Source organism: Rhinolophus sinicus, chromosome 16 (genome assembly GCF_057876585.1).
Source record: "Rhinolophus sinicus isolate RSI-liver-muscle chromosome 16, RSI-T2T, whole genome shotgun sequence".
NCBI lineage: Eukaryota > Metazoa > Chordata > Mammalia > Chiroptera > Rhinolophidae > Rhinolophus > Rhinolophus sinicus.
Window position 1 is genome coordinate 33,329,443 of NC_142516.1, and position 64,399 is coordinate 33,393,841.

Here is a 64,399-nt window from a genome sequence, read left to right on the forward strand (position 1 = left end):
CCTGTCTACTTCTCCAGCTTCATCACCTGTCCGTCCAGCTGTCTGTCCATGCTGGACAACGATCCCTTCCTCAAACCCACTACAAACCACACCCCCGCTTGTCTCACGTCCTTCACCTTCACTTGGCATGCCTCTCCTCCCAGTGGCAGTCTGCCATCTTTAGACTCAGCTCAAATGCTTCCTCCTGTTTCCCTTTCCCATCCAAGGGTCCTTCCCCCAAGCACGAGCTAACCCAGTCCTATCTCCACACGAAAAACTCCTCATATGCCTCTTCAGCTTTTAATAGCAGACTCATGACCTATTTGTGCCAGACCACCCAATTCCATTGTATATATTCAAGTATGGGTCCCCCACTGGATTACTAAGTAAAGAGCAGGCCACACCTGCCCCCCACAGTTCCAGCATAAGGTGGGTACACCAACATTCACCTGAAGAGGCCTGTTTAGCATGCTAACCTTTTACTTAGCTAGTATTATGGAAAAAGAAGATGCTTACATATTTTCTAGATATCAAGTATAATTTTTATAAACTTTTAGCAATTTTATATTTATAAACCTAGGATAGATCAGGCACCTCTATGTGTGTTATCTCATTTAATCATCACAACAACCCTGGTGAGGTAGGTGATGCCTCCATTCCACTAAGCAGCAAGTTGTTATGTGGCAGAGCTGGAATCTGAAATCAGATCTCCTGCCTCCTGCTGATTCTGAGACGCTCTCAAGCTCTCAGTGTACAGTTCACCCACTAAACTCACTGCTCAAAAAATGTCACAGATGCTTGTGGGCTTCCTATTGGGTGTGGGGCCACTGACTCTGTGCTAAATGGGCCCAGATAAGGTGGTTTTGTGATTCTTCATCTCTTCCCTCCAGTCACCTGTTCCCACTGTGGTACCTGATGCCTTTCAAGACAGATTGTCTGGGTTAGGACCAAAGAATGGCCCTGCTGTTTCTGTGAAAATTAAGTGCTGGTTTTGTGATATCATTTCTCAAATCTCCTTCTGTTGCTCTGGGGCTTGTGACTTGTTCTAGAGGAAAAGGAAGTTGCTGGAAGTCTGGTCTCCGTGCTGGAGGGGCGCCAATACAGGGAGCCAAACTAATGTCACTGTTGATGTACCTGCCTTACAGGAGCCTGAAGAATGCCTCCAGTGGGCTTCTGGGATAAGCCCTGGGCTTTCCATATAATTTTTTGAATATTCAAACACAGTCCAGCGCTCAGAGACAGGGAGAGCCAATATGGCTGCTGTAGGCCTGGGAGAAAGCAACACAGGAAAAGTCTACTTGAGACTCTTTCTCAACCAAAGACAAGGCATTGGGGCTACACTGGTCACACACAGAGGCTACAGTGTGAATCTAGCAGGAGGCGTTTTCTCTATGTCCTCTGCCATCACGGTGGATAGCTAAAGTGACTGTCACCAGGCAGGCTCAGCGATGTGGTATGAGGCGCCCCCTGGACTCCAGAAAATGGAGTACTGTAAAGCCACAAGATCCCTCTGCTAGGTCTAGAACTAATGGTACTGAGAACCACTAAAATAAGTTCAGCTAGATAGACCTATGAGAGTTCTTGACAAAAGACTCAGATAAGATAGTTGGGTTTAACACAACACGTGATTCAGGATATGGGGTAGCAATTCAACATTTGGTATTTTGGACTGAGAAGTTCGCTTGTATCTTTCCAAAGATCGCGCTCAGTCTGGATTAAGAAAGCAAGATGCATCTGATGTTGCAGGCATTTTCAGGAGGATGGGTAATGGGGACAACTGAGGCATAATAAGTGCTATTAAGTTGGTTTCAGGCTAAAATTCTGGTTTGTCCAAATCAAGCCCAATGTTCCCCTAACCTTCCGAGCAATCACAGCAAAGGTGTGAGGAGCATCTGCAAACACATGACCGAATCCCTAGTGTCCATGCAGTCAAGATCTGGCTGTACTGAGACACTTCATACAGACGGATTAGAAGACAGGGGATTTCTGATACACTCATGCTTTGGATGCATCGGTAAAAGACAGTATGTTCCACCAGGCAGTTGGGAACAAGCATGATTTATCTGCTGGCAAATGAGTCTCCACCCCACCTAACCATTCTTTCATCTAAGTGCATCTTGAGCTTCTCAGTCCTGGACATCAAAGTAGTCAATTACCGGCTCCTTGGTTATTTTCTGTAAATTACTGCTCCCAGGATTCCTGAAAAGCAAACAAAGAATGATCCATCTTTTCTTTTTGTGGGAAACAAATGGTCTTCAGGAAGTTAAGGATCGGCTGATCCATTTGTGAAACTTTGGTAAGATAGTGGGGTCTACATGAGCTAAGAACTGTTGAAATTTGGTGATGGGCACAGAGGAGTTAACTATTATATTATACTATTCTCTCTAAAAATTTTCTACAATATAATTTTATACAAAAATAAAGCGAGCAAAATTGGTAGTCCCAAAATAGTCATGGGGATGTGAAATACAATATGGAGAACATAGTCAATGAGGTTATAAAAACTATGTGTGGTATCAGATGGGTATTAGACTTACGCGGGGATCAATTCATAAATTATATAAATGCCTAACCACTGTGCTGTACACCTGAAACTAATATAAAATAATACTAAATATAAACAATAATTAAAAAAATACATATAGTCACAGGATGTAAAGTACAGCATAGGAAATATAGTTAGTGGTATTGTAATAGCTGTGTACAGTGTCAGATGGGTAGTACACTTGTTGGGGTTATCACCTTGTGAAGTGTGTAAATGTCTAATCACTATGTTGTTTTGTACACCTGAGACTAATAATAAAAAAATTAAAATAAAGGAAGCAAAGGAAAAAAACACCCAGCATGGCATAAACAGGCCAATGACTCCACATGGTTGTATTTAGGGGGTACTGGACATGGCTGCGGAATAACATATGAAATACCCCACCCGTTTCCAAAACCACTGCCCTTGCAGACAGGTAATCTGTGCTGATTAGAATCCCTGCCGCCTGCTTCTCAGGGGTGGCTGGAGCTGACACTGGGGCTCTACATGGCCCCAGATGCTCACGCCGCGGCTGTGCTCAACGGGCAACACCTAGCTGCCCTATCCACTCCCAGCGGAACACTGACTGCTATGACCCTATTGGTGACCTTATAAACTGCCCTACCCACCCTCCCAGAGGTCTTGTGTAGGGGTTACTGCCAGGGCTTGTATGTGGAAGGCCAGAACAGGAGGAAATCCTCTGGATTTCTGAGCAATTTTCAGCCATGTTGCCTCTCACAGTGGGGCAGCTGGCTCCCCTCCTGGCGAGGGGGCAGGGAGGCAGAGATGGTGCTCCTTCCCAGCTCCTGTTTGGGAAAACACCTGGCAGACTTGCCACAGCTTGCCAATGTGGTTTTCTTTTCTCTTTAAATCATGGAGAGATGTTTTTGTTGTAAAAATTACTCACCACACGGAAGTCATGAAAGAACACGAAAGTCCCCCTCTTTACTGCCACCCTACCCCCACCAATCTCATTTTCATCAAGAGTAAGCTTTGTGAACTGTATGCTGTTCCTACATCATCTGGTGCGACTGGCTGAATCCACTTCCCAGTGTCCCCATCTAAGCAATGGAAATTAGGTCCATGACTGCTGTCTCTGGAGGGAAAGTGGGCATTACAAACAGCAAAGTGGGACCCCTCTGGCATGACAAATGTGTTTGACATCCCGTCAAACCTTACATACTTGAACACGGTACCCCAAGGCCAGGCTCAAGGCCAGTTCAGCCCTACTGGCTTCTCTGAACAGACAAGGCCCTTTGGAAAGTAGCTGAAGAATCCTTACTTGTCTGTCTGATGTCTGTGATGAGGAATTGGTGGTGGAGGCCGTGACTGCATTTCCTTTTCAAGTACACTTGTCAGCGTGTTAGGAGGACAAACGGACTTCCCTCTGATAAAAGTCAGAACACAAAGTACTGAAAAGTGAGAAATGTTTGTGGAGACAGGCAGACCGCTAGAAACCCAGTCCGTGATTTTGGCACTATGAAGTTACTGAGTACTCGCTGATATGACCTGTTTCTGCTCAGGCATTGTCACCTTCATTTAACCCTCGTCCCTTCCACCCACCTCTGCAGGGCCTGTTATCTGCTTCTCCTCATCTCACTTGAGTTTTCTTCCCTGGGAAGTTCTTGCTACTCCCTCAGGTTCTGACAGCGATCCTAGATCCTCCCTGTCCCCTCTTGGTTTCATATTACTGCCTCAGTTTCCGCTGATGGCAAACACTGTTTACAGGGGATGCCTTGAGTCACAGTCTAGTATTCTTTCTGTTTCCATCATGGCAGGAGAGGGAAAAAGGGACTGATGTGCTGGGCAGGCACCCAGCCCAGGCCCTCAGGGGCTATTCCCTTTGCCTGAGAAAAGCTGCCTCCAGTGACTGACGTGGATCCGGGCAGACGCGAGGCTTGTGTTCTTTAGCTGTGTCTGTCCTGTGGACGGAGGCACGGGCTTTGCTCTCTGGTTCGGACCTTTGGATCATCTCAGAATGGCTGCCCCAGAAGCAGATTTTTGGACTACTGTTCCAGGAGAAGTAAGGAAAGCAAATACTGACAGACCTTGCTCCCCAGACCCAGTTTGCCCACTGAGCAGTTCTTCCTGCGATGACAAGATGAGCCCACCTGACTGCAGTGACCACGACGTTGCGCTTCGGTTCACTGTCATAGCTCAGGCTCTCCAGGCCGTACACTTGGGCCAGGTCGTGGATGAGCCGGCGGTGGTCTCTGTTCATAGGAGGGAAGAAGTGGCTCTTCTTGCTATTCTTTCCCTGTATCGAGGAAAAAGAGGCTGATTGGTAAAAATGACCTTGAATACAGAATATGCTTACAAAGGCCTTCCCCCACAGCAGGACACCCTGGCCAATACAGAGATGGCTGAGTTTTAGAGGCCCACAGTGTACAGTGCTTCACTGCCTGCCATGCAAGCCGAGCGGTTTGGGAGCATGAGGGCTGATGCACTTCATCCACTCTGTGACCACACAGAAGCAGCTGGCCAGGGTTAGGGACAAAGGGTAGTAAACTGAGACTCACAGTGTAATGTTTCCTCCTGAGGGGGCCTATAACTGGGGAGGGATATTCCCAAGAAATGATTAAATAAATTGATGACTTATAAAACAAGAAAATCTCACTTCCTATAAAAGTATGTTGTACACTAAAAATCACGTGTGCAGACAGACACACATGCAGAGAAATACATTTGCTCAGGTGTCCTAATTAGGAGAGGAACAATGATTCCATTTCCTCCTTTGTATTAGCATCCTGCTGGGAAGTGGGAATAGAAGAGGACAAGAAAGATGGTGGGAAGGAAATGGTTCTTTAGATATGGAGCTAAAGCAGCCATTTCATCCTCACTCAGACTCCCCAGTGAATGAAGAGGGAGCCATTATGGGGCAGGCTACTTCTGACTAACAGACTTTTTTTTGCTTAAAGCTACCTCCCCAACATCCCTGGCTGCCTCCAGGTCAGAGGCCTGACTCTCTCGAGACTCCTGAGGGAGGCTCTCCCATTACTCTTCAGCTCTAGTCATTCAACTTTTTATCTTTACCCTAGAGTTTCTTTCCTTGCCTTTGGGGCAATAAAGAACCAGTATGTCCTATTATACAACAGCCCTTCAGAGATCTGAGGGCCCAGCATATCTCCCTAAGAATCCCACAGTCATTCAACTATCACTATTGAACCAGCTTGTCCAGAGTTTCTTCACCCATCCTTAGGCACCGAGCTAGGATTTTTATTTACATGTAATTTGACTGCAGATATCTTTCCTGAACCAGGACAGGGATTCTATGAATGTTATCATAGCTGGGAAGGCAAGAATCCTCAAAAGGAAGGTGAGACTTTTTTCTACAACTACTCTACACCAACTGTGTTTCTGGGACTTGATTTTTTTATCAAGCTGGCCTTGTGGGATATTTTGACTCCAACCTTATTCACAGCTTCCACAAGGGCTTCCATTTCCTTCTCAACGTCACTGACAAACTTTAAGTCTTTCCTGAAATGAGAAATCACCACAGTTAATTTCATCTGTTCTGGTCTTTGAGTATCCCCCCTGCCCACTCTCTCTGCCTATAAAGCGTAGACAATGGACAATGTGGGCAGAAAAACTGCAGAAGTCAGGAATTGTCAGGTAACAGAATGTTGACTGTGATTGAACAAAGGAAGAGAAAAAGAGAAAACAAGTTTGAGAAAGGAGAGGATAGAAGGAGAAATAGCCATCAGAGGGCCAGGAGACAGGTGGAAAATAAGAGCTGTTACTACCCAAGCAAGGACCCACGTGACTGAGACCTGGGTGGATAAAGGTGGAATTCGGCCAGAGATCCTTCAATTTAGGTTAGTCCAGTCCTAGGGAGGCCCAAACTACTACCATACGGGATCCACACACACCCAAATTCAATTCTTAAAGGGGACAGTTTTGAGAGGCCAAGAGAAGGATTTTTATTAAACATCACACAATCTCTTGTAATGGATATATAAACTTTAACTGGCTCAATCATAGAGGAGTACATATTGGTTACTTAAAAAACCAAACACTCTCATAAGCCACAATTAAGGAAGTAGGTTAACAAGTTACATACCTGGCATCTTCTTTCAAATTGTCACTGAATTTTGACACTGAAGAACGTACATTGAAAGGATCAGAATCATCGCTGATACAAAATGCCTCTGCTAACCGCCTGAAAGAAAGAAGTATGTAAATAAAAGGAAAGGAAGGGAAGGAAAACTATCTTATAATAACACAGAGTACTCACCATGTCCCAAGTTCTTTACACATTAATGATCTCATTTCAGTAAACTCAATTATTAAGGAAAGAATAACACCTTGTGACAAGATACGGTATTGTCTTCACAGAAGAAAATAAAGAAGACAGTGCATACAAGCAAGCCACAAGCTGACACAGGGGACTGGGGTTTTTTGGTGAAGTGAAGGATGGGGGATTGAGAGCACCGGGAATGGTCCATAGGGGATGACATTCTCTGAGGTTTCACCTAAACATCAGGTACATAAAGTAGACATATAAATATTGAAATTAATATCACATGAAAGTCTGGAAAATAAAGAATTCCATTAATAATATAAAACACTGCATTTTAATATATTTCCTTTCAGTTTTTTCCCCCTATAATTTTAAGCAGTTGCAATCAGTGTATATAAAACTTTGCATCTTTTTCTCCCCTATATCATTATATGATTAGCATTTCTCGTATTAGTATTTGTTTTTCACACATACTGTTTTAATAGCTGCATAATCCTCTAATTACATATATTTCACAATTTACTTAAACATTCCCCATTTAGGTTTAACAGTTGCCTAGTTTCTCAGTATTATAAGTGACACAATTAACATCTCTGAGCAAAAAGCTTTTAAGATTATTTCTCTGGAAAATATTCCCAGGTGTGAGATTACTGGGTTAAATAGTATGGACCTCAGACCCCAGATCATCACGATATAAGTGGCCTCCACAACTGTCTACTTGTGGTTTGACTGACAGTGTGAGTCTTAGGGCATCTCACCAATACCTACTTATATCTTTTGTTGTTTTTTTTTAAAACTAAGCTTAGCACTTAGTACAATTTTCACTTACGCTGAGATGGGTCTCTCTCAAGCTTAATGCCCATGACAATCTGGTTTACTGTTGCTCAGTTTTCCAATTTTTCAAGAGAAGCTTAATTTTCAAGTTTTCAAGGGAATTTCTAGAGGGGAGATCTTTTGATGTCTTGATTAGTCAGCCACAAATTCAAATTTAAATACCAATAAAACATATCTGTAGGAAAATCTGGCCTGCCAGTTTTCCATTTCTGCAATGAAGTATATATCTGCAACTTCAGATGGAGTTTCCTTTTTTAAATTTGCATTTCTCTTTTTTCATAGGTCAGTGGGTTTTTAAGAAAGAATCTCTATATAGGGAGAGTCATTACATCATCATTCTAAGATGGAAGACATCTTGATAAATGGTACTGGTCAAATGAATATTCATATGGAAAAAATTTGAATCATGAACCCTCTTTATATCACGCTCAAAAAAAAAAAAAAAAAATCAATCCAGGTCAACTGTAGATCTAAATGTGAAAGGTAAAAAAGCATTATTCACTAAGGATAAGACTGATATACTGCACTACATTAAAGTTAGAAACTTCTGTTTATCAATAGACACCATCAAAAGAGTGAAAAGTGAAGGTATGGAGTGCGAGAAAATACAATATATAAAACCAACAAAGAACTCATATCCAAAATATATAAAGACCTCCTACTAATCAATATGAAAAAGACAATATGAAAAACACAATTTAAAAGTAAGTAAAAGATTTGAAAAGGCACCTCACAAAAGAGGATATTCAAATGGCCAATAAACATATGTAAAGGTGCTCAACCTTCCTGGTCATCAGGTAAATATAAGTTAAAAGCCTACTGACATCTGGCTATACATCCATGAGAATGGATTAAAATAAAAAGACTGACAATTCCAAGTGCTGACAAAAATGTAGAGCAATGAGAACTATGTCCTTGCTGGTGGGAGTGTAATTTGATACTACCATTTTGGACTGTTTAGCAGAACTGACTAAAGCTCAACATATGCATACCGTCTTCATCAGCAAATCTACCCCGCATCCAATAGAAATTAACACATATATACAGCAAAGCAAGTTGAGAATGTTCTTTTAGAGGATTATTTTGTAATAGCCCAATACTGATAACACACATGTCTATTAATGGTAGAAAAAAGAAATAGATTATGACATATTAATATAATTAAATATCATGTGGGAATGACAATGAACTAAGTATTGCTACATGCAACAATAGGAATGAATGCCACAAATGTAATGAAAGAAGCAAGATAAAAATAATACGAACTATATGATTTCATCATTTACATGAAACTCAAAAACAGACAAAACTAACCTAAAGTGTTAGAAGTCAGGATAGAAGTTCTATCTTTGTGGAGCACAAGAGAGGGTTCTGGTAATTTTCCATCTCTTGACCTGGGTGATGCTTATTAACAACACCGCGCTGACTTTGTGATGACTCACTCTATGTACCTCTGATCTTCTATATGTATGTTACACTTCAACATAAAAATCCGTTAAAAAAATGTTTAAGCCTCTTATCTCCATTGGAATCAGGAAGTCTGCCAGTCACAGAATAATAAGTATGCTGTGGCATGTAATGTTTACACCAGGCCCTAAACCACACAAGCTCATGTTTCGGAAATACACTGAAATCGCGTTAAGTGGTTTATCCTGACACTTCAGTTCTTGATGATCAAATTTCTCTTGCTCTCCAATAGCAGCAAAAGACTCAGAGCAGCTGCTGAGTGAATGCTTAAAGGGTTGCTCCCTCACACTAGGTTCAGAGCTCAAGGTCAAGTAGATAAATAGCAGTTGACACTACTTACTTCTTTCTTTCCAAGGCTGAACACTCCTCATCACACTCCAGCCTGTAGAAGCAAATGGAAAAGAAAAAGTCAGGGCACAGGTTTCCCAGTTACCATACAGCAATAAGTTCTTAGATAGTCAACCTGGAAACAGAGTAGACTGGCCAAAGGATGGCTAGATGAGGTCCCTTTCAAGGATAGGTGGGCAGGCCTCTTGTTTATGGGACTCTAGGAGTCCCCAGAAGGGCCTCTGAATGTCCTGTGCCTGCTCAACCTCCCAAATGCTCCCATTGCCCCTCTGACAGCCCCACCTCCCCCTGTGACATTGCCACCACTCTGGTTCTCTGTTCTCCTATGTGTTGGGCTGGACACATCTAGGCCTGTGTTTCCTCTGGCTACTGGTCAGAGTGAGGCCTGGAAGTCTCCTCTGATCTTAGCTATACCCTGAGTAGGATTCACTGGATTGGACTAGGTGTGGCTCTTAACATCAAATGTCTGTTGAACATTTACTGTGTATGCAAAGCTTTACTGTGGGGGATTGAGATAAATGAATGGTTCCTACCCTTTGGAAATTAAGTCTAATAGTAGAAGGTATTTTAAAAATTTCCTGGAGAGCATTTGAGATCTTGCTTCCTCATAATTGTCATCAGCTTTGGCTCAAATAAACTCTAATAAAAATTCAAAATAATAAAAAATAATAAAAATTACCTGACTTGATTAATTTCTTTCTTAGTGATCAACTTGCTGATCTCCACTGAATCTCCAAGCTGCATGTCTGTTACTTTAGAGGCCATGGAAATGGCAGCTATTCTGAAGTATAAAAAAGAAAAGGAAGAAAAGGCATTGAAGTTTCACAAGAACTTCCTCATACCAGGCACATAAGACTTCTTTCAAGGCTAATCTATCGATTTGTGCAGCCTCGGAAGTGCACCTATTATAAACTACCCACATGCTCACGTCCCATCTCCTCAATTAGATTCTAAGCAGCTAGCTCCCAGGAAGCAATGAGGTAATACATTTCTCAAGAACCCTTTGAACACCCAGGCCAATGCCTGGCACACAGCCACTCTGATGTCTGCATACTCTGAAAGTCCTATTTCCATGGCACATCTCTGCATCTAATCAGAGATATACACAACATCCATCCCTTAACACCTCCACCTCTGTACTCAGATTCCTATGTGAACACATGGATCCTAAGATTTCAGGAGGATGCAAAGACACTGCACAGAGCAGTCAGAAACCCCCACTTCAGGGGAGGAGCACAGGACTAGGTCCTGGCTGTGCCACCACAAGTAGTGGGACATGAAAGCAATTCACTCAACTTCAGGACATCTTCCCCTCTGATCTCATGGTGTAACAGGGCCAAAAGGGAGAGACAGAGGAAGAAGGAGGAGGGGAAACAAAAGGTTATTTTACAAATTAAAGTTTGGGGAGGAAAGGTACATAAAGCAGTAGTACTTTTCTTTGAACCAGTAAAACTAAATTCAAGAAAATTTTAAAAAGTTTCCAAATTTTACAAAAGTTGCAAGGATCCTATAATAAATACATGTACATCTACGTCCACCAATTGTTAACATTAAGTAGCGTTAACCTCTGATAAGTACTGGATGCTTCAGAGCAAACCATGATCTCTTTTCTTCGTCCACATTCACACTGCAGCTCAATCTGAAATAAGATTAACATGGAGCAACTTTTAGCACATGGAAACCATGTGAGTGGGCAGGTTTCACTTTTAAAGTCTCTCTCAAGTCAAACCATGGCAGAGAATAAAGTGATGGCTCCGCTCCAGGATGGAGGAAGCTAACCACACGTGCAAACTGACACTATGGTAGCTGACATGCTAGGAGGGGAATGTCCAGTCCACAGTGCCCTTTCCTGGCAACTACTCCTGTCCTTAATCTGGCCTAAAGGGACAGGCCTAGAATGGAGTTTTTTACCACTGAATCAGGAGACATGTGACCCAGGACCAGCCAAGGCCTACCTAACTCCACCTCATCCCACTGCTTGCACCTCCTCAGGGCGGCCTTGCTTCATTCCTCAGACCACATTAGTGCCCTTCCCACATCCTCTCATGGCTCCTTCTATAAGGGTGTAACTACTCCTTCATGACGCTTACTGCTGTCATAATTAATTATCTGAGTAATTAACGAGTTATCTGTCTAGCTAATTGAAGGGACCATGTGTCTCCTGTTCATTGGTGTAGCCCTAGCACCCAGCACAACATCTTGCACAAAACAGACCCTTATATATTTAAAAGGCCATCTCAAGCTGGGCAGACAGAAACCTCTATGATTTATTCCTTGTTAGCCTTTCTCTTGTTAACTTGCAGTCCCTCGGAACCAATGACTGCTGACTAGCATGCATGCCCAGGACTCATGAGCAGCCTCAGAACCAGAGTCAATGTCCCACCCAGAGCTAGGGACACGCACCTTGGCTTTGCAAGCAGTCACGGGGCAGGGTGAACTGAGGTGGCAGGGCGCCATACATGGGTGGCCACAGTCAGCTCTGGGGGTGATGCAGGGCTGTTTGCAGGCCTCATCCACAAGACACTCTCCTTTGTGACAGAGTCTCTGACACTTATGCATCCCACATGGTAGCGCTGCACCGCAGGGTAATCCGCAAGAGATATCAACCAGGTGACACGGGATGTTGCTTCGTAACTAGGAGAAACAGAGCAGCCAGATTCTCAGTTCTGTGTGGGATTTGGGGTGACTTTTAACTTCCTATCTAAACATTCCTGAACTTTCACAAAGAGCATTTTTTTTTAAAGTACTTTTTATCTGGAAAAAAGAAATTAGGCTGATTTTCAAAGCCTGAAAGGTTAGTTTGAAAAGAAAACAACTCTGATCCTTATTTAATGATGCTTGTTAGGATCCTAAAGGACTTGAGGTAGCAGCCACATGTGACCTGGGACCTAAACTTTCCAAGGTGGGTAACAAGTATGTGAGACCACATAACGAGGGAGTATTTGAAAATGTTATGACCAATTGGGAGGATCAGACGATCTTTTCCCTCCTTTGCAAACAGCCAGGGTACTGAGTTGACACACAAATCCTGAGAGTTGGGGCACTGGTGGCCCATGGTTTCAAGACTGCTGGCAGGGCTGTTTTATGAAATTACATACTCAACTCTCCTCATGTCTCCCAACTCATGGTCTCCACAGCTTTAGGCAGCTCTGTCATTTGAAAAAAAATTAAGAGGCAGTAGGCCATGGAACCCCCAACTCCTTTTTTCTTGAGAAATTGCCTCCTTTAGGATTTCTCACTCTAGGAAAAAGATGCTAGAATTTTATTTCTGTGGAACCAAAGGTGACTCCTATTTAATCACTCAAATCCTTTCAAGAACCCTCAAACTGAGGAATATACTTCGACTCTAGTGACACATAACTTTTGCTTTTGAAGAGGCCTCCGAAGTCTAGGATACACATGCTTCTAACGCTTTGGAACCAGTATTTTGGGAGATTGTAGTTCCTAATCATTAAATACTTACCTATTCTACTACCAGGGTGCTGGGGATAATTTTGCCCAGGCTAAGCCCTCTGTTGTCCCCTCTCTACATGACTTGTCTATCTTCTCATTATCCTTTAGGATGTTACTTCCTCTAGAAACGTCTTCCCTGGGTAAAAGCTCCCTGTGTCCCCTTCAGTACTTTGTACTTAGACTCCACAGAGCAGGGGCCACAACTGTCTTGTTCACTTCTGCTCACTGGAACCTAGCCTTTGCCTAGCACACAGTAGGCACACAATACATACTTGTTGAATGAAGACTGAGTAACACAAAGATGATACAAGGATGTCTTAGAGTGGTTGCTCTCAGAGGAAGTGAGATTTACAGAAGAATAATAAATACTAAGGACTACCACTTGAGAACCACTCACAGGAAATAAGTGGAGAAAAGTATGTCCATCAAGATAAGAATACTGAAAGAATGCTGTCATAAATATCAAGAGTTTTAAGAAATGTTGTCAAAAAAAAAAAAAAAAAAAAAGGAAATGTTGGCCAACGTGTTATGAAGCAAAAAGAGCAGGTTACAAAACAGTATAATCTTAACAGAGTAAGGGAAAGTATGTATCACACATGACTGGCAGTCTACACACCAGAATGTTAAGAGTATTTCCCTCTGGGTAGCAGAACTGCATTTTCTTAATTGTCTACAATGAACATGCATTTCAAAAACTAAAAGTGTTTCAAAGGGTCTATAGTGAACAGTGCCAAATAGAGCTTAGAGGCTAAGAAAGGGGGAACGTCCTTCATGGTAGTGGCAATGAAGAGGTATAGGTTGGTGCAAAAGTAAGTGCGGTATAAAAGGTTAAAAATAATTGCAAAAACCGCAACTACTTTTGCACCCACCTAACACACGGTGCCCTGGAGGAGGGCGTCTGGGCCCAGCAGTCAGCATGGGAAGCTGCGTAGGGTGTAGAAAGAAGGAACAGTGGCTGCTGGTGGAGAGCACACCTCCACTCCTGGATGCTCCCACTGTAACACCTTTCCCCAGGCTAGCAACCTCTCCCCATGTTAACCTAGTTAGTTGGTTAACCTAGAAGTTGTCTCAGAAAATAGCCCATGTTCTCAAAGCTAACTGGCTAAATTTTACTTATTGTAACCAGATTAAAAATGATAGGAGGATAGACTGAAAATGCTACCTACTGTAAGACTCCATTTATGTGACATTCTGGAAAGGCAAAACTACTGGGACAGACAACAGCTGATTGGTTGCCAGAGCCTGGAGGCGGGGGGAGAATAACTATACAGGGACACAAATGAATTTTTTTTGGTGCAAATGAACGTTCTGCATCTTGATTGTGGTGGTGGTTACATGACTGAATGAATGCTTTTGTCAAAACTCACAGACCTGTACACTAAAGAGGGTAAATTTTATTTTATGTAAATTATACTTAATTTAAAAAAGAGAAAAAAGTGTCAATAGCAAACCTCTGCTTCTTGGAATATTAACTCTGAGGAACAATGAGACTAACAACTCAAAGTAATCCAATCATCAATCTCTGGCTGGAACAATGAAAATGGGAGAGAAAACTTACCTCATGTTTGCCCATGCACCATTTCTGAGTTAGGAAGGTACAAGGGGGACACTTTTCTTCGCTATGACAAGAATGATATACTGCAGAAATAGAAAGGCAAAATTAGGAATAATATTTAAATAAAGACACATAAACTACTATACACGTTATAATGGTTTGTGACATGGAATTTATAAACTTAGGAATACTTTTAAAAAATTGTCATAGGAAAGTAAACAGTGGCTGGCTTTATATTAAAGTGTTGAAGGATGAGCATGAGTGAGAAAAAGAAACCCAACTGAGGGGGACAGACATGCCAAACACAGCTTTCCTGCCTCAGCTCCTGTGGTACAGCCCCATGGTCTGTCCATTTGGCCCTACCTTACATAGCAACTACTCACTTCTGCTCAGATAGCTCTGTTATTCATCCATTTAATATGTTTCCACCAACTCAATTTCCTTGCTGTCTCTAAGAGGCAGTTCACCTAACTCATCTCCTACAACAAAAACTTCCTTGGCTGACCACACCCTGCCCTGAGCTCTCTCACACTCCCTGATGTCTTAGTTCTTGCGCAGATGACTTGCTGCCATGTCATCTGACCCATCTTCATGTAATGGTTGGTTAGGTCCTTTGTATTTAACTACCATCCTCTTCTTCTCAGGGAGAACATAAGAACCTCAAGGTCATCGGCTATTTTTCGTTCCTCTAAATCTCCTTCTGCGTTTGACACCATGCTAGATATACAACAAACACTCAAGAAAAGTTTATTGAATGCTGAACAAAGCAGGCTAAAACAAGACAACTCACAAAAGGGTAGCTCTTACTATGGACATTAACCAGCAGGATCTGGACTTCATCTGTAACATCTGCAAGTGAGTGTGCAGGAGGGACTGGGTGAGTACTGGCTTGGGCATTTCCTTCATGCTGATGTGAACACCACAGCAGGGGCTTGCAAACTAAGCTGGGGGCGCCATCCTGAGGTCCCAGGGAAGGAAGAAACTTTTCACTTCATGAAGAACTACTTAATTCTGTTTTACTCTATTAACTTAAAAAATTGAGAGCTGGTTGCCTATTTGTCAGTCCAAATCATATGGCCAGACTTACTATAAGTATCAAATCTGGTGATTCAAATAATTTCAGGTTCGCCTCTGGGACTTGGTAAAATGACATGGTGGGCCCAATATGGTCCTAGAGGAAAGCCAGTGACTAGATTGGACAGATAAGAAAAATGGGTGATGACAAGTAGCTTCTGGTGTCTACAGCAGACCATCAGAGAAAAACCGGAAGCTTTAATGTCCTGCAACATACGACTGACTAAGTTACGGTCCATCTACATATGTAAACGAACACTCCACTCCATTGCCACTAAAAATCTATACTGTAAAAATTATTCACTGATCGGGAGAGTTGAAAACTACAATAATAAGAGAGAAAAGTGATAGTTAAAATGAGTAAGTTCAGTAAGATCCCACTTTTATTTTAGGAAGGAAAACAAAAAGCAAACGTGTATTTTGCCCATGAAAGAAGGCCCCCCAAATATACATTAAGTTTAATTCCTAGAAGATGACACAATAGATGGTTTAATTTCAATCTTTTAACTTTATCTCTATTTTCTTTCTTTTTATATTATCAATATATACTGCTTCTATAATAACAACAAAAACCCAAGTTACTTTCAATTTTGTAAACATATGCTCAACTTTGAAATATGCACCCAAAGTGGAGGCCACAAAGAAAGCAGAAAAGTCCCCGAAGACCATCAAAGCAGTGAGGACCACCATGTAACACCCTCCATGACATGGTGTGAGCAGGCAATGAAGTGGGGAGGCAAGGAGAGGGGACCCACCTGGGTGATCACATTCATGGATTCTGGCGCACGTCTGGGTACACTCAGGGGGCCTGGTACCACAGGGAACTGGAGGGTAGATCACTGAGGCGCCACAGTGGCAGGTTAATTCATCAAAACCTGGAGCAGCAGTGAGTGAAACAAAACAACCCTCATGAGTTTGGGATGGGCACACACATACTTCTTTTTTGGCTTGTATTTCTAGAGGATAATTTGGGGAGGAGGGGGTGGCTTTTTAAAAAAAAGGTTTTTGTTTTATGAAAGTTGAGCTGGTAACAAAGGAGCAGACAAGTATGAAGTGTTTCATTTTACTTGCAACAAACTCTTAAGTCCATGAACCCAAGACAGTTTTATATGTATATTTTACACAACAGATCCATAGGCCATTCCTTTTTGAGAGAACAGGAGACTTCCACTAAAGATACAGCTCTTTTTTAGCTCTCTTGGTTATGAAAATGGATAGAGATTATGAGAGCTACAGGTAATTAACAAACATACAAAAATATGCATTTGAATATAAACCCCCGAGAACCACTGAAGTCCTTCAAAAAAATTCTTATAGATATAATCAACAACTATGATGCTTGAAACAGGAAGCTGAAATGAAGCGCAGAGCTACATCTGAGCTCACTAGACAGTTCACAGCCTGATCAAAAGGAGAGCTCACATGGTACAGCTCTAACAAGCAGTCCACTTTGTCAAGAGCTTTCCTAACCTTTAAAGCCCAAGGGGAGCCAGTTCTCCAACTCTGGGCCTTGGTAGAGGCCAGGCCATTAGTGATGGTTCTCAACTAGGGCACTCGAGGATTCCCTCACCCTCCACTTTTTTCCACTTAGCACTCTTCAGCAAGCCCTTCAGAGGCTACACAATGTGGTAGAAAGAGCCGTGAAAACACGGTCAGGAGACTTAGGTTTCTAGTCCTAGACCTAGTACATACTTGCTCAGGGACTATGGGTAGGTAATTTACCCCCTCTGAGCTTCCGTTTGATCAAATCGGGATATCAGACTTTGACCTATTCACTCAACAAGCTTATTGTGAGGATGAGCTAGTAATATACGTGAAATAACTAGGTAAAGGGTAACGGGGGCCATGTAAGTTGTTTCTATGGAACTCCACAAGTGTGGCTTATAACAAAGCACTGCCTCAACTCTGTTGAAATGAGGTTGGCCCAGCATTCTGGAGAAGACATTTTGGGAAACCCTGACTTAGGCCAATCTTTTCATGTAGCAGTTCTCAAAGGTGCTCTGTTGATCCCTAGGGGTCCCTGAGAGCCTTTCAGGGAGTCGACAAGGTCAAAATTATTTTCATAACACTAAGATATTTACTTTTTTCACTATGTTCACATTTGCACTGATGGTGCAAAAGCAAAAAAATTGCCAGGGCCTTAGCACAAATCAAGACAGTATCATTAAATTGTAATCATTTTATTTTATCACCACTAAGCACTTAGAGTAAATAAAAAACGATAGTTTCACTTAAGAAAGTCCTTGAAGAAGCAGCAAAAAAAAACAAAAACCTTGACCCTTGAATTGATGTCTTTTTAATATTCTGTGATACAAGATGGGAAATCTGCATAAAGCACTTTTGTTGCACACAAAAATACTCTGGTTGTTTTAAAGAATTGCACTTTTTTGAGTTGTGAGCTAAATTAACCTCTTTTTTCACAAAACAATATTTTTTCTTTTTCTTTCTTTCTTTCTTTCTTTTTTTAAGGAGGGCACAGCTCACAGTGACCCACACAGGGATCAAACCGGCAACCTTGGTGTTATTAGCACCACACTCTAACCAACTGAGCTAACCGGCCAGCACCACCATCATTTTTTCTTGAAAGAACACTGACAAGCTATGATTATTTTGACTTGGCTATTTGGCAGACATTTTATCAAAAATGAACAAAGTGAGCCTGTCACTTCAAGAACAATGACTGTTGCCAATGATAAAAATTCAAGCTTTCAAATGAAAATAGAGTATTTGAAAACATGTATTTACCACTAAGAGCTTTACAACTTTCTCATACTTTTCCCAAGGCTTTTCTGATGAGATTGGTAGTTATATTAACAAATGAGTTTTTAGTAGTATAAAACAACATTTGTCAATACGTCAAATATCTATGTAACCCAGAATAATTATTTTCTAAATGATCAATGTACGATGTTATAAAATCATGTACGGGTAAAAGACCCATTCAAAATACAAAAAAAAAACCCCAATGAATTTTAATGTGACAGAGTACGAAAACAAAAACACGAACGTAAGTGTTTTGAAAATGAGGCTGAGTTTTGGTGTAATATCAAAGAATACCCACAATTATTTGAAAACTTTTTAAAAATACTCATTCCTTTTCCTACTTGCTGTGTGAGGCTGGATTTTTTTCATATGCCTCAACTATACTGCAACAGATTGATGTAGAAGCACATATGAGAATCCAGCTATCTTCTATTATATCAGGCATCTACTCTTCTCACTAATTTAAAATATAGTTTGTCTAAAACAAAATTTTTATGTTATTTATGTTAACATGCAATGGATATATTGTTTTTAAAAAATGAATAAATCAATATTTTAAAAATTTCTCTATTTTAATTCCTCATATGATAAATATAAATAGCTAAAACTCACATAAAAAGAGTTCTGTGGGATCCCCGATAATTTTTTAAGAATGAAAATGAGTCCTAAGACCAAAAAATCTGCAAACTGCTGCTAATAATATAGAGAAAGAAGACTTCCTAAGGACAGAACCTGGGTCAATAATAGTTAAGAGGCATCCACTAATGAACCAGATCCATCTTAAGATCGTTGCCTATATCCCAAGTTTCATATATTCAGGGACAACAGTACAGCACTAGGAATAACTTAAAAAACAAACAAACAAAAAACTCAACACACCTGAAATACTAAGTCTTATTACTTTAGTAATCCATACTAATCTAAGCATACCAATCTCTCTAAATATATTATGTCTGAATTTCTAGAAAATTCTAGGACAATAAAGTATACAGTGAAGACACTCACTGGCTTGCCAGCATGTCTGGCAGTTTCCACGATGACAAGGTTCTTCACATCTATGAAGGCCACAACGGAGTTTCCTTCCACAAATCAAAGGACACTTGTGCTCCTTATCCTAGGAAGAGAGATTTATATTTATTTACAAAATTTTCTCTATTTTATGTTTTCCATAAACAACAAGATTTATAAAACAAGCTCTCCACATTTATGGTTGAAATGATGTCTGGGATTAGCTTCAAAATAATCAGGGGAGGGAGAATTAGTGGGGACGTAGATGAAACAAGATTAGTCATGAGTTGGTCACTACTAAAGCCAGATATTGGGTACATGGGACTCATACTAGTCTCTCTGCTTTTGTATATATTTGAAATTTTCAATAATAAGAGGCAGTCTTTAAGCTTTCAAACACTGGTTTATAACTAAGTCTTGATATACTGTATAATTTCATTACTCTTTACCTTGTCAATATAAACATTTTAAAACAACTGTGTATTTTATATATGTACATATACATATGTGTATGTATGCACTATCTTGCTATTGCTACTGTGTTATTCTGTTTACACACACACACACACACACACACACACACACACACTCACACACACAAACAGTAACACAGTACTGACTGCCACGTAGTGCCTCCTTTATTTAGTTCCACAGAAGTGAATACTTCAGGTAACTAAAACTTGCTCCTTTCAAAAATGCCACACGCATTTTGCCCACCAATCTTCCCAAAGGAGTGCATGAAATGTGAAGCCCGAGTTGCTAAGGCCAGGCCAGTCTGTGTATTGAGATAGCGCACAATCTCCCATAGAGGACTGCATGCTCATCTAGTGGTCTTGGGATCTGGGGCCTGAGGACTTTTGTTTTTTTCTTTCTCTTCTTCTATGTTGCCACTGGCTGATCTTCTTGACATGGCTGAGATTAGCTTGACCTGGGCAACAATCTGACTTCTGCTCAGAGGCTCCTTCCAGAATTTCTAAATCTGATTTCTAAATCTTGGCTGCATTCCAGATGGTGAGGCTTCCAGAAGTCCAGCCCCTCAATAAATGCAATCTGACTGTGTGCAATGATAGGTCTACTTACCACACAGCATATCTCATTACATTTATGCCGTCCACATAACCGTTTCTTGTTACACCGCTTGTCACACATAAATGTAGCATCTGCTGTGGGCAATGAAAAAGGAAAAAAGGCAGAAGATATAAACATTCATCCAACAAATATTTGAGAGACTATAGGCTGAAGAAATGCAATGTATAATGTAAATAAAACAGTGAAAATATTATGGTAAAAATGCACATTAAAATATTTTTTACTGTTATTTAGATCCCTCACATTGTGTGAGCCCCCTTTCCCCCATCCACTATCCCTCTGTACGTTCCCCAAATTAATTTTCAAACCCCCATGACCATCTTGTGGTTACCGACTATTTTTCAAAACCTCTCACCTTCCCCTTATCCCCACCCCCCCCGCCCCTCTAGCAACCCTCTGTTTTTCCTCCATGTTTCCAAAACTGTCTCTGATTAGTTCATTCACTTATTCTTTTCTGTAGAGTCCGCATATAAGTGAGATCATATGGTATTTGTCTTTCTCTTTCTGACTTATTTCACTTAACATAATGTTCTCTAAGTTTTGCTTTGTCTTGTGCACCTGAAACTAATAAAAAAAAATAAAAAAATAAAAAATAAATAAAAAAAAGAAAGAAAATAAAGTTTATCCCATTAAAAAAAAATATTTTTTACTGTCAAATTATCAAAAAATAGAAAACAGAAAGACTGATTAATATATGGTATGGGTGAAAGTGTGCAGAAAAAATCACATATACATAGTGGATGAGAGTATAAACTTTTAGAGAACATATGAATCTATCAAAAATTTAAGTGGTGATAATTCCATTTTAAGGAATCCTTTCTATAGATACACTTTCAAAAGTAGCTAGGACACCAAGAGCACAAGCAACAACAACAACAACAAAACATAAATTGGACTTAATCAAAATTAAAAACTTTTGTGATCAAAGGACACTATTAAGAAAGTGAAACGATAACCCACACAATATATTTGCAAATCATATATTTCATAAGGGTCTAGGATCCAAAATACATAAAGAACTCTTACAACTTAACAACAGAAAGACAAATAACCTAAATTTAAAAATGGGCCACGGACCTAAACAGCCTCCTTTCCAAAGATACAAATGGCCAGGTACATGAAAAAAGTTCAACATCATCAGTAATTAGGGAAATGAAAATCAAAACCATGACATATCGCTTTACACCCACTTAGGATGGCAATAATAATAACAACAATAATAATAATAACAAAAAATAACAAGTGTTGGAGAGGATGCAGAGAAATTGGAACCCTACTGGTGAGAATATAAAATGGTATAACTGCTGTGGAAAGCAAAATGGCAGTTCTTCAAAAAATTACACATAGAATTACCGTATGATCCAGCAATTCTACCCCTAGGTATATACCCAAAAGAATTTAAAACGGGTATTCAAACAAAACTTGGTACAATAGTTCACAGCAGCACTATTGTTTCCAAAAGATGGAAACAATCCAAACGTCCACCAGAGGCTGAATGGATAAATTGTGACATATACATACAATGGACTTATTTAGTGATAGAGAAATGAAGTACTGATAGGTGCTACAATACCAACGAACCTTGAAAATATGCTAAATGAAAGGAGCCAGGCACAAAAGGTTACATATTAAATGATTCCATGTATATGAAATACTTTGGATAGGTAAATCCATAAAGACAGAAAGCAGATTAGCGTTTGCTAGGGGATGGGGGGCGAAGTAAGTGGGAAGTGAAAACTTAATGAATACAGGGTTTTCTCTTGGGGTGATGAAAATGTTTCAGAACTAGAGAGGTGATTGCATAACACTGTGAATACACTAAATGCCAATGAATTGTACACTTTAAAATGGTTTGTTCTACTATATTATGTGAACTTTATTTCAATAAAAAAAAGTGGGCTAGGTGCTTAAGTGTTTACAGATGAAATGATGTTTGAGATTTGTTTTCAAAGTACTTTAGAAGACATAAAAAGTAGGTAAGGGAGGGACAGATGAAACAAGACAGGCAAAATGTTGATATTGTTGATGATGGGTGATAGGTACACAGGGGTCTACTTTCAGATATGATTGAAATTTTTCATCACAAACTTTTAAAAAGTGGGACAAGATGGTTACTGCATTATTTGTAATGGGGAAAAATTGCAGACAATCTAAATGACTCAAAAGGGTAATAGTGAACCATATACACTATGGTATACCCACATATTGTAAGAAGGAGAGATATACACACTGATAAGGAAAACTGTCTTTGATATATTATTGAGGGGGAAAAAAGCCCCAAGTTACAAACAGATTTTTAGCATGAACCTAAGTTTAGGGGGAAAATCAAACCTATACTAGCACGTGTACATGTCTGCGTGAATACAGAAAAAGATCTGGACCCACACCCAACAAACTATTGACAGCGGTTTCATTAGGGAAGTGAAACTACAGAGGGAAAAATGGGTGAGGGTGTATTTTCATTTTTTACTTTAAATGTATTCATGTAATTTTTTCAAATTATGTTTTTAATAACCAAAACTTTGAGATTTTTTTTTTTAGCTCCCAAACAGCCACTCCCCACCTCCTTCAGGCTAACAGATCCTTAATTTTGTTCAGAAATTCACCACCCATGGGCTCCTCAGTTCCAGAGGTATATGTTGACTAGTCTAGCCTGTCACGGTAATCCCATTCCCCTTGTTAGGGAAGTGCTTAGGAGGAAGCATGTGATACAAAGTATATTGAGAGCCTTTCAGGACTCTTCTGACTCTTAAGAAGGAAGAGAAGCTTAAAAATCTCCCTTTCTTTCCTCTATATGTTGTTTGGTGAGGACTCACGTTGTGAAATTGCTATAGCCAGCTTATACCCATGAGGGGAAAAAAAACCAAGAAAATCTCAGAGAAGTTGAACTGGATCCTGGAATCATTGAGCTTGGAATTAACCAACTTTCTATTTGTTCTGCCTCCAGACTTCCTGTTATGTGAGGCAATAAGCAGTCTTATTGCTAGTCACTTTTCCTTGGATTTTCCGATACCAGCAACCAAAAACAATCTATTATAGCTTTCTTCCTGACCAGAATAGGAGCTTATATTTTATACACAGCTATCTTTTGTCACTTTTCCAAAAAGGTTTTAAGGTGGCTCAAACCAAAGACTATGTGATGATTAGCAAAACAGGGATAGAATCATAATAGAGTGGGTCAGGAGGATCAACGACAAAGGAAGAAACAATATTCGAGGCCTCAGGGGTAAGAAGGCTGCTAAGCTGAGTCCCTGTTCCAGGTAGCCAAAAGTCCTATCAAGCATCAGTCTGTGTAAAAAGTTTGCTTCATCAGATATCATTTACCTTCACTTCTCCCCACCAATACTATATTATAAAAAATTTCAAACATAAAAAAGTTGAAACAATTTTGCAGTGAACACTCATATGCCCACTAGTGAGATTCTACCATTAGTTACTTTTCCACATATCTATTCTTCTATCCACCCGTCAATTTATCTCATTTTTCGACGCATTTCAAAGTAATACATGAGTATGCGTCTCCTAAAATTTTGAGCACTTCATTAACTACAATTCAATTTATGGTTTTTTCTTTTCTTATGAGGTAAAAGTTACATACAATAAAATGCACAAATGTTAAGTGTACCCTCACTGAATTTTGACAAATACATAACTACTTTCACCCCAGAAAGTTTTCTCATGCCCCTTTCCAGTCATACCTTCACTTTTGAGACTGGTACATGGAAGCTCCTATGGAAAAAGAAAAAGAAACAGTAACTACTTTAGGAATAAATGAAACAACACAACTATAGTATAATGCTAAATGTAACATGTATATCCCAAATATCCTGTACTTCTCTGGCAATTTATTCACCAACTTCACCTGTCTGGAGCAAGCTTAGTCCATTTCCTCTACTGATATGCGTATGCTTTACTCACAACAGGGCCCCAGGTTTACTGACGTTTCATGCAAATAAAATTGTTAACAATCTTTATGGTCTGGTCTCCAAATGCACAGCAGATTGGTATTATAAAATCGGAATGGAAAGAAGGGCTGCTTTAAAAGCAGGCAAAGCAAAGAGAAATAACTGTCTGGCAAGGGTACATATAGGCAGAAAAAGTGGGAAAAAAGCAGATGTAAGAATTGAAAATATGTAACAATCTGGTGTCATCTGGCACAGGGGCAAACAGCTCTACACACCCAAGAGCACCCCCGATGACATAGCTGGACTGCAGCAAAGTAGAATACAGTAGTCCTCTGGCATTTGAAGTTTTATTACTGTCGTTTCCATTATGTGTGAATGGCCCCAAAGGTCTATCACATGTAATTTTACTGTGGCATGACCCTCAACACTGTGATGGTGTGTGGGGAGCAAGTCACTCACTTGGGGGTAGAGTGAGCCTAGCTGGCTACCTAGCATTTACATCTGAATTTGGCTTTAATGCCATTTACAGGTTGCCATGTACTTAGAAACAAGCAAAATGACAACAACATTCCTTCTTAGTGAAATGACCCTGAAAAAAACAGGCAGCTACTAGAGCTGATAACAGAAGAGGTCTAAGAAATTGAAGATTTGGCTAGAAGATGTTTTAGATAAATTAATGAGTTGGCTGTGTTCGATATGAAAAAGTTCCCCATATGCTCTCTAGAGATATTAAGCAAAAGTGAGTCATGAAATTGCCTGAGCTTTCCAGTTAATGCAAACATTGGATTGTACAAAAGAAATGACATATTGGAGTGCTGTCTACAACTGTAGGGAAAAGCAGAGCTCCCATAAACCCCTGCAATAAATATGAATTACCAATAAAAACTTAAATACAGTATTCTTTGTAAAGAGGCAGTAAGATGCAGCATGTTTTTCAAAGACTTCCGCCAAAGTGATTAAAAGAAAACAACCTTTGAAGCTTTAAGAAATAAGTTTCATTTATCCAGAAAACTTATTTCTATAGAAAATCCCATCTATTACAAAAGACATGTCATGAAAAATCTGGCTAAACAATGAGGTGATGATCATTAGCGTTTCGAAGAGATTTTTAACTTTGTCAAAGGGTTTAACAGATTCATATTGACAGTAAATGCCTATAGCAATTTTACAATAAGATTTTTATTTGCAAAAATTCAATTTACACATAGCTTTTCAAGAATACACTCAGTGGCATAGGATCCACTATTAGAGAGAGTGAGGACTGAATGAGAAGCAAAAAAAAAAACACACAATAAAAACCCAAATAGAGACAAAGGGATTGCTGGAGAGAAAGAAGCAAAGTGAGAGTAGCCATTTCAAGCTCCACATCCCAACCTTGCTTATGATTCTTGGTCACAAAGAGCCCCCCAGGCATTACTAAATTTGTGATTACTAAATCACAGCATCACAGTCTTTAAGCCCGTAATACTTACAAAGTATAAAGTGGTCCTGTACCTGACATTCAAAATACCATTACGGCCCTGTGTGTTCTGTGGTTTTTTTCCAGGAAAAAATAACCCATACTGCTCATACAACTTTTGCATGTAAATTGCACTTTTACATTTTTTTTCTTTTATTCTGAAACTCAGCTATGAATCTAGCTCCCAATTTATAGACTATATCCTCAGAATCATTTGCAAGTCAGCTGTTAACCAGATCTTGGGTTCTATTTAAAAAATAAACCAACTGCTTAGAATTCTGCCTCTCCTCCTGCCTGTGCTCTGCTGAGACAGGCGCCAAAATGCACTGAAATGACTAGCAGTAGGTCAGAGAGCAGGACAGACAAGTATTCAGTTTGTTCCTCAAGTGATTACACAAAGACTTCCACAGAAACACTTCCTGCCTCTTCTGGTTACAGACACAGGAAGGGGCACTATGGCCTAATTCCAAAATGGTAAGATACCCCTTTTATAACACAAAGTCCAATCAAAATTGCCCAAGGCAGAAAGCAGACAAACTGACTATACTTATCAACTTATAAAATAGTTGTATCGTGAATAATCAACCTTACCCAAAGAGGGGTCTGGCTTTTGCCACTGGCTGCTGGGAGATAAGCCTTGGAATATCATGCCTGGTAGGCGTGTCCTGGTAAGCGGGGAGCCTTGGGTCACAAGTGACTTGGGCCATGTAGTCTAAGAATATGAGTTAGGGAACAGGCTGGCCACACCAGAAAGGCCAGTGATGTAAATTAGCCTGGGGGCTTTGAGTCACACAGTATCCGTAGACCTCTGGAGGGACTGGAGACTGAGATCAGCTACACGGGTAGCCAACCATGCCTACACGATGGAGCCCCAATAAAAACTGAACACTCAGGCTTGGGTGAGCTCCCCTGGTTAGCAATACTTCATCATACTGTCACTGCCTGATGCTGAAAAAGTAACGCTGTTCCAACTCCACAGGGAGAGGACAACTGAAAACTTCGCATTTGTTATTTTCTTGGACTCTGCCCTATGTGCTTCTTCCTTTGGCTGATTTTAATCTGTATCCTTTCCCTGGAATATACTGTAACCATAAGTATAACAGCTTTCACTGAGTTCTGTGAGTCCTTCCAGTGAATCATCAAACTTTGAGGGTGGTCTTGGGGACCAATGGACTTGCTTGCAGTTGGTATCAGAAGAGAACGTGGTCATGTGGACTGTTCTATGTAACTCAGCAGTTGTCTAAACTCTTGCAGTGGGTGTCAGAGTGAGGGCAATTTTATGGGCTGTGTTCCCTCTAACTTCTTATTTAGCTACCTCCTTGCATCATTCTTCTTTTCCAGCACCTAGCACTATCACACTTGTATTTGGTCGAGCTTTCTGTATGCTTGCCGTATCCTCATTACTGGCCTCTGGACTGTGAGTGCTGGACAGCTCCCCACCATACCTAGCCTACAACAGGTCCATAGGAGGTGGTAGTATACATTGGCGGGATTGAATGAATCATACATAGTATGACAGGAATAAAACTAAGGTTACTTTGATTCCTCCCATCCCATAACCACCAAATTAAAAGGCATTGGTGGCAACAACTGTAGCAATGTTCAGGATTTACCTTTGTTCTGAAAGAGCATCTGCAGGAAATAACTGATGTGCGAGAGCATGGTCCACAGTCTCCTTCATGGCAGAGCTTTTCACAGGTATGAATGAAATCTTTAATAAAAATGAAAAGAGCTGGGAATGAAAATTGCAACTCCTCATTTCAGACTCCCAAATTCAATAGCCACATTGGTCTTCTACCTCTGTTCCCTGAAACTCCACAACTTGAGTTGAGGGAAGAAGAATGTCATCAATGCCTCTTTACCTATCTTCCCTTCATCCAGCAGGCTGGGCCTTTTCCAGCAAGGAGAGGGCCCAGCATTAGTTACCGGAGTATGCTTTGGACTGCATGATGCTTTACCTAAGTCAAAGAACAGATCTCCTGTCTCTTTCCTTATTTAGGCCCCAAGTCTCTAGGTTAGACTTGGATCCCCTTAAAATTGTAGCCCCGGATGACTTTACTGAAGTGCTCTCGATTGAAAATCACCTGGGGGTCATAAATAATTAAAACTATGATGCATAACCTCATTGACCCAAACTCGGTCTCATGATAGGTGGCCTGCCATTCATTCTACTAAACTAGGTTTAGGACAAGTACTGTTTCAAGAACTCCTCAGAGATCACCCACAGTTTCTTTCTTTGGCTGCTGTTTACACAATGTATTTTTTCAGCTTAATTGTAGTTGACTCTAAAGTTTGTTTCCTGAAGGTAGCATATAGTTGGATCTTGCTTTTTGTTTCTAAATTCAATTTGACAATCTCTGCTTTTTGTTTATTTAATCCATTCACATTGTTACTGATGTAACTGGATTTACGCCTGCTATTTTACTTATATTTTTCTATATGTCTCGTGTATTTATTGTTCATCTAATCTTCCTTTACTGCTTTCTTTTGCATCAAACAAATATTTTCTTGTGTAACTTTTTTTCCTTTAATGGTATTTTTCACTGTATTTTTTGAGTTTTTTTTAAATGGTTACTCTAGGTTACTTTTTTTAATGGTATATACCATATACACTTTATCAGAATCTACTTCAGATTTAATTAACTAACTTAATTCCAGTGAGATATAGAAGCCTTATTCCTATATAGTTCTATTCTCTTCTCTTTTGTGCTATTATTGTTATACATATTACATCTATATGATACAAACTCAACAATATATTGTTATAACTACTACTTTATACAATGTTGTATCTATTAAAGAAGTTGAGTGGGGCTGGCCCGGTGGCTCAGGCGGTTGGAGCTCCATGCTCCTAACTCAGAAGGCTGCCGGTTCGATTCCCACATGGCCCAGTGGGCTCTCAACTACAAGGTTGCCAGTTCAATTCCTCGAGTCCCGCAAGGGATAGTGGGAAGACCCCCTGGAACTAAAGATTGAACACAGCACCCTGAGCTGAGCTGCTGCTGAGCTCCCGGATGGCTCAGTTGGTTGGAGCACGTCCTCTCAACCACAAGGTTGCCAGTTCGACTCCTGCAAGGGATGGTGGGCTGCGCTCCCTGCAACTAGCAACTGCAACTGGACCTTCAGCTGAGCTGCGCCCTCCACAACTAAGACTGAAAGGACAACTTGAAGCTGAATGGCACCCTCCACAACTAAGATCGAAAGGAGTGTGACTCCTTTCAACAACTTGACTTGGGAAAAAGTCCTGGATGTACACACTGTTCCCCAATAAAGTCCTGTTCCTCTTCCCCAATAAAATCTTTAAAAAATAAAAACAAAAGAAGTTGAGAAAAGAGAAAAAGTACGTACTTACAGTTTGTTATACTTTTCTTATTTACCATCTCTGGTTTCCTTCATTTGTTCCTATGGATCTGAGTTACCATTTGGTACCATTTCCTTACTCCAATACAACTTTGATCCAAACTACCTCTTCTGTGCTATTATTATCATATACATTTCTGTAATATATACTAAAGGCCTAACATTCCAATTATATACATATTATTTTATACAACTACCTTTAAATCAGCTGAGAAAAGAATATACTTATACTGTCGTTTATAATTATGGAATTACCTTTACTGTTTTTTCATGTGGATTTGAATTTACATCTGGGTTTACTTGCTTTCAGCCTGAAGAACTTCCTTTGGTATTATTTATTGTAAAGTAGATCTGCTAGCAACAAATTCTCCATTTTTATCTTAATTTTTGCAAGATAGTTTTGCTGAATATAAGATTCTTGGTTGGCAAGTCTTTCTTTCAGCACTTTGAATAGGTCATCCCATTGCCTTCTGGTTGTGATGTAGTGTTCCCTTATTGTGTTTGATGAGAAGTCTGCTGTTAATCTTACCGGGGTTCCCTTGGGTCATTTTTCCCTCTCAACTTCCAAGATTTTCTCTGTCTTTGACTTTCAGCATTTTTACTATGTATCTAGGTGTGGATCTGTTTGAACTTACCCCTATCTGAATTTGTTGGACTTCTTGGATGTATAGATTTATGTCTTTCAATTTGGAATGTTTTCAGCCATTATTTCTTTGAATATTTTTCTGCTCCTTTCTCCTCTCCTGGTATTCCCATTATATATGTTTGTGTGGTAAAGGTGTCCCATGTTTCCCTGAGGTGTTGTTCATTTTTCTTCATTCTATGTTCTCTCTGTTCTTTGGATTATATAATTTCTTTTTTTTTCTCTTAAATTTATTGGGGTGACAACTGTTAGTAAAATTACATAGATTTCAGGTGTACAATTCTGTATTACATCATCTATAAATCCCATTGTGTGTTCGCCACCCAGAGTCAGTTCTCCTTCCATCACCATATATTTGATCCCCCTTACCCTCATCTCCCATCCCCCACCCCCCTGGATTATATAATTTCTATTGATCTATCTTCACATTCATTGACCCTTTCTTCTGCCAGCTCAAATCTACTGTTGAACTCCTTTAATGAGTTTTTCATTTTAATTATTGGACTTTTCAACTCCAGATTTTCCTTTTCTTTTTCTTTTTTTTTATAATTTCTATCTCTTTATTTATATTCTCTATTTGATGAAAAACTGTCATTATACTTTCCTTTGCATCTTTAAGCATGGTTTTCTTTAGTTCTTTGAACATATTTATAATGGAAACCTTAAAGTTTTTGTTAAATCTAACGTCAGTCACTCTCACAGAAAACAGAAACTTTCTGTTGCCTGTGTATTTTCCCTATTTCTTTGCATACTTCGTAATTTCTTGTTGGAAACCATATGTTTTTGGTAATATATTGTTTGTAGCAACTCTGGATACTGCTTCCTCTGTCTCCACAGCTTTTTTGTTGTTGTTTGCTTATTTATTTGTTTTGTGACTTCTCTAGGCTATTTTAATGAAGTCTATTTCCCATAGGGTATAAAGACTTTGGTGTTACTCTTTGGATGGCACAGCCTTGGGGGTGTGCAGTCACCCTGGGATGACAGTGGTTTTAGCAGAGCTCTCTTTGACTATCTCTTTCTCTGATCTTTCTGTTAAGCTATCTGCCTCATCTGGCTTTACACTCACTCCTGGGGCTCCATTAATTGCTCATTGGTTACTCTATTGTTGCCTTAGGCCTGAACTTTGCCCCATGCTCTGTTTCATATTAAAGTCAGTTCCTTTGGGGAGTACTTTGGAGCTCTCTTTCTTATGGACTGCCTCTCCCCTGGGGAAGTCTCAACCACTACTCTGGGTGCTGGATGGAATAGTAGCCTCTGGTTACGTAGCTTACTTCTCCCAGCATGGAACTTCTGCCCTACAAGTGAGCTGGGGTGAGGGTGATTTGGGCCCCAGTATTTTAGCCTATTGTGATTGGGGTAGAGCCTCCAACTCATGGGTGGGGCTGTGTGGCAGAAAGTAGCCCCCATATCTCTCAGCTGCACTTATCAGAAATTTAGCCTCTTTGACCTGGAATTAAAGGGGATGAGAAATGCTGGTAGTCTGCTCTACCCAGTGAAAAACCCTTGACTTGGAGTTGAGGGCGGAGAAAGCCTGGATTCTTGGGCACACCCATCCTGAGTGGAGCTTTTGTTAAGCTGAGCCAGAGGTAGGGTGGGGGAGGAGGAGGAAGTGGGTTGTGACTCAAATGACACAGATTCTTGCTGTTCTGCGTTTTAGATTTTCTTCAATAAATATTTTTTAATTGATATATGCCTATAGGAAAATTTTCAGAGACTCTAAATGGTTGCTTTTTTATAGTTTTCCCCAGCTTTGCTTGTTTTGCTGGGGAGTGGGTCCAAGCAGCTGCTCATGCTACCATCCTGAAAGCAGAACTCTAACTAGTCTCTTGTACCAAAGCAATATGTCTAGAATGGAAATTTCCTACTGGGTCAGATACTAAAAGACCTAAAACAAGCTTTCTACAGATAAGGCAGAACTGAAAAAACTTGAGAACCATTGTTACCACCAGCCATGGGCTTGCTTTTGAGTGTCTCAATCCAACTCAGCCTTGTTCATTAAAAGTTTGCCATGATTAAAATTCTGAGGTATATCAGTTACTCTTGAATCCATTGACCTGGTCTTATACCACCCCCAGGTCAATTCATACTGTTACTATCCTTCTCTTGCTCAAGTCCTTTTGCATTACCTATTTCACATTTCCTCCTTCTCTCATTGCCAACAAGATATTTTAGCCTCAGGGCAGGATTTCTGGTCACTATATATGAAATTTTTACAAAACTGACTCGTGCTTTTTGAACCGGGTAGAACTTTACCATCCTTCTTAATTTAGAAGTCAATGGATCTCCATTTCACAGAGCTTACTAAAGATACATTTTCACAGTAGACATGGAGAACCAATAGATGATTGATTTTCCTAATGTAGCTGGACCATGTATTAAATGAGAAGAGAGCATTTCTCCTCTTCACATAATTTTAAAGTCAGATTGAACAAAATAATTAGGTAGGGTGCTCCCTCTAGTGCTCTTTCTGTTTCCTGCTGACACTTGGAACAACCATGAAATCTCTCTCTTTTCCATAAAAATGGAAACCAAACCTAAAGATTCTAGATTTACCACTGTTAGTTACAGGAACATCTCGCTTATTCAGACTTAGTTGCCCACTTTTATTTTTCTAAACACACAGCCTTTGAACACTCACTTAGGAGAAGTTGCCAGGTCACTGCAAAACTGTAAATGCATACTACCCAAGGACTGCCTCAGAAAGTCTCAGTTAGAAACTCAGACTATTACTTCATAGCTAATTCCAACAAAGCTTTTTCTGGTTTCCATATCCAAGTAATCAGAAGCCACAAGTGAGAAGAAAGAGTAACTAAAGGTAGGATGGTAGACATACTAAAAGCACTGACAAGAAAATAAAAAGCTTTAACAAGTAGATAAAACAATTCAAACTGCATGCTGGTATGGGGAAATCACCTGAGAAACCTCAGTAGGCCCTACACACATCACTGTACTCAGTATAATACAACAATTAGGTTCAAGAAAATGATGACTCCGGGTCAATGAAGGGAAAGAATCAGTTTCAGTTACCTCTGTTTAAAGAAAGAATTTTAGAAAAATATCCATCTAAAATGATGCTCAGGAGGTATTATCCTCAGCTAGATGGGAAACTTAACTATAAAGAATGACATTTCTTAAGATGTTCAAATGGCTGAAGTTTTATGATACTTAGAATTTTAGTTAAGATGTTCCTATTATATGAAAATGCTTTTAAGCATTTAGTGAACTCTAGATTAATAAAAGTATATCTGGCATTCATACTAGTGTAGGCTAACCCTCATGGAATAGTATCTCATCACAACTGATCTGAGTTAGCAATAAAATACCTGTATCAGAAAGAGAGATCACTTGGGCAAATATGAGTTTTCATAAGTATATTTTGAGGAGGAAAGGAAAGGTGCCCAAACTTGATCATATTTAGAAAAACCTCTGATACTGTAACTGGAATTTAAAAATATTTTGCTTAAGTAGTCATTGCTGCCAAACATTTACATTCATATTTTCACATTCATATGCCAACTAGTTACCTAAGGAACCACAAGGCAGAGGCTTGCCGCACACTTTTCCACATGAAGGGACAGGATCCATGCAAGTTTTCCGGCCATTACTTCCAAGTTCTAGCAACTGGCTGAGAGGAGTCTGCCCACAAGGGCAACAGCGTACCAGCTGAGGGAGCCGTGGGCATGGTTGGCAAGGCTGAGGGTGGCACACCTGAGAACACGTATGGTTCCCACATTTCAAGTCCCTGTGAAGACAAACAACAGATGATTACATAATTGTTGCATAAAATACAGCTTTATTATAATGGAAAAAAACTAAAACCTTACTTGCCACATATCTTTAAGCAGCCAAAGTCCCCAAATCCATCAGACTTTCCTACATCTGTTCCACATAACACATCTCGGGAGGTGCTGCCACAGTAGCATACTTGAGGACACAATTTCAAAAACAAAAGATTAGCAACCTGTATAAATTCTTAAAATATTCTAAACAATCTGTAAGAAAACACAAAATGCTATTCATTAGTATTGATCGGACCTGATGCAGAGATCAATGTGGCTTATACAGCAGCTCTAAGTCTCACCTGAGAGCTTTATCATAGGAAAAAATTAAAAAAAGGCCTTGTTAGACTCTGTCAGTATTTCATGGTGTCTCTGGAGCGCATCCCAAAAACAGCATTAAAGTGAAGCAACACTCTAAATTAAGAGACTACTATCTGGTCCATAGACCATGGTTGAAAATCAAGGATTATGAGGCTTCCTGCAGTCCTCAAGAAATGTTACAGAGGATGGAAGCTAAGTTGGTGGTTGTGGTAGAGGTGTTGACACTGGATCCCCCATCCTTACTTCAACCTAGGCAGCATAGATTCACTACTCTATATGTATGGGTTCACATAAAATGACTGGAAAAAGTATCTGCTGCTAAAAAAGAAAGCCAAAAATCACAATATAAAATCCTTAATAATTTGTAGTCTACCACTGCTGAATTTGAAGTAATCAAGTTTGAGTATTCATGCTGAATAAAAAGTTTCAAATAGCTTGAGACTTATGTGCTAGATAGATAATCCAGTCTACCATCTGTAGATTTTTCTGTGGGTTCAAGAAACAATGGATTCCTTTATTTCTTAAGGTCAACAAATGTGTTAAGTTTAAGGAGTTATGTTTCTGATGTATGTAACCAAATCTGATATGTTTCTGATATGTAACCAAATCTGATGAGGATTAATTTTCATCAATTTACATAATTTTTCTAAGTGTCACTTGACATTTTCAGTTTATAATGAAAAGTTACCTCATTAAAATCAGACTATGCAAATATACCTAGCCCTACATAATAAATGTAGACCAGAAGAGTACAAACTAAACTGAAATTCTTCAGATCTAATGATGGTCTCCTTCTTCCTCAATATAATTTAGATATCTACTTGCAAGAAAACAAACATTAAAAATAAATATAATCTTATAAGAGCATATCAAATCCTAAAATCGCATACTTAGTAGGAAATAAAATAGAATGTGTCTAACAAAACTTCAGAAATAACGTTCATATAATATTGTATTGAACAGACCAAAAACTTTCAGAGACATGGAAATGCGGAAAGCCTCAAATCAATGAAGATATAACCAAGACTCTTGATTTTTAAAATATACATCCCATAGTTATTATCAAAAAGATAGGAAACAAATGTTGAGGAGGCTATGGAGAAAAGGAAACCCTCATAACACTGATGATGGGATTGTAAATCGGTGCAGCTGCTATGGAAAACAGTATGGAGGTTCCTCAAAAGCTAAGAAAAGAACTATCATATGATCCAGCTATTTCACTTCTGGGTATTTATCTGAAGAATATGAAAAGACTAATTCAAAAAGATATATGCACCCCCTACGTTCATTACAGCATTGTTTACAATAGCCAAGATATGGAAACACCCTAAGTGTCCAGCAAATAAATGGATAAAGAAGATGTGGTACACACACACACACACACACAGAGGAATATTACTCAGCCATAAAAAAGATGACATTTTGCCATTTGCAACAACATGGATGGACCTTGAGAGTATTATGCTAAGTGAAACAGTGAAATAAGTCAGACAAAAAAGGACAAAAACTATGATTTCTTTCAAATGTGGAATAAAAAACAAACAAAACAAATACAAACTCACATATACAGCCCACAGATTGGTGGTTATCAGAGGGGAAGTGGGGTGGGGAGAGGGCAAAATGGGTAAAGCAGGTTAAATGTATGGTGACAAATGGAAACTAGACTACTGGTGGTGAGCACACTATAGTGTATATAGATATCGAATTATAATGTTATAACCTGAAACTAATACAAACGTTATTAACCAATGTTACCTCAATTAAAAAAATATATATAACATATTTTTTATATTATATCTAATATAGATATTAGATATCTAATTTATATATATATACATACATATATATATATATATATATATATATATATATTCATTCAATCTTCCAGTAAGTACATGTGCAGTTTCACGCCCTGTTCTAAAAATCATCCATCCATCCATCCAACCAATTTTTATTGGATGAATCAATATAGATGATGAAAAGAAACTAAATCACTATTTTTGGAATCAATGAATTCGCAAACAAACCCTAGCAACTGGGAGCTTCCGTAAGCAGGCTTTTCTTTGCTAAGTTTCTTCTTAAACAGAACAGAGGCTTTTTGCAGAGGTATGAGCAAACAGCTGTGAACAAAAGAATCAAGGATGAAAAAATTGTGACAATAGAAACAAAATGGTGCTCCTGACCAATCAGGAAATAATCTTAGTACAAGACAAAAAGCTCTGCTACGCTTAGTTAGGCACAAGAGAGAGAAATATGAGCTGCTGACACAAGAGCTGGGTGTAGTCACAGCTGGTTGAAGAGTATTAAGGAACCAAACACAGTCTGGAGGAAGGTGTCTCTATGGACAGCCTTCACCTGTTCAGCATTTTTATCAACTCAGGAATGAAGATCCAGAAGGAATGTTTATTAAAACTCTCCATAGGGCTGAAAGGGATCATAAGAGAATTATAATTTCAGAAGATAAACTATACTCATGGCCGAAATACTTTGTTAGATATTTAATGTGGGCAAGTGAAAAGTCTTCAACTGAGTTTGAAAAATGAACTACACAAAAACAGAAAGGAAGAGGCTGGGATCCATAGAAATTTGTACAAAAAGACTTTGATTTAGCTTAGTAAAAGCCCAACGTGAATCAAGAGCTAAAAATGGTTCAGCGATCAAAGGGATTCTCCCACAGTCTACTCTGCTGAGACTAAACTGCCAGTATATACTTAACTCTTGCCTTATCTCAAATGGATTTGAGGCAGCATGTTAAGGATATATGAAATATAATAAGAAAACGTAAAAGATTTGAAAAGCGACAGAAAAACAACGGTAAGGATATAGACTGAATCATAGCTTAAAAAATATACACTATAAAGACAAACATGAGGTCAGTTATACAGGGTTCTTAAGTTAAAAAGAGATAACAGTCTTTGAGGAAAAACAACTATTCTTGGAACTAAGACCAGACAGGAGTTATTTCCCAAGAGAGCCCGTAAAGAGAACATTAAATAACATGGCACAGTTCCTTACATAACAGCACATACCACAAAACACTTCATAGGGCAATATTTCTTACTGTAAGTACCAACATAGATCAATAGCATCATACCAAGGTAAAATAAAATAAAACAAAACTCTCGGGCCGGCCCTATGGTTCAAGTGGTTGGAGCGCCGTGCTCCTAACGCTGAGGTTGCTGGTTCGATTCCCACATGGGCCAGTGAGTTGCACCCTCTACAGCTAAGCTTGTGAACAACAGCTCTCCCTGGAGCTGGGCTGCCATGAGCAGCCGGAGGTTGGCATGAACTGTGATGGGCTGCTGAGTGCTGCCATGAGCGGCTTGTGACCAGCGTGAGTGGCCAGCAGCCAGTGTGAGCTGCCATGAGCGACCAACTGCCTCAGCTGGGGGAACACAAGGCTCATAATACCAGCATGGGCCAGGGAGCTGTGTCCTACACAACTAGACTGAGAAACAACGGCTTGAACCGGAATGGGGAGGGGGGCGGAGTGGAAGAAAGGGAACCAGTACATTGTAGCCAGGATCCTTGGATCCTTGCAGATCAGGGGCAGTCGTAAAAACAAAGGAATTCTTTCACATAGCGTAATGTTTTGGAGGTTCATTCATTTCATAGCATGTATCAATATTTTATTCCTTTCTTAGCTGAATAATACAGTCACCAACTTATGATGATTCGACTTAAATTTTTTGACTTTATGATGGTGTGAAAGCAAAACACATAATAAATTACAAGAGATATTCAACACTTTAAAGTAAGCTGTGTGTTGGATGATTTTGCCCAAATGTAGGCTAAGTAAATGTTCTGAGCACGTTTAAGGTACACTAGGCTAAGATGTTATTGGGAGATAACCTCATCATAAGTTGAGGAGCATCTGTATTCCATTTTATGGACATAGTGCATTTTCTTTATCCATTCACCAGTTCATAGACATTTGGATTGCTTCCACATTTTGACTATTGTGAATAATGCTGCTATGAACATCCATTTACAACTTAAGTGGACAAAAATTTTCATCTCTTTTGGATATATGCCTAGGAGTGGAATTGCTGGGTCACATAAAACTTCTAAGGAACTGCCAGACTGTTTTCTAAAGTGGTTATACTATTTTACTCTTGTTGTGGTTTTAATTTACCTTTCTCTAGTGTTTAAAGGTGGTAGGCACCCTTCTTGTGTTTATTGGTCATTTATGTATTTTCTTTTGTGAAGTATCTGTTCAAGTCTTTTGCTCACCGTTTAATTAAGTTGCTGATCTTTTGTTGTTGATTTGTAGTACTTGAAATACAATCTGTGATTTATCTATTCATTTTCTGAATGGTGTCTTTTGATGAGTAGAAATGTCTGAGTTTAATAAAGTTCAATTTAGTAATTTTTTCTTTTATGATTTCTATTTTTGTTGCTCTGTCCAAGAAATCTTTGCCTAACCCCAAAGTCATGAAAATATTCTCTTATAGTTTCTTCTGGAAGCTTTGTTTCTGGGTTTTATATTTAAGTCCATGATTCATGTAGAATTAATTTTTGTGTAAAGAGAGAGATGGAGTTCACTTTTGTTTTTTTCCCATACGTACATCCAGTTGTTCTAACAACATTTGTAAAAAAGATTCTCCTTTTCCCATTAAACTAACATCTCGGTTGAAAATCATCTGACTATATATTTGGGTTTATTTCTGGACTATTCTCTTCCTCTGACATAGTAGTCTATCTTTATACCAATACCTGTACTGGTATAATTATTGTAACTTTGTAAGTCTTGAAATCAGGTAGTTTAACTCTTTCAACTTTGTTCTTTTTCAAGGTTATTTTGGCCTTCCTGGACCCTTTACAAATAGTTACTCTTTAAAAATTTCCCAAGCAGTTACTTTAAAATAGCATTTTAAAATCTATTGTCCAAATTCTACAGGACAATGACCTGTGCTGGTATTATGTAACTAAAATAATGAAAACCATCTAAGCATTAATATACCTCCAGTTCTCTCTACCCAAGATAACAGAGCTAATAGTCTTTGTGACTACAGGTTTGAGATGAATCCACGTCATCAAGACAACCATAAATAAGGTTCCAGAAAAGTACACTGGTATTACTAGCTGGTGTGCTCATCACTTACCCTGATTCAATATGACCCGGCAAGGCTGGCACTGACCCCCATGGCACAGCTCAGCACAGTGGTGCTGACCACAATTCAAAACATTCTCACATGGGTTAGAACAGTGGACTGAGACAGCCTGACCACAGCGAACTGTGTGCCTGTAAAGACAGTAGATGCAAAGATAGCATTAGTCTAATGTTGGACTTCAAGTTCCTGTTTGACAGCTAAACTAACACTGAAGCACAAGCCCTCCCTCTAAACCTACTAAACCTTTCTCTTGGCCCTGTTCCTCCCCTTTTTCTTTGTTTTCCTTCCTCCAATCCTTATTTTCTCACTCTCCCGTTTTCCACTTTCTTCTTTTTCCTCCTTTGCTTTCTTTATTTCCCAGTCTGCTTTTCTCTGTCCCCTATTTTCTGACCTGTGAGGAACTGAAGGCTATTCCTCAGTATTTGTTGTATGTGATTTCTTCTCTGAGTTCCCATGAAGCAGCACGCAGGAAGGGAAAGAGCTTGGAGCTCCCATGGTATCTTAGAGATGGCAGTAGGGAGGTTGGGAAGGTGTCATTATAATGTCCATTCTCAGAATGCGCGCACAATGGCACTCTCCTGGGACTTGGCCCTCTGGCATCGTACACAGCTACAATACTTAAGAACATACTGTACGTGACTTTGACTCAGGATGGCGAAATCACTCTGGCTTTGTTCTAATAAACATCCTGACTTTGCTGACTTATCAGCTACAGAAGGATAGGAGGCCAGGGCTTTTAGACAATTGTCTTCAGGTCTTTGTCCAGGGTAATGGTTTCAAGTTTGGAGTCTACTCTCTCACATGAAGAGTTTTATTCTATTCCCTACTCCTACTTCAGCTACGTATTTTGTTTTAAAAAGTCACTGTTATGTACTTAGATGATCAGTTTCCAGTGCTCAGCATCACAGCTAACACCAACCCCTTGAGGAAGGCACTATTATGTCTACTTTATGGTAAGAGAATGAGTCTCAGTGAGACCAAGCAACTTGCCTAGGTCAACAATTAGTGGCAGAGCCCAGATCTGACTTGATCTTTCTGACCCAGAGCCCTTGTATGTGACTCTCAGGCCACACTGTTTACCCTTAAGTTCAGTAAACATTAAACACATATCACTGAAAATCTGCACAATCCCATCTGTCTTATGGCTGAGAAATCAGTTCATGGTCTTACATCGCTATCAGTGATCCTGGCACTGATGATGCCGAAGAATTTGTATTGTAATAAAAACAGGGCAGGCTCTGGGATCACTTATTATTTCATTCAACAATATTCACTGAAAACCTCCTAGATGCCAGATACTGTGCTAGCCACAGGTACATGGTTCCTGCCTCCTGGACCTAAACAGACCTGGGTTCAATTCCTGGTTCTTTCACCCAGTAGAGAGGTTAAGAAAAAAGTCGCTGTCACCTTGGCTTTTCACCGGAAATGGGTAATCTCACTATGCATATAACTTCTTACCCACTTTTAAGACAGCAAAATAGGATAGAGGCAGCACAGGAAACACTAGTTTCAGAAAAGTACTACTTACACCTACTTACTAATCTTTTATTTTAGAAATTCAATATAAGTTACCAATGTGGAAACTGTGTCTTCCTTAGAGTACAAATCTAACTTTACCTGGTCCGTCCACATTCACACGTTTTAGTCATAAAGGCAGGGCAGGGTGGGCAAGGTCCAGGATGGCAGAGACTACAAAAGAAAAATTCTGATGAATAAATCATACCCATGTATCCAAACCTGAACAAAGCTGCCCCAACTGACTCCATGTGGTGAATATGGGAACAAATAAACCTACTATGAAATATTTTAGTATTTGTTTAAACTACTTTGATGACATTATCATCTTAGAATATTTTACCACAAAAGTAAAGCCCAAATCAAAACACTGGTTTTATTTGGGCTTGACAGTCAAAGATGACACTTCCAGATATGATCTTAGCCCACTTAGTGCAGTATGCAGGGATGAAAATAGCCTGCCACCAGGGGAACGGCAGGACGGCCAACAGAGTCCTTCAGAAGATCAGAACCTGAGCAAAATAACTGAGCTCAAATCTACTAGATTCATGAGAAGTATAGATATTTTTTCATCAACTAGTGAAATAATAATCAGACAATGGGCTAATGATGGAAATAGTGAAAAAAAGGTTGACATGAGAAGAGGCATACTAGTAACACAGGGAGAGAACAAAGGAGAAAGGGACTCATGGAAAGAACTGGGCTTAGCAATATCCTGTCAGAGGTCAGAATTAGACCTCTGAACAGAATGCTTTTTATAGGAGCTATGATATAAAGAAAACAAAGGAAAAAAACTTAAAAACGGAATTATATGTTTAATCAAATACTGCCTTCTTCAAAGCATACACCCTCATAAATTACACGCCTGTTCAGAAATACCACTACTTAAAACATTTTGGGAACTTCTATGATAACTTTTTTTGGGGGAAGGGGGTGCTTTCTAAGTGATGGCAAATCACAATCCTTTGGGAATTAAAAGCCAATCAAATCAAATCTAATTAATCAAGTAGGTAATAGAATTTGGTATAAAAAAACATGTGTGCCTATAAAATCTAGTTGGATTTTTTTATATTACTCCTAAATCAGTTCTGATCATCTTTAAATGAGCTGTAAACACTGAAAACAATCCAGAAACAAGTGCCTAGTCTTCTAGGGTGACCCTTTTGACAGACAGAACCCACAGAAGACATAAGTTTAAGCACGTTTCTTTAAAGATGAGTATCATTATTCAATAGTTATATTTCACATATTAGGCCTTAATCTTTTTAGGTGAAACTATTTTCATGGCTGTATTTAAATAATGACTGAGAGATAAACTGTTAGTCAGGAGTGGATGACTCCAGGTGATTTCAAATATCCCCAAGGCCTGGACTTAATACAGGTTTTCCTAACCTTTAGAGTAGTGGTTCACAACACTGGCCACATAGAATTACCTAGAAAGCTTTAAAAACTACAGATGCTCAGACCCAACCCCAGAAATTCTGATTTAATTGCTGTAAAGACTGGGCACTGGTGTTTGAAAATGCTCCCTAAGTGATTCTAATGTGTAGCCCGTTGAGAATGACTGCTCTAATAGATTTTTATAATCTATGAGAACAACCTAAAACAGAGAGGTAAAGGGGCCAACTGTGGCTTCTGAGTCCTGATAAATATAAATGAGAGAAAGCCAAAGCTTTCTTTTGAAAGGAAAGTGCTGTTGGGGTATGTTGTTCAGCAATCTCTACGGTCCTCTCAGGAGTGAAAGGTTCCCAAATCAAGAGCAGAATTTCCAGAGCCGTGAAGGAGCAAGTTTTATAGCCTCCTTTCCCTTCAGATATGGTGCTGGTCACCTGGTCTGCATCTGATATTCTCTGATAGTCATGACGGGGCCCATTTCTGCTGAAGGCTTCGGAAAGACAGTTCACCAGAGGGTTAATTTCCTATTACTGAATTTACTTAAAAACGCCAACTAAGGGAAGGAATAGTTAAAATAGCTGAGTCCCCGGGGCTCTGAGGAAGGACCTATGGAAGCAGCCAAAGGAACGGGAGGTTCTGACTCCCCAGAGACGGCGGCCACCCTGTTTATGAGCCCAGGGTGAACACCTTTCCCCCTGATAGTTCCCCAGCTGCACCCCCACAGCTTGATCACAAAACATCTGGTCCGACCTTTGCCCCTGCTCCGTGCAACAGAAGCACCGAGATACACTCTGATGTCGGTCTTACTCTTAGACTTGGGTAAGAAAAGCAAGAATTACCATTTTTTGACCACTTACCATGTGCCAGGCTCTATACCAAGTCTCGTAAGGGTGGCAATTCATTTCATCATCATAGAACTCTGTAAGTATTGTCCCTCATACCATTATTATCTTACAGGTACAGAAACTGAGGCTCAGAGAAGTTAAGTAACTTATCCAATGTCACACAACTATTAAGTCTTGAACCCAGGAATTAAACCTTTGTCTGAGGTTAAAGCTTACAGAAATTTGTTATTTGTAATTTATAAACTGTTTATTATTGTTCATTTCTCTTATTACTCAGAAGCTGATTGGACACATTCTAAAGCTCAATACTTACTGTAGGGAAGGGATTCATATCCTAAAAACACTGCCCAGCAGGACCCTAAACATTGCCTTTCCCCAAACAGAAGTCTGCCCTGTACACTCTCTTGGACCTGGCTATCACTAGAGGACATTTTGTCTTAGAAGCCAGCAGTGTGACACAGTAAGAGGGGCACTGGCTCCACCATGTCCTAGTATGGAAATCCCAGCTCTACCATGTCCTAGTATTGTGACCTTGGGCAAGATGCTTGGCCTTTCTGAGCCTCATATGTGAAATGAAGATGATAAATATCTATACATCATTGGGCTGTTTTACAGATTCAGTGAGTGAACTCCTGCAGAGTACCTGGCACAGGATAACTGCTCAATAAATGGTACTACATTGCCTTTTACCCCATCTTCTTACATGCTAACCAAATGTATATACACAAAGCCATGAGCAAAGCGTGTCCACCGAGAATTCCCAGTGGTCTAGGATTCCAACTTACAGATTACAGGAATGTGGGCAGTCCTGGCCAGGCTGTTTCTTTCTACAAACCTCACCACAACTATGCGGAATTTCATTTCTGCTCCATTCAGGATTCTTTACTTTGCCTAAAACATAGCAGATCAGAGAGTCAATGGTACAGACTTCAACTGCATCCTAGACTTTAGTGAAATAATACAATACAGGTAGACAGCATGGAACAGCAATGTGGTTTTCACTAATTCAACAAACATATTATTACACATCCTAAAATAAAAAGTTGAATGTAATGCTACTCATCAAAAGCTTCACTGAGTAAGATAAATCTTAAATTCTGGGTTACCTGGAAAAGATAAAGTCATTTTTGAGAGCATCTGAGATCTTGTTCCCTGGCACATGTTGTCAGTTTGACTCAAATAAACTTTATAATTTTTTTAAGTCTATTTTACTTATAAAAATGCCACTTTGACTAATGGATATATTTAATCAAGAAAAAAGATCCAAAAGATAAGACCTCTGTAAATGGGCTCTTGAATTGATACGGGAATATCTTCTGTAAGGATCAGAAAGAGGGAATAAGGGAAGAGAGCAATGTGGGGAGCGCGGGGAGAAGCAATAAGAGATGGAAACGACGTAAGTAACCTGGATTGTAGGAACTCGCCTATTCTAAAGCTATAAGGTAGGCATAAAAGAGCTGTATTTTTATAATCAATGTCACTGCAAATCTTTAGTAAGCATCTTCCATGAACTTAGCATAGAGGCAAGAAGAGGAAAACTGAGGCACACAACTCCTTGCCCTTGAAGAATTCATCCTCACTAGGACAATTTACAGCCTCCACGTCAGTCTGTCCCCAATCCCTGGGCTCTGCTTTTCTCTCTAGCTTGTCTCTTTCAGAAATCTTATTCATGCTGTGAAGTTTAATACACGTAAAGGCCAATGACCCCCAAATCTTTTTCTGCATTGCTCTGAACCCTCAATTTCAGTCCCATATGTCCAACCGTCTGCTGAACATGTGCTCACAGTTTCACCGTCACCTCAAACTGCCTACACCTGCGACCAAAGGTAGCCTCTTCTCTCTTAGACTCCGCCCTCTTCAGTGTTCCCTATTTCTGTCAGTGACACCATTCCTGTCAGTCACACAAACTCAAAAGCTAGAGTTCTCCTCCTCTCTTTCTTTCAATATTCTCATTAATCACCAAATCTTGTCAATTTCCCTACCTCGTATATCTCACCTCATCTCCCCCTCGACTCCTGCTCTAATGCCTCTACTGGCCAGAAACTCATCTCCACAGCACTAGGAAAGCTTCCCTGCCTCTGGGCTTTCTTGCTCCAATACAGTGCCCTGGTTTTCCCCAGCCATATTTTAAAGGCTCCCCCTCTTTTCCCTGATTCTAAATGGTTTTTAAAGCTTTTTTCTTTTTCTACCAGGGTTCTGCATCAGACCATTTTTTTGCTCCTACCCCACTCGGGTCTCATCTACTACTCTCAACTGCCACAACTATTATTGCCAAGTCCTGACGGCTCTTCAAATATTCCTAACCTCTTGTTGGACATCTCTCACTGAGTGTCTTACTCCTCCAACTCAGTATCTCGAAATAGAATTCACTGTCCCCCCCACAAACCTGGCTCTCCTGACCTACCCTTTTCTGTCCTTGGTATCACCATTTCCAAAAACAGGAAACTTTAGAACTACATTTAGGTTCCTCCCTTTCCCACTGCTGTTAAACCCTGTTTACCTTTGAAATCTTGTGTCCCCTCCTTTTGTCCCACTCTAACACCCATAAAAGACTTTTATTATTCATCATTTGGGTTAGTACAAGTCCCCAAACTGTTTAGGCCCTGCACTACTTCACTCACTGCCATGCGATTTAGCTCCATAAAGAATCGCTTTGATGCCCTCAGGGGCATCCCACAGCCTGCCAGCCAAATGTAGTCCCAACGTCTAAGCCTGGCATCCAGAAGTCAGCCCCACCTTTCTAGTCATCTCCTGCTCCTCCACCTTCATAGACCCTGGGCTCCATAACCAGATGACTACCTCTTCTCCCAATAGATCCTAAGCCGTCTTGGTTTTTAACGTTTGCTTATGCTATCCTCTTCAAGAAATCTTCCCTCCTACCAAGGTTTTACCTGGTTTTCAATCTCAGTTTAATTCTACCTCCTTTATGAAGGCTTCCCTTAATCATCCAGCCAGAAGTCATAGCTCACCCCAAAGATCACCCATAGCACTTTGTGCTTTAGTGGAACAGTAGGTTAATTAAGTAAAACAATAAGTCTTAACTCTCAGACTGTAAGTTCTGAAAAAAATCAATAAATAAGTCTTATACCCTCTGTTTCTTCATGGTGTCTGTACATTAACGAGTTCTCAATAAAGTATGTTAAATTAATAGCCTTCCAGAAGAGCAGAGTGGGGCAAAATCATCAAGTAAAATAAGGCCATTATTTGCATTCCCACACCATTTTACCTTGCTCCGATCATTTCGACCTTCACTCTGCATTCTTCTGCCTTCACAGGGTCTCATATCTAATTTGTCAGAGAGTGTTTTTTCTGTTGACCTCTTGCTTCCAGTTTCATGCTACCTTTCTAGTTTTACATTCTAGAATATTCGTTCCTTCAATGAATACTAACTTAGGATCTAAAAAGCTCAGATTTTGGCAATAAAACATATAAGACCAGTAGATTCTGAATAAAAGAGTGGTCAAACTGGGAACACAAATAAGAAAGGGAAGCTTCCTTTGCAAAAGAATGTTTGGAGTCAGATCTTGAATATGGATAAGGATTTTTAAAAAAAGAAGGGGATGAGCATTCTAGAAAGTTGATAAATTCACCAAGAGACTAAGTCTAGAAGTTAGAGTTGATGGTCAATGACCGCCTCTTTGTGAAAGCTGCTAGTTAAGTAATGGGAAAGGAGAAATATGAGCAAATTAGTTAGAAAAAAAAGGAAAAAGGAGAGTTTGCAGAAAGAACAGGAAGAGCTAGTCTCTCAAGAAGGGCATGGTCAAGTGTAAAGGGCTATTGTGTTGCCAAAAGGTTAAGAACTTATAAATCAGCTCTGGATTTGGTCAGGCAGGGGTCATTGATGACTTCTGAATATAGTTTCAGTGAGGTAACAAGGTCAGAAGCAAAAATGCAATGGTTCAAGAAGGTAGACATGCTTAAGAAACAAAATTGGAAAACTCAACAACCAGATAGTAAAGGTTAGTTGTTAAAAGATAGGCAGGAAGGGGGGGGGCTGGGGCGGGGGGAGGCGGGGAAAGACATGCAGGAAATAGGCTAGCAGCAGGAATGAGCATCTGGATCACAGAAAGTTTTTTTCCTAACACACAGGGGAACTGAGCTATTCAAAAACAGGAAGAAGCATTCCATAAAGAGAGAGAGCACAAGGATTGAGTTAATAATGCTGGTCTATGAAAATCTCTCTCTTTATTACAGACCAATGACTGATTCCTTGGGTTACAATAAAGTACACTTCAACACTACTTTTTACTCATGCTGCTCAAATCTGGAACATCAGAGCTGCTACAGCTATGGGTGAGGAGCCCAGGTCTATACCCGCCTCGGCCATCTGATCAGCTCTGGTCTAAGCTAAGACCAAGGAGAGCAGCACTACTGCTCTGAAGTAGCGAGAGCCTGACGGGCATGATGTGAAGGCCCGTCTCCAGAACAGCCTGCCAAGAGCACAAAGAACCCTGACTCTAGCTGCATAATGGATCACATGCATATGTCTTGTAAGCTCCTGTAGCTTTGAAGTTTTATTAGTAACGTCTAAAACATGCCCAGCAGACCACCTCTCTTGGGCTGGGAACTGATGCATGAAGTGAAAGAGACTCCAAGGCATGCAAAAAACTCACCACAGAAACAAGTGTAGGTATTAGGAACGTGTGCAGAAACATTCTGACAGGCAGGGCATCTCCAACCACTCTGGCCATCTGCCAAAAAAAAAAAAAAAAAACAAATGAGAGAAAACCAAAATAATTTCCTTTGAAAAGGACATGTAATTTTTAAAAATTTAAACCTATAGGAAGGCATAACATTGAAGCAGTGGTAGTAATTTCCATGTTAAGAATATCAGACATTAAAGAAACGAAATTCACAATACTGAATGCTCTGCTTAAATACTGCATTTAGGCTTATATTTATAAGGACTTTAGATACAATGAATCAAGTGGGTATTTTGTTCTTTTTTTAATTGAAATATAAATGACATATAACATTGTGTGAGTGTGAGGTATACAACATGCTGCTTTGATACACTTATATATCACAATATGATTATCATCTCAGCTTTAGCTGACACCTCCACCACATCACATAATTATCATTTCATTTTGTGGTGATAATGTTCTATTACAATATTTCTAATGTCAAGGTAAACATTATCAGAATCTTGGCTTGAAAAAAAAAAGATAAAAATATTTGAATACATACAGGAAAACCCAGATATCTTAAATTTGAAGAGCCACAGTTCAAAAACCGTATTATTAATATTTGCATTAGCCATAAATACTAGTAGCCTTTAGGAAAAGCCCACAAAATACTATGGAGGAGATTTGTTAAAGGCAAAACAACTTCAACATTCCAAGTGTAAATTAAACAATTGCTTTCTATAAATTTTCTAAAGCAAACTATCCAAGAAATGTTTTCTATAGTTGCTACTTGGATAAAAGCTACCATTTTCAGTAGAAGTGACTGATTTTATTGTACCTAAATATATTTTAATATTGTTATGTTTAGCTGACTTAAGATGTACAGTTTAATACTGGTCATCTGAAACATGTGATTGAGACAAACTACTCTCTCAGCAGATAAAATATTCAAGAGGAATTACTAAGTAGCATTTTAAAAGCGGACATATCAAATGGGTGAGAATAACTACTCAGAAAAAAGAAATGACTGACCTGCTTGAGATGCCGGAGACCTTGCCCATTTCTTTATGCAGTTCAAATGAAACACATGGTAACAGCTCTGACAACTCCACACTGGAGCCGTGACGCGAACCAATTCACAACATACCATGCACTCATATTTTTCTGTAGTTAGCTGTTCAACTAGAGAACCTGTTTAAAAAACAAAACAGATAAACTCAAATAGAGAAAACCAATCCTTACTTTAGCCAGCCAAGGATCGGCAAGGCATTTGAGAGAACCCAAACACAGAGGTTTAAGGGATGTCTGACTCTGAGTAAGGTGGTTGTTCAGAGTTTGAGCCAAGAAGGGGCAGGAATATGTTGTGGTACAGGCCGAGCGAGTACACATGCGGGGGAGGGGGATTCCCACAGTTGAGGACGCATTGCCAAGACACTGTCCAGGAACCAACCAGAATAACCAAATGCCCCTCATCACACAGCTTGAGCATCCACAGAAGCAGCGTGCTACAGGGCCTTGCCTTGCCCTCCTGAATCTGGGACGATTTGGACCTACCAGACCCATGGATTCAGGCTAAGGAGGGGCTTGTGAATGGTCAGCTGCAAGCAACCTAAGCCTGGACAGGTTCCAACAACCATGGCAGTGAGATGGTTCTAGTAGTTGCCCTGAAAGTCTATAGCCGATTCACTCAACAAAGATATGCTTGGCATCCACCACAAGCCCCATAGTAAGGTTACCAGACTGAAGGAAACAGTCCCTGGCTCCAGAAGCTCGCCATCTAGTGAGAGACCAGTGTATGGCATCACAAGAATCCTCCCAAATTTATTCAACACCTTCACCCATTTCCAGACTTTTTCCCCCAAATACTCATCTGATCTTAGCAATCTCTCTATCCTAAGTATAGCCAAGTGCTTTCAGAGATGAGTGTGTATGTATGTATGTATGGATGTATATATATGTATGTATGGATCATGTATATATATATATGATTTTTTGAATATTTTAAAAATAATTTTTAATTTTCAATTATAGTTGACTTTTTTTATTTTTTGACTACATACTTTTAGCATTTATCTCACAATATTATTTTGTTTCCAGATTCAAATAGGTTATAAGAATAAAATAACTAACCTTAAATACACCTAGCCAAGTGCTATGCTAAAGTACTTTACACATATTATTTAATTCTCTTAACAAGGCTGTAATGTGAGTATCATTTTATAGATGAAGAAACTGAGACTAAAAGTGGTAAAATCACTTACCCAAGGTCAGAAAGCTAGAAATCAAAATGTCAAAATTCAAACTCACTGCTACCTGACTCAAAAGCTCACATTTTAATACTTCCGTTATATTAGCTCCCCTAAGATTACTTTGTGTTTCCAATTTAATGTTTAAAAAAAAAAAAAAGAAACACCCTGAGACCATATGCTCTGTGAGGTAGAGACAGGATCTTGTCTGCCTTGTTCACTATTAATATTTCCAGTTCCTGGTATATACCAGGTGCTCGATAAATATTTATCAAATGAGTGGATGTAGGAACAAATGAGTCAAGGAAGTTACATTTCAAACAAGACTCCATCTTTGCATCAAACTCAAAGGGAAATCCAGGATAAAAAGGACTGAAATACATCTGTCCACTGGATGTAGCAAATGGAAACCATTCATAACCTTACCAGCAGCTCTCTGAGTTAGGTGGTAATGGTGGCAGAGGACTGAAAAGTGAATCAAAATAGAAAAAAGGAAACAAAGCAGATGACACTGGAACGGGAGGAAAGGAAACACTACTGGGAGGTCACGTAAAGGAAAGTTTTCTCGTGGAGGGTAGGACAGGTTTGGGAAGATCTTCAGGCTGAGAACTTGGAATAGTAAATGTGAAAAGGTTGATGAAAGTAAATAAAGGAGATCTCAGAATGAAAGATAAAGGAAGGATGGGCACAGATGCCTCTGAGTTTGCAGAAAGGGAGCAAAAAGTTGAGAAAATTATACCTGATGATCTCTCCTTTCTCAATGAAATAGGAGGCAATGAGGGCCGCTGAGATTGAGGGAGATGAATGTTAGGAAGGTTTGAGGAACATGAATGTTAAACAGGTTTGAATAAGAGTGGAAAACGTTTGGAGTAGTTTTAGATGAAAATGGGAAAGAGCTGACCAAGGTCAATAAGAGGAAATGGGCAGTGCTGAAAGCCAAGATTGGAGACCACTATTCAAAAATATTTATTGAAAACCTACTATGAGTCAGGCACTCTTTACTCACTAAGGATATACAGTGAACAAAACAGACAATTTTTTGCCTTTATGAAGTTTATTACCTAGTAGGGAAAGGGAAACAATAAACAAATAATGAATATATATAGCATCATCAAATAGTGATAAGAGCTATGGGGAAAAATAAACCAGGAAAGGAGGACAGGGAATCCTGGCAGTAGGGAAAATATAGTTTCAAACAGAGGCATCAGGAAGGCTTCCCTGAGAAGGCAAACGAACTGCAGCAGCACCAAATCTGCACTATTACGGGATATCCCAGAACAGCATTCTGTTACCCAGATCTGGAGGAGGAAAGGTACAATGCATCATCGATCCAGGGATGGGATTCTGCCAAATGGCTGGGCAAAGGCCAATACTTCAAATCCCCTACGATAAGGCCCGCCTAGAGAGGGAACAAAGGTAGGAGGCTGGCAAAACTGGTAGTGGGAGAAGAAACTGAGGGAGGCGGAAGGACAGGAACTTATGGTCAGAAAGTAGAACGTAAGACTTTAAGATTTCCGAGATGGGTCATCCCCAGGGTTATTTCCTTGGTAGTGGATATGGAGGTGGAATGAAAGTGAAGGTCACTGCAGGTGATAAGAGCCAACAACCTGAGGATGGCACAATGCACATGATCACTAAAGTCACCCAGAATAACAGCAGGATTTATGGTAAATCAGTAGTTCTCAAACTTGATCCTGCCTTAGAATCACCTGGAGGCTTGGTAAAAGATATGACTGCTGGGCCCCACTCCCATAATTTCTGTTTAGTGAATCTGAGGTGAGGCCCAAGAATATGCTTTTCTAAAAAGTTCCCATATGTTGCTGATGGCTGCTGCGCTAGGATCACACATTGAGAACCACTGAGGTAGAGAAAAGATATAGGCTACATGCATTAATACATGAGGGCTGGGGCTGGGTGACCTGGAGGCGAATAAATGACAGAGATAAGGAGATATGACAGGTGATGTAGCCAAAAGGTGATGTAGCATTAGGTTCAATGGTGCAGGGATGTTGATACAAAAAATCAATAGTTTAGAATGGGAGAGTAGTTTAGAAATGACACTGGGGAAGAAGGAGTATGCTCTCCCCATCTTCCAGAAACTAAGTGGGATAAAGGAAAGCACAGGCTCTGAGAGGCGGTAAGGAAAGTGGTGAACTGAGAGAAGGCTGTAAGTCAATTAAGAGCAGGAACAGATCAAGGATATAAAGGATTTTGTCACCACAGAATGAGGGATCCAGACAGTCTGGGACAACAGGAGCAGTGCTAGGTTCTCCCAGTACAAAATGACAGCAAGCAGACCACTCTCAAATAGCCATGGAGACTTATATTTGGGCTGATCCTCTCTCCATTCCAATCAAGCTTTCATCTCCACCACTCCACCAAAACTGCTCTTATCAAGGTCAATAACCTTCACATTGCCAAATCCAATAGTCAACATGCAGTTGTCATCTTTCTGGACCTATCAACAGCATTTAACACATTCCACCTCTCCCTCCTCCTTGAATTCTTTTTTTATTTGGTATTTAGAACATGTATCACTTCCTACCGGTAGTTCAATTGGTACTCATTCTTCATTTCCTTTGCTGGATCCCCATCTTCCAACCTTGAAACCCTGAGGTGTATAGGAGGCTCCATCCTCAAACTTTTCTTCTCCAGCAACACTGAGGTGACCTTCACTAGTCCATTAAACACCATCTCTATACTGACAATTCCCAAATTTAAATCTCTAATCCAGATCTTTTCCCCGAATTTTATATCCAGCTCCCTACTTAACATATCCATTTGCAAGTCTAATAGGTAACTCAAATTTAATTAACCAAATTCTTTCTTTCCTGAACAAGGGTAGACAAAGCAAAACATGCAAAAACATCTTTTCCAACAAGGAATGGCTAAGAAACCGTCACAGATCAGAGGAGATGACAGCCATGATGACTAAATGTAACATGGTATCCTGGATTGGAATCTGGAACAGAAAAAGGACATTAGTGGAAAAACTGGGGAAATCCAAATAAAATCTGCAGTTCAGTTAATACTGTGGTACCAGCATTAATTTCTCTGTTTTGATAAAGGACCAGAGGTGGTTATGTAAGATGTTAAAATTAGAGGAAGGTGGGTGAAGGATATTTAGGAATTCTCTGTACTATCTTTGCAACTTTTCTGTAAATCTCAAATTATTCCAAACTGAAAAGTTTTAAAAACAAACAATACCTTTTCCTCTCCCAGGCTTTACCACTTCGGTACATGGCAATTCTGTTCTACATTGCTCAGGCACAAAACCCTTGGTTTCACCCTCCCCTGCTCTCATTCTCTTGCATCCAACATCCAGTCTACCCGCAAATCTTGTCAGTTGGACTTTCCAAATACATTCAAATTCTAACCAATTCTTACCTCTCCCCCCACGACTACCCGAGTCCAAGTCTCCGTGATCCACTACCTGAACTACTCCAATGGCCGCTTACCTCGTCCCTTGCTTCCTGAGAGCCTATTCTCCACACAGCAGGCTGAACCATCGTTTTAGAATGTTGAGTGAGGGAAATCATACCATCCCTTTTCTCAAAACCTTCCAGCTGCTTCTCATTTTCTTTCTCAGAACCAAATCTAAGGGCCTCTCATGCTCTAGCCCCCGTGATTTCCCTGACCTCCTCTCTCAACCTCCTCTTCATTGCTCACAATGCTGCCCTCCCACCCCAGCCTACACCTACTTCACCCCTGCCTGGAATGCTCGTCTCCAGAGCGCCACATGGTGTGCTTCTGCACTTCTGGTCTCTGCTGAAATGTCTCCTCATCAAAGACACCAAGCTACCCAAACTAGCACCTCTGTTACTCTGTCCTCAATCTGCTTTATATGCTTTTAGCCCTTATCACCACCTGACAGAGTGAATATTTAAGTGCTTTCTGCCTGTCTTCCCAACCAGAATGCAAATCCATCAGTGCTGTATTCCTAGTACCTAGAACCGTGCTTGACACATAGTATTTACTCAGTAAATATGAATCAAGTGTTCTCATGAATATGTGGGGATGTGAAACCAAGAGAGATTTGTTAGGCAAAGATGGCCTCCAAGATTCCCAACCCTTTGTGTGCATGTCCTATATAATCTCCTCCCTGAGCGTGGATGGGCCTGATCTAATCAGGAAAGTCCTTTTTAAAAAGTCTAGAGATCAGAGACAGAAGTCAGAGATTTGAAGAATCTGTAGCAGATGCTTTCCAGTAGGCCTCGAAGAAGCAAACTACCATGTTGTAGAGAGAGCCATATGGTAGGGAATTGTGGGTGGCCTCTAGAAGCTGCGAGTGATCCCCAGCCAATAGCCAGCAAGAAAATGGGGATCTCAGTCCTACACCCATTAAAAAACTAACTCCTACCAACAACCAGTAAGTATGAATGAGGATGCCTCAGATGAGATTGCATCCCTGACCAAATTTCAGTCCTGTGAGAGTCTGAGTGGAGAACTCAGCTAATCCACATCCAGATTCCTGACCCAGATTCACAGAAACTCTGACATAATTTGTGTTATCCTAAGCCACTGCATTTGTGGTAATTCATTATGAAGCAATAGGAAACCAGCATTAAGAATTCAAAAATAACTCTGATATAACATTGCCTTGGTTCACACACAAGTTGAGGTCCCAAGAAGGACTGCCTGGTGAAACAAACAAGAACAAGAAGAACTATAGACCAGTGTAAAAACAGGCCCAGGCAGGCAGTGGCTTCATGTGTTAGGCTGTATGTCATACTAAACTGGAGGGAGACCAGAATGGTGAAGATCCATGAGAAGAGCTAGTAGAATGAAGCTATTTAGCCTAGATGAAATATGTATCGTCAGGGCAAAATGAGAAGTCTTCGACTACTGCAGAAAGCTGATTTGCAATAAGAGGGGGGAAATTATGGGGAGAGAGACTAGTTGCTTTCTCCTATCAAGGACAGAACTTGAACCAGGAGATAGAAAGTATTTATAGGAAAGAAGTTTTCAGTTCAACGTAAGGAAGAACCTCCTATCAGAGCTGAGTACCTACTATGTTTTAAGAGCTGTGTTAGGTAACAGGGATACAAAAATGGGAAGATAGTCTCTGCTTTCAAGGAGCTTACAGACTAGTGGAGAGCACTGATACATAAACAAATGATGGTTTCCAGTGTAAGTGCTATAATGGAAGCATCTATGTATGTAAGAGAAAGACATGTCACAGGGCTGGAAAAGATTAATGCTATCTGTAGAGGTGAGAAAAGTTTTCCTGGACATGTGACTATACTAGCTTTTGCATTTTTAAGTAAGAATTCACCAGTGAGCTGAGTGGGAGACATTTTAGACAGAGGGAGCCAACATGCAACAGTATGGCAAGATGAAATGGTATAGAGTCCAGGGAATAAAACGTGGTGGGGATTGACACAGCAGAAGATGGAGTTGTTCGGTAAGGCAGAAGCCAGACTCTGTAGGTGATTAGAAAAAGTGAACAAAATTAAGCAAGGGGATGACACAGTTCAATATGAGTTTTAGAAAGATCGCTCTCTGACCTCTCTGACGCTGCTGGGAGAGGAACTATAAGAGAAACTGGAGATGGCGAGATTAGTTAGGAACTCTTGCAGACGAGCAGGCAATACATGCTGCAGGCCGAAACCAGAAGAGGCAGTGGAGAGACGGTACCCGATTTGTGCTTTCACAATTCAAAACAAATCGTGCAAGCATCTATACCACCCCATATTTGCATTTTCCAAAACTCTCACTAAATGTATTAAGAAAAATGTTCCTTACTCGTATTTGCTTATGACATAAAAACTAAGTAAATGGTTACCACTTACTGGAGAAGGGAGAGGGTGATGACACAGCCCAGGCAGATGATGAACAAGGAGAGAAAGAGATTTTTTTTTTTTTTTTTACTGGGTACCTTTTTATACTTTCTGGTTTCTACATTGTGTAAATACATCACTTACTCAGAAATTTAAAATAAAAAACAAAATATTTCCACCCCTCTAGGTAGACTTACCTGTGTGTGTTTCCACATTCTTTAGCACAGGGTTCTGTTTGCCTCGGGGGAAAGATGGTACTTGAGGGTCCTGCCTCCTTATGGCACATTTCTCTGGGGTAACCCTTCTGGAAGACTTGTTGATGACTGCCAAGTTCCCATTGTCACAGACGGATTTTGCTGGTCTTTCATTAAGAGTATCCTTTGGAATGGGGACCATGTTGTTCCTGGGTCCTGCATTTGTGTGTCGTTGGCCCTCCTGTTTTGGTAGATTCCTGCCTGGTCGTGGCCTGGCCCCCTCCACTTCCCAGGGAGGCCTTTTCTGTGGGTGTCTTCGCTGCTCATTGCGTTTGGCCCCAGACCCATCCAATACTCCTTTTCTAAAGGATGTGTCTGAAGAGTCAGGGTGGATAACCCCCACAGGTTTGGTATTTTCAGGTCCGGCATCCTCAGGTTTGGGAGTCATTCTGTTTCCCCACTCACATTTGAGTTTCCCCTTGATTTTTGGTCCTCTACCATAGCTGTATACAAACTGGGTTGTTTTTTTGGGTTTTGCTCCCCTGGGATCTGCACCGACAATTTCCTTCTCACTCTCAGCAGGGCTGTGCTCTCTAGGGTTTGTCCCACTCTCTGACCTGGCCCTGCTTTCTAAGCCAGCTGCATCTGACGTCTGGTCAGTGAGACTTTGTACTCGCTTGACTCTGATATGCTGCTTTTCACTCCTCAGTTTCTGTCCAGGTTGATTCTGAAGGCTCTTGAGTGATTTATTAGAAGCAGAAGATTGGAAAGAAGTCTGCTGACTCTTAGGTTTGCTTCCTGAAGGATGATAACTGTGCTGATAAACAGTAGAGATGTCATCATAAAGGATTTGCCTGGAAACGTGACACAGAGGCGGTGAACTGTAATTTCTTCTACCAATCCGATTAGAATCTAGTCTCCTTTGATTCCCACAATTTAGAGCAGAATTTTTTCTCTCCCGAGGAATGAATTCAGCAGCATCCGTATTGAATTTTAAAGTATCTAGAACATAAAAAATAGACATGCCAATAAAGAAATTAATTGGTCACCCATGAAGCCCAGAAGACTCTAAGCCATATCTAGAAGTTATTTTCTTAAAGATTTTGTATAAAACAGGCTCTTAGTAAGTCCTACGTTTCCTGTGATGGCGATGGGTTCAAGGTGCTTGTGGAAACTGATTAACCCATGTCCGACAGCCTCACCAACAGCCACCGCTGACAGTTGCTAAGTAAAACTGCTCACCTGGGCCATGAGGCATTACTTATACATGCACTTATTTTATAAAAAAAATTTCAGGTCAGCAAATAGTTCAGGGGAGAGACGTCACTCAGAAGATTCCATGTGGTCTTTCAAAACTCTAAAGTAGCATTGTGAAGTATCAAGTAAACAGACTTTGGAATCAACCAAAATCAGTTTAAAGTCTGGCCCTCGCACTTATGTTAGGAGCTTAGGGATATCATTTGGTTGCTTTTAGCCTTAGGGTCCTCATCCATGACAAAAGATGATAATACTACTTCAAAGGGTTACTATAAAATTTAAACATGATTTTATATAGATGGTACTTAGTATAGTGAGTACATTAGTTCCCACCTCTTCCCCCCAGGAATATATTTTAGGTTTTCCATACATAACGTCTATAATATAGTCCAGAATCTCAAAGTCTCAAAAATTAAGCATATGCCCCTTCAACCCACTCGTTTTATCCTCCACAAGATGCTTCTTTGTATAGTCAACTCAGTCCCTAAAACCCAAACACAAAATGATTTGCCTAAAACTAGTTAGTAGCAAAGTCAGAACTATGTGTAACATATAGAATATACCAAGAATTGATAGGGCCTGGAAGACATGGGTTTAAGTCCCTGCTTATCACTTATTGTGTCTTTACCCCAGTTTTCTTATACGTAATGGAAATAATAATTCCTACATCTAGAGTTGTTACGAAGACTAAAACAAGTTAGTAACATGTATAAAGTGGTTAAAATGGTGCTTTGCTACTGCTGTTAGGACTACAGACTGTCTGAAACACACAGGCCTGACCACAGATGGGTGCAGGGCAGAGCCTGTGGATTTCAGGTTTAACACGTCTGTTAGGTACTTTATTAGATTAGGTATTTCACATGTGCCAAGCAGTTCTAAGCACTTTACATGTGTTAACTAATTTAACCCTTACATTCATGATGAGAAAACTGAGACACAGAGAAAGTAAGTACTTTGCCCAAGGCCATAGGGGTATTCTAAAGCAGATTCAGGATTCCACCCCAAGCTACGTGGCTCTAGACACCATGCACTTACAGTATTACTACACTACACTGTCAGAGATTGGGCAGCTGTTACCACAGAAACATATATTAAATAACTGAATGAGATCATAAAAGTCATAGGGTAACCTCTCATTCAATCCAGGATTTGTCCTGAAAGCTTTCACAATGGTAGAATTCTGGGGATAGGGTAGAAGGCCTTACAAAATGGCAAGAGGATTAGACAAATTCAGAAGGTGGCAGAAAAGGTGTTCAGAAACCTAACAGATAACTTAAAGGTGGGAATGGGTAAATTAGACCAAGTGGGGATTGTGTAGTCCTTTCCTGCTTGAAGAAGCAAGGATTCAGAGGGACAGAAAAAATGTCAGTAAAGTTGTTCAGAATAGCCTGGTAAAGGATGGGACAAGGGTGTTTCACATTAAGCAGTAAGGAGTTGATGCAACTGGAGATTCCAGACAGGGCTGCACTTATTCATATACAGTATATGTTCTACTAGACATGAGGTAGTAGGCAAAGCTGTCAGAAAAACCCTTAAAAGACACAAGGAAGGGAAAAAGGGCACAGAATCAAGAAACTAGACCTAAGAGACAGATCTAAAACACCCTTTCCGCCCCACTATTTTACGTCACTGGAAGTTACTCAGTAAATGGGATGTCTCATCACCAAAGCGTGGCTATAGTACAAGTGGTATCCCAGATCCAAGCTAACACGGCACCAGCAGGCGCCCAACAGGTGGGTGGAGCAGAGTAAACAGTAGATTATAAAGTCCAGAGACAAAGCAGACTCCAATTCCAGATACTCTCTGGACTGAGCTGCTATTCGAGGACAGGAGTGGGCAAGAGATCTAAACCTAGAGTGCGGATGGAGGTGTGGGTTAGAGATTATGCTGAACTAAGAACCTGGAATAGAAACTAAGGCAAAAGCAAACTGAGACACATAAGAGGGAGTGGAGAGGTCTCTGGAATAAGGGGACTTTGCCTTATTAGACGGGGAGGAAGTTGTAACCTGGGGTACAACACTGGGGGCCAAAACTATGACTAAAAGCTAGTCCTGCCCAATTCTGCTGCTAGCACTGAAGGGTGTGAGCCTAAGGATGGGAAGATCAACGGATCCACTTTAGAGGATCTGGGAAAAGAATGGATGGAAGAATAACAAAACACCAGCCTAAAAAGGTCCAGTCCCCGCCCCCCTCAAGATGACTTAATCTAAATCAGGACTGTGGTACAACAATGCAGTGTGTTTTCCAACTTTTTGACCAAGATCCATAGTAATAAACACATTTTACCTGCCAGCCAGTACACAATACATATATATTCCTACTCTTCTTAGTACCCCAGTAGCTGGCAGGTAGCTTTACTAAGACTCAAATCAATGACTTTTACAAACCTCTTGCTGCAAATTGCTGCCCTGTATTTCAGATAGAGTGGGTCCTGAAATCAAATCAATGTAGTAGGTTATCACAAGAATTTTTAACAAACGAAGTAGAAAATAGGGTACTGCAGATAGTATGGAAAACCATTGCTTCCTGGAACTCTTGGTTCGCTTTTATATTTATGTATGTATACACTGAGGTCACGAGTAAAAGGTTCCTTTTCAGCCAGGGTCCAAAAAGTTTGCAAAACAAAGATCTAAGGTACACCCTGAAAGTAATGTAAATAGATGTTATATTAACAGCCAAATGAGGTTGTCTCTACACACAGAGGCAACTCTGGGAGGAGTAGTGAGCTAACAATTATGGAATAGGTACGTACAGAGCAGGAGTCTTCATAGGAATTAACTTAATTACTCCCAATTGACAGATGAATAAAATGACTCAGTCACACTGCGAGTTCTTGGCAGGCTGAGATTGGAAACCACAGGTGTTCGGCTCGCAGCGGCGCCGCTGCACCAGAACGCACAAATACACCTTAAACACAGCTCGCAAAGCCACTACACGTCAAGAGCCCGCCAGTCACCGACGGTGATCCGGTCGACGCCCTCTGGTCGGAGATCAATGTGGCCGCTGCCCTGGGAAGGCCGGGACACCCGCATCGACTCGCTGGGCGCAGATACAAACCCGCGTTCTTTGGAAACACAGCTGCCGGGTTTCACAACCCGGCAGTCGAGAATGGTCGAGATCTTCGTAAGCACCACGCGCGTGGCTTGGCCCTTCCAAGCCCCTATCCCCAACCTTAGTACGCGCCACTCTCGTGATATGAATGGCCTAAGCCCTAGGATTCGTCAGTGACCAAATTTTCGCAACTCGAGAGGGGCCCACTCCCGCGCGGGCCAGAACAGTACCTGAGACAGGAGGCGCCTCCGCCATCCCGTGCCGCAACACCTAAAGCAAGCCCTGTAGTCCAGAGAGCGCTGTCACCCGGTCACGTGCCCTGGACTTCCGGCACCGCGAGAACTTTCGCATCTGCGCGCCTAGTAGATGGCCACAGAGTTTGCGCGAGCTGAGTCAATTGTCGCTGAGTCCGTGACGTCAGACAGACGCGCCAGGCGCCGGGCGGAAGGTGTTGACTGCTGGGTGTAGGTGGCAAGGGACGCGGGCGAAAGAAGGCGGGTCGGCAGGGACTTGCGTAATCGTCGTTTTCCTTTTTGAGATTCACTGTGCTCACCTGTTACAATGCTCCTTTGCCCTTTTACCCAACCAGCTTCACCTGGTCTTTTGGAGTCAGCTCAGACATGACCGTCCTAGAGTAGTTCAGGCTTGGGGTTTAAAAAAACAAAAAACTGAGTGGTCAAACGGCAATCTTGGGAAAAAATATCTGCAAAACAAGAGCTAATATACAAAGAGCTCTTACTACCCAGTTAGAAAACGATAAACCACATATGAGAAACGGTAAAGGACTTGAACAGGCAGATGACAATAAAACAGGACACAACACGAGGGGTACAGTTTGGAGGCACTGATTACTTTTAAAGTATACAATTGTAAATGAATGTGTGGAGTTTTTGTTTGTTTTGTTGCATTACTAAATAGAACACAACATTTAAGTGTGAAGTATCTACATTTGTAAAGTAATTCACTGGTCCAGGCTTCCCCATGAAAACGAAATAGATTCATTCATTCACATACGTTTTAATTCATACTCTGTTAGGCATTGCTTTGAGCGTTGAAGGTAAATGGTGAAAAAGACAAACATGGTCCCTGCCTTCATGAAGTGCATTATCTAGTAGGGGAGATAAAAACTAAGTAATTTATATTTACAAATTAGCAATTTGTAAAATAATTACAAATTATGTTGGTGTTATGAAAGAAAGCAGCAGTGACAGACTTACTAGGATCTGCTCCAGAAAATGTAGCCAGGCTTCTCTGAGTAGAATGAAAGATAAGAAGGAACAAGCTATGTGTAAATTTAGAGGGAACAGCATGAGCAAAGGTTATGAGAAAGGATAGAGATGGAAATCTCTATTGCAATATTGCAATATTTGCTGGAGAATAGTGAGCAATGAGAGTGGCACAGTATGAAATTGGAGAGGTAGGAAAGATCGCACAGATCACCTGCAGGCTGTGATGATGGATTTTATTCCAAGAGCAATAGGAAGTTATCGAAAGGTTCTAAGCTAAGATGTGGTACCTGATTTATACTTAAAGGTTTCTCCTGCTCCCAGGGGAAAAGTGAATTATGGGGGAGCAAGAATAGAAGTGGGCAGACCAGTTACATTTTTGTATTGTGCTAATGCAGAAGATGATGGTGGTGGCTTTGAACTAGAGTGACAGTAAATGTGGAGAGAAGAGGGCAGATCTGAGGTATATTTCAGATATAACCATTATCCAGCTTCCAAAACTTTTTTTCCCCAAACCAACAGGTGTGATGTGATACCATTTTTTGTGTTTCTTTGATTACTAATGAGTCTGACATTTCTTAATGACCTTTTGAGTTTCCTCTTTTTAAAGTGCTTATTCATATCCATTGACCATTTTTCTATTGTGGCTGCTCTATTTTTTCCTATTGATGATATCTGTATATATTACAGATATCAATTCCTTGTCAGTTTGTAGACATTTCAATTTTCATCTTCTATTCTATTGCCTATTATTTTTTGTCCTTTTTTGAACATAAATCCTTAATTTTGACAGTTCATCAAACAAACCTTATTGTCACCATTAGAAATTACCAGATGTATCAGTCTGGGTCCAATCAGGAGAAAGGAACCACAGAGTAATTTGAACAGGGAAGGTTTTATTCATTTAAAGACATAAAAAATAGCAGGGGATTGGAGTAACAAGGATTGACTAGTCAAGATACAAAAGAGGATTCTAAAAGAATACAGGAATAGTGATAGAATGAACGGCGACTACCTCTAGGATTGAGATAAAGTGTCCAGTGAAGATCACCCAGAACTGAGGTGCAGATCTTGTTAGAGAGGATGTGGCTCTGGCTCACTAGATGGCAGAGAAGCCACTGTGGTGCTGCACTGGCAGAAGTTGCCAGAAATCTTGCAGGATTGCAGGAGAAAGCCATTCATGGAGCGGTGTCTCACAAGAGGCACTCTACTACAAACCACCTGTGGCGGAGTACCAGGAGAAGTTTCTGGCTGCTGGCCACCATACACTGAAAAAGCGAAGTGCTGAAGAAACCACGTCCCTTGCTCTGGAGAAGTTGCCCACAGCACAGAAGTCTCCCTAACCCAAAACACTAGAAACAGGAAACAAAGCCTTTTTTTCCTGCAATATCTCTCTGGCACCCTCTATTGACAAAGCTTAATACCACCTGCCAGTTGATAAAGGATAAATATTTAAAGGGTCCAAGTCCATTTTGGAGAGCAGGCAAAAAGGATACATTTGGAACTGAAATGCAATAATTCACTACTGGCACACTAGGAAATCTCATTATTTTCAAATCTTGTAAATAAATGGAAGTAAGCAAGCATTTATCCTGCTTTTCCGATACAAACAGTACTTTACACAACATAGCACAACTTACGACAAACAATGAAAGCAGTGCTCAGATGGAAATTTGTAGCTGTAAATATTTACATTAAAAAAGAAGTCCAGACAATGGAATATTCAGCACTAAAAAGAAATGAGCTATCAAGCCATGAAAAACACATGGAGGAAACTTAAATGCATATTACTAAGTGAAAGAAGCCAATCTGAAAAAACCATGAGGTTGGTACAAAAGTAATTGCAGTTTTTCCAATTATTTTTAACCTTTTAAACCACAAGTACTTTTGCACCAACCTAATACATACTGTATGATTCCAACTATATGACATTCTTGAAAAAGAAAAACTATGAAGACACTAAAAAGATCAGTGGTTGCGAGGGCTTTGGGTGGAGGGAGGGATGAATAGGCAGAACACAGATTTTTAGGGCAATGCAATTATTCTGTATGATCCTACAATGGTAGATACATTGTCAAAACCCACAGAGTATTCAACACCAAAACTAAACTATGTACTTTGGGTGATAATGATGTGTCAATGGATTGTGACAAATGTACCACTCTGGTGCAGAATGTCTATAGTAGGGAGGGTTGTGCATCTGTGGGGTTAGGGCATATATGGGAACTCTCTGTATTTTATGTTCAATTTTGCTGTGAACCTGAAACTACACTAAAAAAATTAAGTTTATTAATAAAAAAAGATCTCAAGTCAACAGCCTAACCTTCTACTAGAAAAAGAGCAAACTAAACCAAGACAAATAGAAGGAAAGAAATAATAGAGGTTAGAGCAGAAATTAATGAAATTAAAAAACAGGAAAACAATAGAGAAAAATGAACAAGGTTGGTTCATTAAACAAAAACAACAAAACTGACCAACTTTTAGCTAGACTGACCAAGAAAAAAACCCCTGAACTCACTAAAATTAGGAATGAAGGAAGGAACATTACTACCGACCTTACAGAAATAAAAAGGATCGTAAGGGAACACCATGAACAATTGCATGCTAACAAATTAGATCACCTACATGAAATGGACAAATTCCTAGAAATAAACAAACTACCCAAATGGACTAAAGAATAAATAGAAAATCTGACTAGACCTATAACAAGTAAAGAGATTGAATTAGTAGTAAAAAGCTTCCCACAAGGCTCAAGCCCAGATGGCTTCATCAGTGAATTCTACTAAATGTTCAAAGAATTGACACCAATCCTTCACAAATTCTTCCAAAAAATAAAGTAGGAAATACTTCCCAAATCATTCTTTGGATGGAAACTTGCCTATCTTTTCTTTGCAGTTATTAATGGCAACAGCCCATACTGCTTGTCCATGAAAACAGGTTCAGACTGATCAGGCACCTGAGGGCAGGGGTTCTTAACTGGCTACATCTAAGAACTACCTGGGGAGCTTTTAAAAATCCAAGTGTCCACACTGTATCCTGAACATATCTGAATCCATGGGAGTAGGTCCCAGGCAGCAATACACACACACACACACACACACACACACACACACACACACACTCCTTTCTCTAGGTGATTTAGCTATATGAAAACATACAAGAAAAGCTAAGGGATATGGATAATAGAGGTAGAAGTGCCAAACTTTTACTCTCAGTTGGATCATTCCAATTTCCTCTACCCTTGCTCAACTCCCAGTGTTGATAGATTACAACCTAAGGAGACTACCTGCCCTCAATTCTGCTTCTCTCTAATGATTAACAAGTGAGATACTGACCAGAGACACTAC

General features: G+C 40.1%; 1 protein-coding gene across 2 annotated transcripts; it reads right to left on the reverse strand.

Moving 5' to 3' along the window:
- Positions 1-1,694: 1,694 nt before the first annotated feature.
- On the reverse strand, positions 1,695-60,203 carry NFX1 (nuclear transcription factor, X-box binding 1). Of its 2 annotated transcripts, none has more exons than XM_019734262.3 (24): positions 60,057-60,203; positions 55,522-56,520; positions 48,331-48,489; positions 47,284-47,361; positions 43,456-43,561; positions 40,533-40,604; positions 38,907-39,046; positions 33,526-33,625; positions 33,226-33,443; positions 27,312-27,409; positions 24,033-24,063; positions 20,326-20,405; positions 19,243-19,351; positions 16,230-16,349; positions 14,404-14,483; positions 11,796-12,026; positions 10,958-11,031; positions 10,072-10,173; positions 9,385-9,426; positions 6,564-6,662; positions 5,914-5,980; positions 4,615-4,760; positions 3,786-3,890; positions 1,695-2,178 (listed from the first exon to the last, which is right to left on the reverse strand). In XM_019734262.3, the coding sequence occupies exons 1-24, from the start codon at positions 60,079-60,081 to the stop codon at positions 2,106-2,108; spliced, it is 3,354 nt and encodes a 1,117-aa protein (XP_019589821.3). In that variant the 5' UTR covers positions 60,082-60,203; the 3' UTR covers positions 1,695-2,105. The 2 variants fall into 2 exon arrangements, with proteins under 2 accessions (XP_019589821.3, XP_019589815.3); XM_019734256.3 differs by having other exon boundaries at positions 20,326-20,408.
- Between the last annotated feature and the right edge of the window lie 4,196 nt (positions 60,204-64,399).

What these genes read in the sequence shown, in the direction of transcription:
- NFX1 (XM_019734256.3), bottom strand. Translation starts at nt 60,081, where the DNA reads ATGGCGGAGGCGCCTCCTGTCTCAG. An exon ending in TGCTTAAAGATATGTGGCAA is followed by an intron (nt 33,444 to 33,525) that starts GTAAGGTTTTAG and finishes TTGTCTTCACAG; the next exon opens with GGACTTGAAATGTGGGAACC. An exon ending in TGACTGCTTGCAAAGCCAAG is followed by an intron (nt 11,032 to 11,795) that starts GTGCGTGTCCCT and finishes ATCTTATTTCAG; the next exon opens with ATTGAGCTGCAGTGTGAATG.